The sequence below is a fragment of the Azolla caroliniana genome, unplaced genomic scaffold (assembly GCF_043228905.1).
Source record: "Azolla caroliniana isolate FFs.n. ecotype wild unplaced genomic scaffold, voAzoCaro1.0.p SCAF_1, whole genome shotgun sequence".
Taxonomy (NCBI): domain Eukaryota; kingdom Viridiplantae; phylum Streptophyta; class Polypodiopsida; order Salviniales; family Salviniaceae; genus Azolla; species Azolla caroliniana.
Window position 1 is genome coordinate 26,756,344 of NW_028230436.1, and position 72,089 is coordinate 26,828,432.

The following is a 72,089-nucleotide window of genomic DNA, read 5'->3' on the forward strand; positions in this document are numbered from 1 at the left end:
ATAGTTACTCATCCCCCATCTTGTGTTGTTCATAAGTGTATCTTCCTCTCACACACATATCACTTAATCTTCCGCTTATCAACTAATCACATAATTAGGTACTAATTAACCCTTGCTTAATTACTTACCTAATTCTTAACAATACTCAATGCGCATTTATGACAACAATCTTGCGCCAAATCACAACTAGTGAGTGTGCTAACAAACATATAACTTGTTACATTTCTTGTCCAACATAATGGGCGTGTCACAAAGACCGCAAACAAAACAAGTCAACAATATGCACTAGACTACAACAATGGTGGATCGTGGGTCACAAACAACTCATCAATAATGTTTTCGGATATATGAACCGTTTTAGTGACCTTCCCAATACCACATAGTTTTGACTTGACCCTACTAGCAAATACCATGGTCACTAGCACAAACCAATTCATAGCCCATGCTTAGAGGAGGAAGTCATGATGTGCAACTACCCCAAATTTCGCTAGGATGATGCTGAATGGTTCTTGAAGCATACATTGCAACTTGGAAAGTTAACTATCACTCTCAATATCTCAACCTTGAGGACACTAATGCCTTGCAACTTGTTGAATTTGGCCTTTCCCCAATGCCCGAGTTGTGAGTTGATATGGACAACCACCTTCACTTGTTTGGTGAGGTGCAACTTGTCTTTCTATGAATGTTTCAGTATCTCACGCTTGTTTCGGCCATGATACAATCTTTCACCTCTTTGACCCCCAAATGAAATAAATGATTAAGCTGATATCTCAATCTTTTCTTTCCTTGCCAACATAATAATCGACAAGTCTACACAAGCAACTACTTTTGCAAGGAATTAGAATGTTCTTTACCATATGATAGTGCTCATAAAAATGAGGGCACTTTGTGCCATGAGACAACCGAGTTTTTTGCACACAAAGAACGAGTAATTTTAAGTATAACACTTTCATTAGGTAACTACCACTAAGATGCTTTAATCGTTGTGCTCCCATGTGTTGTTACACCTTCCTTCTTAATGAAATATTGTATACCATCATAGGTGTAGATAAGTCCAATACTACATATTCTCCCAAGGGATTAGAGGTTGTTAGAAGGTTCATACAAACGATGTAATCTCCATCTTATCCCTCTTTCTCCACAATAACTATCGAAGAGGTTACAAAATGGAATGAAATGTTGTTAAGTAATCTCATATGTAGAATGACCCATGAAGATACATTGGCATGGGTGCTACCATAAGGGCAAGATTAGGAAAAAGGGGAATCGTTAGATTCTAACTAATTAATTAAGCAGAACATAAGGAATTATAGACCAAAAAAGAAAGAGGGGTGTCAAACCACCCAACCACCATGTAGCAATGGCATGAGATGAACTCGAACCTCATGGATCTCCTATACCATCGAAGGTTGATGTGAGTCATACCTTGTGTTCTACAAGGATCACGAGAGCTTAACCAACAAGAGCCATAACCACATTGTCATAGTCTGAACATAAGTTGGCCTCCCTCATAAGAATGTAGCTACCCTAGGCCCTAGTGTTTTCACACTTGACTATTTTATGTGAAGTGGTAAAGTGATAACACACTTAATAGTTATCCCACACTGTAGAATTGAATATTACAATTCATACCCTCATTCCTTTTAGAATTAACCTGCATGTACTCATCATAAGATAAGGGAAAAGTACGGAAAAGCTATCTCATAATCAATAATGATTATGCACATAACATACTCTCCCATTTTAAAAGATTGCACTCTTGCAGTGACTATTTGAGGGAAGTTTGTTTGATATGGTTTGCAACCTAAAAGATTGATCAATTAGGCAAATAAACCAATATGTTTGAGAACAATGAAAGGTCTACAAACTTGTGGGGCTAATTTACTGCACTTACTCATAGACAAAGTCTTAAGAGTTGAAAATATTAATACCATTTGTGTAGGGTTAAATACAAGAGGTTCCCAAATTATGCTTGTTGGCATTAAATCATGATATGTATTGAGCAATAGTAACTTGTCTAGTGCAATATGAAACATATGTTTGCATATCCCTTAGATAGTTTATATAATGTATAACTAATGTAAATGAGTATTAATATTGATGGAGGCTCGTGGCTAAAATAATATATCCAATTGATCGTGAATAGAGAAAATTTGTTCCCTTTAGGTGAAATGGCGACCCCAAATGAAAGGGGACAAACCCTATGTAAATTTTAAAGCTATAGAAGTCACTTTTGTGACTTTTTAGCTATTTCTTTAATCTCTAGTCTTCATAGACTATGCTTCATCTCTCTCTTTCTCCTGTGCCCTTATACATTCTTATGAGTTTAACGATTATGGTTAAGTGCTAATTTAGCCAAACTTTAATCAATCCCTCTTTTTGTATGTGTTATGTGACATTCTTAATCTGAAATGAGTTGTGGTTAATGATATCATTTGTTATTTGACACTTCCATATTTGTATGTATTTAACACTTCAGACATTTGTAAGGCTTTAGTTAACATTTTGATTAAGGATTTTCTAAGTGAAGTGGGCACGAGAGTTGACAAGATCGGGGTAGACATTGCTAGTAGTTGAAGAACGATTAACCTTCCTTGCATGTTTGCCACTATTAGGGTATAGGATGGTGGTCCGAACCCATCAAGCATAGATTTCGATGAGATGAGATGAGAAGACCTCTCACGTAACATATAAACATGCCCTTGTTGTGAGACACCTTGAGGGAATGTATCTATTTTGGCGCCTTTATCGGGGGGTGAAGACTAGTGCTTGGAGCCTTTAGTGAGCTTTTCGTAAGCTCCTGAGGGAACCATCGTCCATCCTGGGGACATCCAAGGGTAAGGAAGGTAAGGGGTGATTATTCTTCTATAATAATAATTACCCACTTGTATTTGCTTGTCAATTATCATGTCAATCATTCGGTTAAATTTTAGTGTTTATTTTAATTTATTGTGGCTTCACCTAAATTATTTTCTTGTTTGTTGTTTTTTCTATCGTTTGATTAATCTTCTTAATCTAGATGTTTAGTCAATCTTCTTAAATTATTTAGGACCGTTAATTTTGTGTTATTTTATGTTATTTTCTATTGTCTCTACTTTTATTTTTCTTCTTAGGGCTATAAACCTGGAGGGAAGATACAACTAGAATTTAAGGAATTTTCAAATTCCTTAAAAGCAATGATTAGGACAACTATAATGTATTTAAGCTTTTGATGGTTTACTTAGTGCTTGCCCTTAAACCTGAAGCCCAAATCTCGAGGAAAAAGCTCAATTCCAGTCCTAAAAGGTGAGTCTCAAAGCTCCAGCCTTGAAGGGTGAGTTTGTAGGCTCGAGCCTTAAAGGTCAAGCTTGAAAGCTTGAGCCCCAAGGGCAAATAACTTTGAAGCTCAAAGCTCGAAATTGGCTCACCCAAACCTTAGAAAACGTACTTAACATGGCACAACTAGATGAGGGGCCTAGAAATAACAATAAGACCTATAGAGGTTCATTGGCATCTATGTAACACCTGAATTAGACTGAAATAGGAGCCAACAACCTGCTTGCCTACCATACACATCCCACACATAATGATCTAGTTGTAGACAACATGACATTAGAACATGATCACATAGATGTCCTAGAACTTAAGGCCATGGATAAGGAGATTAAAATATAGTCTCCCCCATAGTACGTAAAATTCGTGTTCGTCTGCCATATCATTCGTTTTCATACGTTGGAAAACGAACACGAATGATATGCAAATATTCGTGTGTTTTTTTTTTTTCATTTTTTTTCAATTTTTTTCAATTTTTTTCAATTTTTCCCTCTTTTCTCCCTTTTCCTCTGCACTAACGTTACGCTCTCTTCTCCTCTACAACCTAGCCTCAAACGATTTGCGATTCTGCAAAGTGCATTCAACCTTCAGGTATATTTAGTGTAGAAATATGGTTTTAATTTCAGTGATGAAATTTCTGTGCTGAAAAATCAGAAATTTCTATGCTAAAAAATCAGAAATTTCATCACAAAATTTCAGAAATTTCATCACAGAAATTTCAGTGATGAAATTTCATCAACGAAATTTCAGTGATGATTGAAATTTCTGAAATTTCAATCAAATTTTCTGAAATTTCAATCATCACTGAAATTTCTGAAATTTTGATTGAAATTTCAGAAATTTCAGTGATGAAATTTCAGAAATTTCAGTGATGAAATTTCATCTTTCAGAAATTTCGTGATGAAATTTCATCACTGAAATTTTTGAAATTTCATAATTTCAGAAATTTCTTGATGAAATTTTTGAAATTTCATCACTGAAATTTCTGTGATGTAATGTTTGAAATTTTTGTGATGAAATGTCTGAAATTTCATCATAGAAATTTCAGAAATTGATGCAATTTCAGAAATTTTTGTGATGAAATTTCTGAAATGACAAAATTACAATAAATAGATTTTGATATTTACGTTTTACATTAATTTAGGAACTAATGGGTAGACAAAAAGGCCTGGAGTGGGAACATGTTCTAATTCAAGTAAAGAATGCAAAAGGAACGCATTTGATGAAATGCAAATATTGTAATCATGTCTTTGTTGGTGGTCCTCATCGAATTAGGGCCCATATATTGGGAATAAGAGGACAAGGTGTAGAAAAATGCACAAAAGCAAGCGATACCGTGAGGAATCAATTCAAAAATGCAATGGTTCATGGAAATGATCACTTGAATTCAGATGTACAAAAAGATGCAAATAATATTACTATTGTTAATGCTAATGCAGATGTGTCTACAGATGCCTCTATTTCTAGTTCCATTTCAATGAATAAAATGGCTACTAAAAAGCAAAAAACAGAGACGAGTGGCTCACTCCCAATGTCTTTTGAATTGGCATTGAGGAAACAAGCAGAAGAGGCTATTGCAAGATTTTTTTATGCGGAAGATATTGCACATCGGAAAGTGGAAAGCTCATTTTTCCATGATATGCTTATGGTTGTTTCAAAAGTGGGTCCTTCGTTTAAAGCACCTTCTGCTTATCAATTGCGTAAAAAATATCTTAATGGAGAAGTTGTAAATGTTGAGTGTGATCTTATATTGTTGAAAGAGAGTTGGAAGACATAAGGATGCACTATTGTTAGCGATGGTTGGTCAGACACTAGAAATAGACCAATTATTAACGTTTTAGCTTCTTCACTACATGGCACAATGTTTTTGAAATCAATAGATACAAGTGGTCATGTCAAGACAGGTGAATACATATTTAAACTTTTGAAGGATGTTATTCTTGAAGTTGGACCATCAAATGTAGTTCAAGTTTGTATGGATAATGCTGCAAATTGTGTGGTTGCGGGACATATGATAGAAAAGGAGTGGCCATCTATAATTTACACTAGATGCACATGCCATTGTGTTGATTTGTTGTTGGAGGATATTGCCAAATGTGCTTGGATTGATGCCATTTTGCGATCAGCTATGAAGATTAGTGGTTTCATAACTAGAAAGCAATATGTTTTGGCCATGTTTCGCAAGTTTAGTGGAAAAGACTTGCTTAAACCTTCTACGACTAGGTTTTCTTACAGTTTTATTGTGTTATCCAATTTGTTGGATGATAAAGTTTATGGTGGTTTGAGAAGAATGGTGGTTAGTGAACAATGGTGCAAATGGAATGGTGCCAAAACAAAGAAAGCAGAAGAGATGGTTTCAATTGTATTGGATGCTAACTTTTGGGCAGATGTAAAGATGATTGTGAAGGTATGCAAACCAATTTTAAAGCTTCTTCGTTTGGCTGACAGGGAAGGTGCTACAATGGGATTGATTTATCAATTTAAACAACAAATGTTGATGGAGATAAAACAATATGACAGATATTGATCCTATGAAGCTTGATGAAATAAAAGAGTGTTGCATACATAGACTAACAATGTTGGAATCGCCATTGCATGCAACGGGATATGTCTTGCATCCATTATGGACAACAAATGATCAAGAAATAGATCATGATTTACAAATGGGCTGGATGAAAACAGTCATGCTTTATGCTAGTGGTAATTTAGTTTTACAAAATGCTTTGTTAGATGAGTTTTATGCATATAGAAAACAAGCATCAGCTTTGTTTCAAGTTCCATTTGCAAAGGATGCTAATAGATTAAGCACACTAATCAAATGGTGGGAAACGTTTGGAGCAAGCACACCCAATTTGAAGAAACTTGCAATTAGAGTGTTATCTCAAGGTACAAGTGCATCGTCTTGTGAAAGGAATTGGAGTACATTTTCATTATTACATACTAAAAGGAGAAATAGATTGAGTTCAAATCATGTGCAAAAATTGGTTTTTTTGCACACAAATCTTCGTATTCTTAAGAGGATTAAAGAAAGAGGTTTCAATCCTATTGAGGTTACTATTGACATGATAGAGAAAGAAAATGATGAAGAACGATTATTGGTGTTGCAAAGTGAACAAGAAGCACAAGAAGTTGATGAAAATGAGAGCCTCACCAATGTGATGTCTTATCTTGATGATAATGCACAAGATGAGGATGATGATTTTGAGGATGATGATTTTGAAGATGATGATATCACCTTGAATGAAGATTAGGAATGCTCGTTTTGATGTAACACCTCATTGAGGATTTTTTTGGAGACTAGGCATTTTGGGTAGTTGTTATTAGAATTTACGAAAAAAAGCATATTGTTATTAAGAAGGTAATATGTTTTTTTTTTGCAATTTTTTTAATTTTTTTTCCGTGAAAAAATGTTTACCTTATAGTAAACCATTTATCCAAAAGTATGGTATTTATCATTCTTCGAGAGTGTTTATCATTCTCGAATGATTGAATCATTCTCGAACACGAATGCACGAATGGTACGCATGGTTCATACTATGGTCTCCCCAACTAGTCAAAGGTGGGAGATATGAGGCAATCACCATCAAAATAAGAGTTACTTACGGTAAACATACATTCACACAAGAAGCACTCCAAGAGACTCACCATCATGGGACATGGGCAAAGTTCACCTAAAGACAGAGATGGTTCACACGATAACACAAATAGACCAATTAGCACCTAGTTCATGGGAGGCTACCTATAGGTGTGGCCACAATGTGAGAAAGCTTGAGGCAACACATCTATATTTTCCCCAAACCGGTTAAGGCTTAATCTATTTGGCTAAATCGGTTCATTAACTAGTTTAGGCTTAAGTGGTTTAGGAGCCAGTTTGGTTCAAGTTTGAAAACTCTGAAACTGGTTAAGGCTTAACTTGTTTCGTTTGGACAAGGCCAAACTGGTTAAGCCGAAACCGAGTTGCTGATTCTTATTAATTGTGCTTTCGTAACATCCAATCCCAATAGATATGCCAAATAATAAAAAAATCAAACATGTTTTCAACCACATATTTTTCCCATCCTAGACATTCCAAATCCCTCTCAATAAAGAAGATTAGAAGACTTCCTCCAACTAATATGCGCATATCTATTGGGATTGGATGTTACGAAAGCACAATTAATAAGAATCAAACATGTTTTCAAATTTCAACCACATATTTTTCCCATCCTAGACATTTCAAATCCCTCTCAATAAAGGAGATTAGAAGACTTCCTCCAACTAATATGTAATCTAAACACCAGGGAGAATTAGTTTGATATGTGCATCCCCTTCTCAACTTGTAGAAACATAAAAAAACTCATCTACCAAATCTTGCATTATTTGTCATCTCCTCATATAGAAGTGGTAGTCTTATAATCACCATTAGTTGAAAGCCTTGATAACATCACCAACAAGGGATGATAAAATATAACAACCAACATTGGCTAAGTTGACACTCTTGACAAACAAATCTCGTGAGAGAAATGTATTGTCACAACACAATCATGTATGATGTCACCCCAACATTAGACATTATATGGGTCATAAATGATCAAAAGCCCATTGTATGCATTAACCTTGAAATAAGAACCAATTGACATGATCATAAACTTTGTCCAAATCTAATTGCACCATAATCATTTATTGATGAGTATGTCGAGCATAATCCATGGCCATTTGAACATTAAGCACTTAATATGATACATGCAATGAAACTCTATTGGGATATGTGCATGTGTGAGAGAAGAATAGTTAATATTTCTACCCCCATGATTATCTAAGATTGAAACTTCAAAGTTTCAACTTTTACTTGTAAGGGCCACTTTTGAGTCACGAGGGGTCACTTTCCCCATAATGGAGTAATTGAAGGATTGGGGGACATTACTCCCTAATGGTAAAAATCACGTCATATGCCAACACCAAGTATCATTTACCTCTTCATTCCTTGCAATTGTGGAGTCCGCGAAGTCTTCCAAGTTAAAATAAAATAAACACACACCTAGCTACTGCACAAATTAAGAAGTATATTTGTCTTAACTAAATAAGTAATTGTTGCATAAGGTACATACGCAATGTCGTGATATGATGAGTGCACATGAGGAAAATTATATATATATAATATTTAGGGAGAAGGGAGACGTATGGATAATGGAGAGAAGGTCTTGAGACAAGAGAAACTCAAACATAACAAAAAGACTTAGCTTGGTCCTCAAGAGCTTACACTAGGAGCAAAAGGTTAGAGTTTTGAATCTTATAATGGGCAATGACAGTAGAAAAGTGATCTATAGTAAGCAACTAGGCATGTGGTCGAGATATATGGTAAAAATGAAAAGTTGGTGGAATTGTTTTGCATTAATTGACTCTTGGGGTCAAGTGCTACAAAAAGAAACTTACTATTTTGGTAAGGCCCCCTTAAAACCTATTATAGGGAGAGAACAACTCATTGTTTAGGGGTCAAATTTTGTATCAAGGTGAAAGTGCAATTGAAATCTCAAACGAGCTTGTTGTAGAGAATCAAAAGGAAGTTAGAGATCACTGACAAGAAGAGGCAACCCATCCTCTGTGGTTGAAGTCCCCAATGATCCCACTCACGTTTCACATGCATGCACATAACTCACAACATTGGGTAATTAATGTGGAAAAGTTTCATGGAAGAAAGTGATTCTTCGTGAATGCAAAGGATAGAGAATGAAGACCAAAAGGTAGCCCCCAAGTTAGGATGTCTTAGTTAAATTGATCATTGCTAAGTAAAAAAATGCATAATGCAATTAATTAATGTAGAAAAGTTCCATGGAGGATTGAGGAAAGTGATTCTTAGTGAATGCAAAGGAAAAAGAATGAAGACCAATGGGTAGCCCTAAAGTTAGGGTGCCCAAAGGTTTTTTACAATAGAGCTCTTGCCTACAAGCCCATCGTGCAATAGCCATTGATGCCTAATAAAGGATAGTAGAGCTCTTGCCTAGAAGCCCTTTGTGTAGTAGCCATTGATGCCTAATATATGATAGTTCCCAGAAATTATAATATGGTCATTTTTCTTATATAGATTTGACTAATGAGCAATATTCTTATAGATCTTCGGAAACAATAAGCCTCATAATGTTGTCAAAAACTAAAGAATATGACCTTATTTCCCTTAACACTCATGTTCAATACATGCTATATTTGAGTTGAAATTTAGTTTCGTATGTTCCTCCACGCGCTCATTAAAAAGAGTAAAAAGTCTCTCCATTTTAACATTCTCTATATTTCGATCAAATATGCCTTATTGAGTGTTAGCTTTCTACTTATTCACTTGTAGAAAATTCAACATAGTCTTCTTATGAGCTTCCGATTAGAAATTTTACAACATGAATAACATTTTTTTGATTCTAATGTAAATTGATTTCATTGATACTCCAAATCTAAAAATCATGTTATTGGGAATGAGGATGGTGGTTATGCATAACTTTTTCTTTTCTAGGAACACTTTATATTCTTCATCGAAAATCTCAATTATTGGCATTATCTCAAGTGCTTTATTTGAATAATTGTTTATTGTAATGATATAATGGTGAATACATTGACGAGGTAATAATTCATATGGATCAATACATTAATACCAATGACATTTCTCACCATATTGATGAATGACCATTGGTAAGCCATGTCATTGCTTTCATTCACTTGATTGCATGATCACCTTGCCTTCCTTTTTTTGAGACGCTTTTGACTATCTTAATATTCATTGCAACCGTTGACGTAATTTGTATGTGCTCAATTAAGTCATATTGATATGAGGTTGCCTTCATCTTTAAAATAACGCCATGAGCAAAGTCCAACCTAATGCAACCAATTAAAAATTGCCCTTAAGACCTTTGAGGAATAGCCTTAATGGCATCCAATAGGTCTTGCATGTGCATGCATTAAGATGCCGAAGTATGCTAAACTCCATTGCACCAAAGGCCATGATAATAACAAGTTGCGCATGAACAAAAGTTTAGAAATCTTATTTAAACAATATTGAAAGTGATTGTTTATTGGCAGATAAATTCAAATAACAATAAAGATTACTAGATATTATGTTTTCATTGAATATATGAGTATATATGTATACATGTTTATATACCTACCCATGTTATCGCATTGAACTACCACCGAAGTTTGGATCATAATGTAATATAATACATATCTCAACAACAACAATCATGATAAGTTGACATGGTTGATATTTACTTCCATTGTTATTAATTAGTAATAAAAGTGGGCTATATATATAATGGCACACCAACATACCAACATTACCCCACAATAAGAACTAGAAAATATAGAAATGTAGTGCCAAAGTTCATCCAACTTGAAAAACTTTAAATAAACATATTATGGAAGTTATGCTCAATGATCCATTTGACTTCATAACTAATTGAAAAAAGAGTCAATAATATGAACTTTGGCGAGACATTTTATTCAAACCACATGTCATAATTATCAATCATTATAAGACTTATGTCATTTGTGTTGTCCCTTTGAATGAGGTCATGTGGATGCTCTAATTAAATGATGGGCCATGGACTCAAACATATACCCATTGAGCCTTTGATGTATATTTTGGTTGTTATAGAGCTTCTCATTAGAATTTATTTGTAATTTTAGACATTGAAACTTGAAGCCTCTACAATCTTTGCTAATATACATTGAAAAAATATGCAATAGTATCTTTTAGCTTTTGATACCCCCATCATTTTCAATGATATTGAAATATTAGCTACATGCACCATCTTGTGAAACTTGTGTACAAAGAAATTAACTTATGATTGAGAAAGTTAAAAGTAAATAAGTGTAAGTATGATTGATTGTAAATATCATTATGAAGATGATAATGTGAAATACTATGTCATGAAGTAAATGTCTCATCTTTAGAATTCCATGTGTATGATGTTAATGCACTCCTATTAAGACATGTATGTCTCATATAACCAATGCTATATTTGATGCCATATTATATGTTGTGTATTGGACATGCATATGTGTGTAAGTATCATGATTCACTAGCTCATGGGATTGCTAGCTCTAAAAACTATCTCAAGTATGCTATTTTCAAGATATTATCATGCAACTTGATATGGTAAATATACTATGTACACAGTACATGTAACCTCAAAGAGTAAGACAAGTTTTTCTTTGTGAGGATGGTCAACCATAAACAATCCAAAGCATTATAAGCACATAGGGGGTAGCTGACTATATAGGAGGTCAACGATGAAGGATGTTGCCCAAATTTTTCATATTCGCAAACAAACCTAGTGTTGACCATGGTTTTAGAGTCACGTAGATATGGTGAGGGAGAGGTTTACCTGAGATAAATATTGAAGTGCTTAACTAGTATTGGATTTTTGTTAAGTATCTGGCACTCAGTACACCGACATCGTGAAGATGCGCAACAATGGTGTGAAATTCTCGTAAAAGAGGGCCAATTGCGAGAGTGTAAACATGTGCGAACGTGGGGCAAGGGTGGCACAGGCACATGCACAAAAATAAGGAAAAGGGAAAGGTGCATGAGGTGCACAATTAGAATTAGAATTAGACTTTTTCTCATCCATAAAGAGGTCAGTTTTGACCTATGGGACCAGAGTATACATGTGTTCTTGATATGTGTCTCCTTCCTAAGAAAGGGTATTCATACATTGAAGCACAAAGTCTCTATGTGTGAATAAAGAATACACATATGAGCTCAACCCGTCTAGGTGGTGTCTTAAGTATGTCACTTAAGTTATCACTCCCTCTTAGTATGCTAACATATCTTGAACGAATTGCACTGTATGTCGAACATGAGAAGAACAAGTGACGTTCATCCTCAACCATGCCTTCATTGCATACTTTACATGCCTTCAAATTCGTTTTATATTTTGATACCATGATACAACTTCAATACCTAACTTGTGAGATGAGTCCAAAGTAGTGTAAGGGCTCTACGAGCATTACTACTCATATTGGTAATGAGATAAGGTTGGATACGATCAATAAGCATTCTTGCTTTATATTGAGACCAACATTCTAGGCTAGCATTTGCAATGTAGTATTCTAGCTTTGTCCTCTTAGCATCTTCCCACTTCATCCTTAATGATTCCACCAACCTTTCCTCAATCATTACATAATGCATAACATCCCCTGAAAGCTCTAAAAGATCATCCACACCCCATCTTCTAAACTATTTCCTTATGTTAACAACCAAACTGGATGAGAGAATCTTACTCTTATGATTCTTTTGTAACTTACATATGTCAAGTCTGAGAGAGAGAGAGAGAGAGAGAGAGAGAGAGAGAGAGAGAGAGAGAGAGAGAGAGAGAGTATTGTAAAGATAATGTATTGCACTAGAAGATGGAATACAATGAGTAAACAACAAGGGAACTCTAGAATGGCGTTGAACCAAATTGGTTCATCCCTTATTATTAGATGCGTATTTATAAGTCTTAATAGGGTATTCTAGAAAGTCCTAGAATGAAGATTATGATAGAATATTCTAGAATGTTGTAGACAATAGAGCACTCTAGAATATTCTAGAACATTCTAGAACATAGAGTACTCTAGAATACTTTATAATATTCTATATAGTTTATAAATTCTTTGCACATAAATATATCATTACAATGGTTAAGAACTCAACATGTATATAACAAGGTTGTGGGTTTGATTCCTTGTAAACCCAAATCGTATATAAGTGTCGTCATGACAACATCCAACATTCCAAGCAAAAAGTAAGTGAGGAGAATTGCATGTGTGCAATGCGGTATAGGGATAAGAAGCACATCTGAATAAAGGAATGAAAAGTAGGTGCACAAGTACATAAAAGTCATGAGAGAAGGACATTCACACACACACACACACACACAAAATGATAAATAAACCTTGATTTAAGGCCAATATTCCTCTCTTGAAAAAGAGAGAATATTAGGCTATTAAATGTAGAGTGGCGCCCTCCTCTCTTGTTTCACTATAGAAGGGGAGGGGAGCCACTTAAATGCTTCTTGCTTCTTCGTCATTTTTTTCATTTTAGGTTTTCTTGGAGCACTTCTCTCTCACACTCACACGCACCCTCCTTCTCTCTTACACACTCGCCTTCCCATCACAAGGCGTGTTAGTCCCTCAAGGTTCGAGGTCATTGTTCGTTGTTGCGAGTCTGTGTGTTCACCGTTCAAGAGACTCGATCGTGGTGTTGGTGTTCATCCTCGCATTCGTCGTCGCAAGCCCGACAGCTCGTTGTTTGTGTGATCATGCGTGCGGGTCGTAGAAGAGAACGTGATTGAAGTGCTTGAGTTGGGAGTCGTGGTCATTGTCGAACCCTCGCTTATTCGCGACACCGGTTGTGGAGATTTTGGCTTCATCAAGAGACGATGAGCTCCACCAACCTTCGGAAAAAGGGGGATAGAACAAACCAATGAGGGAATAATGTAGGCCAATGGGCAATCCAGTGTGAAAGGAAGACACTTGCCTTGTAAAAAGCTATAAAAGCCACCTTTTGGTGAATTTGGAGCTCCTTCTTGATTCTTAGGGCTTGTCCTTTTCCATTAGTACACTAACAACTCCCATTATATCTCCTTAACCCTTAATTAGAGTTAAGAGAGATCAGGGTTAAGAGCTACGTAAGCTGAACCCTTATCTCCTCCTCTTGTATGGTGCTAAACCTCTTTGTATTAAGAAGGGGTGTTAATGATAATATATCTTCTTTGTGTAAGAAAGAGTAAAGCAAGGGAGAGAGCTTAAGTACTAATAGGTAAATGCTAAGTAAGCTAGTAGCTTGAAGGTGCTCGACAATCACCATCCCCCAATTCTACATCAAAAGGGTATACGCCAATCCAAACTCAAGGTTAATGACATCAACAGGAGGCATAACTCCATCAATTAGATAGATATGTTTCGTGAGGTGCACAAAAGTGACACAATTTTACACAGGGTGCTCAATAAAGCCAATATATACAATAGAACTATAATACAACTTACACGGTGTTAAGAAACGTTGTTTGCCACAATGTTGAATCCTAGCAAGGAGCAAGATAAACAATCAACAGAATCTCAGGGAGAAAATGAGATATATAGATAGATTTCGAAGGTCAAATATGATCTATGAAACAAAAAATATAACATTTGTCACATTACATATGAAAGCAAGTAGTGACTCTTGATGCTCAAGAACTTTACTAATGAATGTTGCAATTGAACTCAGAGCACATTATGACAGTGAGACAAATTCATGCAAGGATTGTTAATTTTTTAAGATGAGTGGAAAGCATAGTCGAATGTGATCAAAGAGGTTCAAAGAGTGATACTCAGACAAGTAGGAACTTGTTTGGAGCAAAGTGCGCATAGTCCCAAGTTACTCCCTATTGCACAATGTAGTGAATATGAGATAAGTTGCATCGAACCAATGGTTTGAATAGTGGACAATAGGATTGGCTGAGACATGTATTCATCTATGTGGTTTCCGTTTGACGAAGAATGTCCAGTTTAGTTTGGTGCAACACATGTAGTATAATATGTGAAGCAAGAGCCTCCACATTTTTCCCATGTCATGATACATTGACATTGCAGAAGGCCTCATTCACTATCAGCGTAATCTAATAATGCATCCTTTCTTCCAAACCATATTTCCAAATCTTGCATTCAATTCACAACATTTTGATTTTATGTCCCTTTTGTATCTTTTTGGTTGCTTCCCATGCGATTCTAGGAAGTCGATACAATCAATGACATTTGAAAGCATTCTCCTCTACGTAGAATGGTTCAACGAACTAACCTTTTTGGTTATTGCGTCCTTTATCTATATGCTTACCTATAAGCATTAGAGTTATAGAGAGCTTGTCTCAACATCTACACATGTGGGAGGCACCCCCCCCCACCTGATGAGCATGCAATGTGATCAAGTTGGTAATTTGGTGGTTTTGTGATCAAGGTCATCTCAAAATGATTTAAGTACATACATTGTCATCACGAAATTACGAGATACATGCACATTAAGTAGAATCATAATGTCTTTGAACCTAGAGTGAAATTGTTAACAATCAAAATGTTGTGACTACACTAGGAAAATAAAATTAAAACCCAAAAGACACAAGTGCAAGATCTCAACTTTCAAGTGCACAATCAAATTTAATTGTGTGAAGAAGAGAGTATGGAATTCTCTATCCCAAAACAAATTATAAGAGCATACTTACCTTATGATCAAGAGGCTATAACCACTATTATAGAACTTGTGGCCCATATTCGTTTACAAGATGAAAGAATAACTAGGAAAAAAATGAGCTTATTGACAATAGGAACTATCTGAGGATTTGTTTGAGATTATAGAACTCATATCCTAACGTTTGTAAGAGTAGAGAATAGAGTTTGATGTCAAAAAAGAGAGCCTTCGCTAGTTTTCATTCTTGAATTCACAAGGAATAGATAAATTAGCTTCATATTGGTTGAGTTGAACTGTTGAAGACCAAATTAGGTTTGCGCTAATTATTGAAGACTAAATGAGGTTATTGACACTAGGAATGCTAGACTATAGTTGAGATTATATAAGGTTTATAAGAATAGAGAATAGAATTTGATGTTGAAAAAGAGAACCTTTAGCCAGAGCACATGCTCTTTTTGATCCAAGGCTATTCTCCTTCTCAGTCTTTCTTGAACTCACAAGGAATAGATCAACTAGCTTTTCACTAATTATTGAAGATGAGGTTAGTTTTCTACTATGTTGTTAACCTCAAATAATCTTTTTGGGTTAGTGCTGCCTAATTTACTTTTTGGTTTGGTGATGAAAAAAGTAGCAAAATTGTCCCCATCCCTCTCATTTAAGGGGGATAAGTGTGAAAGAGGGGGTATTTAGGTCCCCAAGTGTGGAGCCTAGGCTTTGGCATGAAGTTATAGGTTTGGCATAAATTGTCTATAAGTGATGCCAACTTGTAGCAACATCAACAACAATTGTTGCATTGATTGGGAGCAACAAATGGGCAAGACCTTTTCCATCCTCTATTGCTCTTCAACAAGCAAGACAGAAACACCCACACTTTTTAATCTTTCCCCCTTTTTTTCTTCTTCCTTGTTTTCCTCTTTTCACATGTTATCGCGTATATCACGTGTGCGTTTGCATGTGTGTTACTCAAACATGACCACCGAGGACTTGGACCAAGGAAGACGTGATGCTAATAGAGAAGTGCTCAAGATGATAGTCGGGCAATATGCTTTTTGTCTTCCTCACATTAACCTTCGTGTGCTCCTTCCATGCCTTGTTTTCACAAAATGCCTACGTTCTTGGTTTCATGAAATCACGACCTTCATGTGCCCGCTTCATGTAATCCCGACCTTCGTGCAAAAATGACAATTGTACGTTTCTCCCCTTGATGTAATTGTTGGCCTTTGTGTAATCTTGGGCCTTGTTATAACCATGACCTTTGTGGGTCGATTGCTTTTAGCTTGTTTGTTCAGTTCACATATTTTACCAAAACCAAAATATCCTTCCATTAGTTTTTAGAAAAGTCATAACAACTGCAACATACAAAATATTTTTTCCCAACTCATCTTTATAAGACGATGGTTTAGAAAACAAATCTATGTACTCCAAAGTAGAGGAAAAACTAATCTGAAAGTTATTCTATAGACACATTCCAAGCTATTCCATTGACAACAACAAAAGTAATTGCATCCAGAGACAAGCCCTCGTAGCTCATAGATATGAACCATTTCAAAGTTTCTTCAACCTGCTCATGTTCATCATAATTTGTAATCAATACATTCCAAGCTATTCCATAAATAGAAACAAAAGTTGTGACATCCAGAGACAAGCCCTCGCAACTCCTAGATTGGAACCATTAGAATGATTTTTTTGCATGCTATATCCACCAATGCAAATCCAATAAATCTTCCTTTACCCTAAAAACTGAATGCTACCACAAGCTTCCAAGGTAGAGAACAATGTATTCCATGCCTCTACATCTCGGTTTTGAAGGCAATCAAATACATTTTGTGCTTCTTCAAGACAACCACATTTCATATGCTCTTCTGTAAACACAAAAAGAATGCTTCCTCTTTCCACATCAATCATCTTGCTGGTTACCACCAAATTCCTGGTTCTATACTCCCTCCATTCTCTTGAAACTACCTCGTATACATGAAGACACTGAACCATTTGTATGCTCACACAACTTCAGAGAACCATAGCATGCAAACCATTCTTCAAATTACATCATTCTACCACATCCAATCCTTGTTGTATGATCACCAAGTAAACCACAAAAAATCTCTGTTGAACCATGATCCACCTAGCCACATATAGCATATGTCCAACAAACCTTTCCAAGCTCAATATTGTCTTTTAGCAGCCTGATACTCATGATTCCATTGCAAGTTTCTGTACCTATTAACCACTCCTATAGTGCCACCTGGTAGTAATATCCTGAAATTAGTGCATTTTTAGAAGCCATAGCCTGAACCGGAAGTCCCTCTTTCCTCATAGGTAAAGCACACAAGATGAGGGTCATATGGCGGTCTTCTAGTGTCTTCCATTACTTTGTCGCTCCACACAAAGAAGTTGCATTGTGAAACACCATCCTTCTTCAACCTGCTCCTAGTTAGCTACACCTAAAATTGTCTCCACTCATCCTCCCCAGAAAAAAGAGAAAACCACTCCCCAAATTTGAAAAGTAAATGAAACATAATCTATCCTCCTTGTCACTCCCTAGAAGTGCTTCAACATCCTTTAACATCATCCATCTCTGCCCCATAATAAACATATTTTCTCATAAGGATGGCTTCCCCAAGAAAAGCCAAACCACTCTTGTAATTTCCACTTTCAATGTACACAAAGTAGCTACATCTTGAGACAGTCTTTTATTTTCCACATTTAACCAACTTATAAATAGCAATACATAAGGCCTGGTACCAAATGTATACATCCTAATACAATACCTTTTGACAATTTGTCTCCACTCATCCTCCCCAGAAAACTAAAAAAACCACTCCCCAACTTTGAAAAGTCATTGAAACATAATCTAGCCTCCTTGTCACTCCCTAGAACTGCTTCAACATCCTTTAACATCATCCATCTTTGTCACAAACACAAAGCAAAAAGATTTTCCCCATAAGGATGGCTTCCCCAAGCAAAGCCAAACCACTCTTCTAATTCCACTTTCACAACGTACACAAAGTTGTTGCATCTTAATGCAGTCTTCTATCTTCCACATTCAACTTGCTCATAGTCAGCAATACATAACCTGCTATCAAATGTATACATCTTAGTATAATACCTTTTGACAGTTTGTCTCCACTCATCCTCCCCAGAAAAATGAGAAAACCATTCCCCAAATTTGAAAAGTACTTGAAACATAATCTAGCCTCTCTATCACTCCGTAGGATTGCTTCAACATCCTTTTACATCATCCATCTTTGTCACAAGCAAGAAGATTTTCCCAAGAGGATGGCTTCCTCAAGCAAAGCCAAACCAGTCTTCTATTTTCTACTTTCAACTAGAACTGCTTCAACATCCTGTAACATCATCCGTCTTTGTCATTGTCATTGTCATTGTTCAGTTCACATATTATCATGTCGGGTTGTGGGGTCCCCTTATGCTTTGGGCATGCAAACGGATCCTTATACCAAATCTCATGTGTTCTCTCTCTCTCTCTCTCTCTCTCTCTCTCTCTCTCTCTCTCTCTCTCTCCAACTTACAACTATAACACAACAAAAATGAGAGAAGATACGGGGTAACAAATTCCAATTATAATGAATATTGGATCGGAGACAAATGTCTAGACTTCTATTCCAACATATTAATACTCGATTACAACGAGAAATTGTTTTCAACATATATCAATTAATATACAGTGAGAATATATGTGAATTAAGGGGAAGATCTTTGAGTTGTGGCTCGAAATTTGATTAACAACTGATCGCCTTTTGCCAATGTGGCTCTCCACACATCAATGTTGATCTCCTGCTCTCTTGTTGGCTCTTACAAGTTACTATGCCTCGACACCTCTCTAAAGAACAAGAATAAAAACCCTCAAACCTCTCTAAAGAAGAAGAACAAAACCCTGCAAACCTCTGTCAAAAAATAGAATAGTGTGAGAATAACAATGAAGCTTAATAATAGATAAGAACCCCAACAACAATGTAGAATAGAAAAAGAAGAAGAGGAAGAAAAAGGAAAGGAATCTGTGACCCTCAAGTCACCTCATGCAAGAAGAATAAAGAGCAGTCCCAAACCTTACAATTTTCTTATTAAGAAAAAGAAGAAAGGGAAACCTCAACTGAATAAACTCTTCATGAAGGAATGAGAGAATGAGTTCCTAACAATAAACCCTCTCCAAGAAAAATGGAAGCCAAATAAGATGAAGAAAGTCCTAAAAACCCAAAAGGAGTAGAAGAAGAAGAGGACATCCCAAACACTATAACTCTCATTCTTTCCTTCTCTTCCCATCGCAACACAAAGACCCCAAAGAAGAAAATGAACCAAGCCCCCTTTCTTGGCCTCCAAGTTCTCATAGTGGACTTGACTCCTCTCTGTTTTTTGAGAAGTCGTATTGAACAAGAATTTTGAGAAGCATTTTCAACATTTGAGTTTATATTTCTACATTGTCAACCCTAGGCTACACCTAACAAAAATTTGTTTGTCAACCACAATGTATTCTCAATGATAACATTTATTTGTAAAACTCTTAACCATCGGGAGCCATTTACCAACTCCACAAACATTGTGTGCAATGTTTCACTTTGTTCCTATAAGTGTACCTCCAAGCATAAAATCATTCACTATCTTTGCTTTCTCAGAGTTTGCCAAATAAGGACTCACTAAACATTTAATGATATTTTTTATTCTTCAAGCCATGTTTTCTAATGTACAAATCGAATCCAATTCTCTACTTTGAATTATCGTGCTTGATGTTTCATGAAGCACATGACATTCTTTATGTTGTATTTCAACGAAAGGTAAGATATTCATGTTCTTTCTTTTAGTAAAAGGAGATGGTTGTGGAGAAATTATGCCCTATAACATAGCATAATTTTCAACTTGTCAAGTTAGTTTGTTTAATTTCATTTGTTGTCCTATGTTACAAATCCTTTTTCTTTTGTTGCGACAACTATGTCTTGCAAACACACCTACAAACAAGAAGAGCTCTTCATTGGTTACTTCTCCAATTAAAAACGAGGAAAATGTTGAGCCTATCACATGTACTTGAAGTAATAAAACCTTTAAATCTCCAATGGTGGATAGGAAAGCTCAAATTGAGATGAAACAAACATGCATATGCTTGTACACACATGCATGTCCTAATGTTGCTATAATGTTAATAATCTTTACTTAACCAATGTTAATAGTAATTACAAAGTTAGGCAAACCTTATTAAGATATATTGAACTCCATAATTTGCCAATTTAGTATGACTCTTGCATTGTTGTTGCCATGTGTGTGTGTGTGTGTGTGTGTGTGTGTGTGTATGACCATTCATTGTAAAACAATTTCTAAATTGTTTCTTTTCTTTGAACTTTTCATGTAAGTTGGGGCATTTACCTATATCCCATATATTGCTTTTGCAAGTTTACTTGCCTATGCATGGATAAGTTTTGATTTTTAAGGGTACGCCTGTGATTCATCCATCCATTACATTTTGTTCACATAGTATCACAACTCTAGTCTCATGGAATGGGCTTCATTTACTAAAACTTCTCACAATTTTAGTTTGAGATCATGTGTAGCGGTTTGCTCCTAAAAACATGGTTGTAACCTGTACATGACACATTTCCTACAATCCAAAGACCCCATATATTTACCCATTTGAGAAAACTTATATAACCTCATGACTTTTTATGTTTAAGAATAAAGCTATATATTATATAACATGAACCATATGCACTATTTTGGATATTTGTAACTTGTTACTTTCCTTACAATTGATGTTGAGGCCAATCTAAGCAAAAGCATAAACGCTACAAGTTTCTTATAAACATGAGCAAACAACTTCAAACATTTGACATAATTGTCAAGGTGACAATGAAAAAGAAACTGCATATTTGTTCCATAATGATTGAGCAATAAATCAAGTAGAGCAACCATAATGTCAAATGACATAGGGACTAACATCATTTTATTTCTACATGCATGTCCTTGCATACCAAAGCTCCTTTTTCATGGTATACCATCTTTCTCATTGCCTCTAAATTTTACTATTCCCTAGCTCTTTATAGTCCACATGTTTTACCTTTAAGTACAAAAGCCTAAATTGTCTCCTTATCTTCGTTTATAAATATGTACTTTAAATTATTGCAATACATAGTTTTTAAGAATAAATTGTTCATAACATCCAATTGTTTGACAAAAGCTCCTCTTTATGAAATTGTAAGATTTAAAGTTTAAAGTAGAAATGCTCTATGGCATCCCAATTGTTGGATAAATCTATGAAATACATTGATAGAGATGTTTGTTGTCCTTTCTCACGTCACTTTTTGTGAATTATAATTATGTGCTTTGTATGGATTTCAGCTCCTTGGGTTGCAATCCTTGAAACCTAAAAGTTGTCTTCTTGACTTGGCACTAACACGTTATGTCTTGTACCCTTCCTTCTAACAAATGGAGTGTCTTTACTGAAAACAATTGACAAAAGCATTCTATTTACGTGTAATATAACAACGTTTATTCCTCTCCCCCAAACTTGTATGATACACAAACATTGAAACCTTCAACAACCATTGTCTTGTCAAATATGTATACGTCCTTTACAAGGCTCACCAATATCTTTTTGGAAACAAGGAAACTTGAAACACGATAGTGAACAAATAACTTCATATAATATGCCTATAATCTACCTTCTTGTCATGGGAAATGGTATAAAAAATCAATTAGTTTGAATTATTTTGAATTTCAAAAGGTAGATTATAGTTAACAATTTATTCCTTAATCAAGAATAGAAGGTGGTTTCTTAAGGATTCAACAAATTATGCATGTTTGGACCACGAGTTTCGAGCTACACCATTAATGCGTGCTACCCCTTGTACATCAAGGAATATTTCCACCACAATTCTTTCACAACCTCTAAGGAAGCATGTCATGCATCACAAGTCAAGGTCTTGCGACACCTATACTTATATAGTTGTTGCATGTAAGCCTTGTGATGATATTTTGTGTTATCTACTTTTTAGGAATGTACATGCATTTGTTGTTGTGTATTCATCTGATGTTTGTTAAACCAATGGTCGAAGAGTATTGAGTGCCCAACTTGAAAACAACAATAGAAATAACTAATACCACTTTATTATTTAAATAGTTATTTCATCGTTTGTGATTTTATTTTATACAATTTAATCATCCTTTAATTTGAACGAACCTACCCACCTCCCATTTCCAACTCTCGCTTTCTTTACTTTTAAATTCCTTTTGGTTGTCAAGTCCTTGTTTAAACCGTAGATCAAATCAATTCAATTTTTGCACGATAATGAAATGCATGCTTATGAGGGCAATCAACATAAGAATAGTAAACAAATCAACACATAGTTGAAGTCGTGATACACTTTTTTCACAAATTGCAAGCAAGGTATGTCCTACTTGTAGTCATTTCATAGTGCATGTTACAAATTGCAATGTGTATCACTAAAGGAACCTTTCTCAAACATTGGATCATGTTTGGGATGACTCAACGTGGGAAGCATGATGTGACAGTGTAATTGAAGCTTTAATACGCAAATAATGAGACGTGCAATATTAAATTGACAAGGTCAAACCCCAAAGTACTTTACTAATAAGATTCACTTGCACGCTCATATGTGTGCGGCGTGCCCACACACACAAATCTCACATGTGTTCAAATAATTGATAGATCGGCAAATAGTTTGTGGCTCTTGCTTGTTCAAACTCAAAAAAGTGGAGCTTGTAGTTTATCCCACAAAAATGTTTTATGTTTTGTCTCACAAATAATCCTTAGTTAAGGAACTACATCAAGTAAATGATGATAAAATCTATTCAATCTTCAAACACATGATACAATTTTCTCACATTGGATACGTGTTGGACATCACAATCTTCAAAACTCAAGTGATCACACTTACACTCTCGCAGAAGAACTCAATGTCCTCCTATTGTGTCAACATTAAAGCTCAATAATTTGATCTTCCAACCCTCCTCCTATTGTGTCAACATTAAAGCTCAATAATTTGATCTTCCAACCCTCATGTTGCAAAAATGTAAGCGCAAAGTAGGAATAATGATGTTTAAATTTCCAATCTGATTGAGTCCATGACGCAAGATTATCATAGATTTAAGTTCTTGATAGCTATATCATAGGGAAATTCTAAACTAAAATTCTAGTCCCCCTCGATAAAAAAGGGAAGATGCCAAGAACAAGAAGGATCATAACACCTCATTATGAAGCCATCAATCTCAAGATTATCCAAAACATTTTGCATAATCATCATCCCAAACCCATGAAAAACATAGATCAACCCATATTTATAAAATATGAATTGAGCATGAAGATGGTCAATGTCCTAAGCCCCATGACGATGATGATTTGCTCAAAATTGAAGGTACGATAAAACATGTGAATATATAGGAACAAGTGCCAAAGATGCGTGTTTTGTGCTGCCAAATACATGGACAATAGGAGAGACAGTAACACAGATTATTAAGAATGTTTACATTTGTAGAAGGTTATATAAACTCTTCTCATCATTTATGGCTTATATAAACTCTTCTCATCATTTAGGCAAACTCGTTAGTAGATTGTCACTACTAGCCTTCGTTTCTAGGTGTGTGTGGATGTACAAGGATGGCTTCTAATTTTCTTACAAGAGCTTTAAATTCCGAGTTGCACTTCTTGTTGCGTTCATATAATACTATGCTTGTATAGTTTCTAGGAGAGGGAAATCATCCACTTTTTGGTGGATAAACTCTTTGTTTTCAGGATTTGGTTGGATGAGAGAGAGGTTTGAGAGGGAGAGGAATGGTGGAGTATTGCAATCATTATCGGATGCATTTGGACTACGGTCATTCAACCAACTTATAATGTCTCTAAAAACATTGTCAATGTTATCCTCCGGCTCCCCAAAAAGAAGGCCATGCCACATGCCGGGGTACATAATTAATGTCTTGTCGAAGCTCCTCGCGTCTCTATGTAATCCCTTGCTTACTGCGGGATCTGTCACCACATCTGCTTCCCCATGCAACACCAAGAAGGGCAAAGTTACCTACATGTCAATATCCACACAAGAGCTATAATATTATTAATTGTGCCTATTATTAATACATAGATATGCAAGTAGAAATGAATTAAATATAGTCAATAAATGCTCCTCTTCTATTATCACCTCGTCTAATCTTTGCTCCAAGTCCAAGCTAGCATTTAGTAACTCGAGTCCTGTTTTCAACCGTGGCTTATCTAGGTAGCTATAAGGGTTCGACCTCATCTAAAGCGAAAATATACCCAAAAAACTATGATGTGAATACCAACAAATTCCTCAAACACAAAAGTATATATGTTATATTCAAAATACACAACTTTCATCAAAGATAATAATGTATTACCTCTTTTCTTTTCAAGGGATCTTTGAAGCCCGTCTCAATGATATCTTGAGTTGGAACTATTTTCCATGTGGGGATTACATTCGCAAGCTTGGAGAGGATGGAAATAGTGACAGGCGAGGGTTTCATCTCTTCTGATATCTAAAACAAAAATATGATAGGCGAGATTTAGCTACAATATCAAGAAAAAGTATTGACCAATGAATTTGGATTGCCTTTCTAGCATTTTAGTAAACTTGGGGCATATTAGTGGTGCACCATACAGCAATATCTAGTCCAAATAACTTACCTTGCACATTGGTGCCACTAATATAGCACCATTCCAATCACTCGGTTGTTTCCTATGCACCCTAAGGGCCACGACACCCCCCATCGATTCACCGAGTAGGAAACGGGCCTTATCTTTGTACTCTTCTTTGCCTATCGAGGTCATCAAAGCATTATAGTATATATTAATTGGACCATGAGCTCTAATATTATTTACTTCCAACCAAACAAGAATCAAGACAATATCCCATTAAAATGAAGCATAAGACTATATAATATATATATATATATATATATCCCTTGACTAAACCCAATATTTACCTCGGATTGTTGTGAAGAATTCGATGCAATCGTCGACAACATGGTTGAAATCTCGAATGTAGCACCTCTTACCCTCAGATTTGCCATGGCCTTCATAATCTATACCAAAGACGGCGAAGCCCGCCTCTGCGAGACGTAGGCCAGTGCCTCGCATAAACAAGCTACATTCCACGCCATATCCTGTGACCAAAACAGGAGGGCTTCTCAACCTACCGTTTTTAAGTAACAAATGCCGGGGGGAGGAGCAAGCATCGGAAGCTTTTTTTGTTACTAGAGATTGAATTAATACTAGATATGACTTTTTTTTGTTACTAGGAATTTTGCTAATACTAAGTATGGAAGTTTTTTTGTTAATAGAGATTGAATTAACACTTAAGAGGTACAAAAGTTTTTTTGTTACTACAGATTTGAATTAATACTAGGTTATGGAAGTATGTTAAAGATGTTACTAGAGATTGAATTAATACATACTAGGAATGGAAGTATGTTATAGATGTTACTAGAGATTGAATTAATATTAGTTATGGAAGTATGTTAAAGATTGAACACTTGCTTATGATCTATTGGTTCTGGTGCATGAGAATGAATAGAAAATTTGGATGATTAATTACCATGGCATAGGAAAACTAGGGCTTTGATTCTTTTGCTTGATGGCAACCACCGACATGTGAACATCTTTATGCCTCGAGAGTTCAATATAAACTCCTGAACAAGTTTCCAAAACCGATTGAAATTAAGTTTCTTTTAAGTAAATGACAGGATCTATTATAGGTTTAATTACATAAAGCATCTACCCCAATGTCCTCTCAATCAAATAATATTCATCAGGATCTATTATCGGTGAAACCTATAAGTTTCGGTGGCGAAACCCATCCGATTCATGTATTGATGCCTCATCAATACCATTCTAAAAACAATTGAATCCATACAGTTCATATAACAACTAGTACTAGGAGTGAGTTTCCATGCTATGAAATTAGACCCAGAATTCCCCCAAACAAAACCCAATTGGATTTCCCAGTACTCACATAATTCTAAGCACTGTAAATGCTTTAAAAAAAACCAAGGAAAAAATTCTAGCATGAAAAAGGAAGGGATTCAGTAACACCAGAATTGATACTGTGTATTTGATAACACAGCAATCACTCGATGGATCAATCAAAGAAATTGAATTAGAAGTAAAAAATAAAATAAAATAAACCATTCAATGACAAGATAATTGATATACTGCGAATTTGGTAAAGGCCCCAGCAACCGATCAATCAAAGAATTCGAATTAGAAGATTCAACGAAAACCCATTCAAATAACAAGAATAATTGATACACTGGCAATTTTAATGAACGCACTAGCAATAAATCGAACAAATCGAATTTTCCAATAGATAGAAAGAAGGCGAACGCGGAATTGAGAGATGCAGAGGGGAGAAAAGGATTTAAAGAGGATTTAAGAAGGATACCTCTTCATAGATGGCGCTCTCCATCAGGAAATTTTGAGAAAAAGGGGGCGAAGTAGGAGTGATGGAGTGAATTGGGGGGATCGAATAAGTATTATGCAGACGCAGAGACAGAGACAGAGAGGGAGAGGGATTAGCAGAGGGATTAGCAGAAGGGGAATTAAGAGCAGATGAAGGGAAAGAAAGAACTAAGAATAGAAACAGGGGAGGCACAGAGAGAGTGGAGAATCAAATCCTATATATTTATATATATATATATATATATATATATTTCTTATAACCGACAAAAAAAAGAAACAAATTGTAGAACCAAAAAGAAAAAGAAAAAGAAAAAACAGAACAAAAAAAAAAAAAAAAAAAAACCTTTAGAAGATCAACTCTGTTTTTTTCTCTTAATTATTCAATCATTTCTATTCATACAATTCTTTTTCTCCTTCTTCTGCTAATCTCTCTCTCTCTCTCTCTCTGTCTCTGTCTCTGTTTTTAATTGTTCAAAGTCAACAAAGAAGGGCTTTATTTAGCACCTCTCTAATGATAAATAAATAAAAACAACATTAACAATGATAACTTCATTTACAAAGTCTTTTCTCACTTCCACATACACACACACACAAACAACCCCAAGTCAGAGACGGAGACTTGTCAAGACTTGTTCTCTCGGCCAGCCGACATCCATGTCCATCTCTCTCTCTCTCTCTTTGGCGAAAACACACAATTATATTAACAAATGTGTGTGAAAAACACTACTTACAATGGGTGTGACAATGGATTATGGTCTCCCACTAACTACACTACATGGGTAGTGGAACATGTTGAATTGCCAATAGGCAAGATGAACACTCCACCGAGGGAAGAATTTCCACTTGCTCTAATAAAGAAAATTGCCACATTAGTACTCCCTTCAGCTTTCGTAGATTATGCTTTCACTCCATGCCTACCATCGAATACAAATGCGTTGTGCATATTCCAGTTATGATGCAATCCCCAATATCTCAGAAATAGAAAAACGATCTCCATCTCTGATTTTTGGGTAGGTCAACCTGTGTAAATTGTGCAAACACCCACTGTCTAGGTGTCAAATAACACCGTGATAAAACTTGCCAAATTTGAGAAATGTAACTCCAAATCTGACAAACAATCGAACATTGTATAAATCGATGAGTACTATCTTCCATTTGAACAGTGCAAAAGAAACAACTACCCATTGCTAATCCATGACGCTTTAGAGCTAATCCCAAAGGCAATCCTCCAATCCAAACTCTCCAAATGAAGATATTTGCTACAAGTGACAATTTAGAATGCCAACTACGTTGTAAGACCTGCCACCACCCATGATCAGATTTGTGTAATCTCTCTCTTTGGTGACCACACACTTGTGGTTGCATTTCCTTTAGGTTGTTTGATATATCTAGGCTAAGCGAGGCATGCTATTGTCCAGGGCTTTTTGTCGATATCTTTCTAGCAAAGAACTCTACCACTTTGGTCCCAAGAATAAACCTAATGAGCATGTATACGTGTAAGTTCCAACATTTCCCCCAAAATGTCAAGATAAATCCCCCCATGACTAGGATTTGATGGCATTGGAATGTCAAGATAATGCCCCCTATGGCTTTGCATTTTGTTTTAACAATAGATTAAAGTATATTAGGGACAACGTGTTGAAACTTTCGAGAGGAGATACATGAATTTGCCCCCACTTTTTTATAATACTCTTTCAAAGAGATAAAGAAAATGCTTTACAACACGAGGAAAGCCTCTTGAATATACTCGTCATAAATACTTTTTGTTATAACACGATGCCTGATTGCTCTTGGTCAAAACATATTAACACATTTTTCCTCACTCGGCTTGACATGTAGCCCTCTCTTATCCTCCCTTTTTGTGTGTGGCAACCCATTATATCTTATTATGAGTTATTGTCTAATCAAATAATTCTATCCATTCACAAATCATGGGGAACAAGTTCATGCATCTTACCCCCACTTGGTTATATTCTGGTAACCAATCTCCAAGAATTTCTCCAAAAACGCGAGAGTTCTTCAAAAAATGTCCATCTAAAATTTTAGTTCTAGCGATTCTTGTGATGTTTGTGACTTCCATCCCTTCTGTGTGCACTCAACTACCATAATTGTTTATTTTCATGAAAATAATACAAAAGAAAACAAGTTGGGAACCTCAATTTTTTGGCATAACAAAAAACTAAAGAAAACTAGTTATTGATACTCACGAAGGATTGTGTGCAAAATAATAGTGTTGCATAGGACCACCAAAAGAAATTGATAACAAAAAACATGTCAACCACTTCAACTCTACTTAGTTTTTAATTTTTTGCAGTTAAAGTCAGCCGCATTGACATCTCATATTACAATTATTCGCTTTTATGAAAATACTCGCACTTGATATATCATATCTTACCTTATAATCAGAGTATGACCGATCTCTGTGTGAAATGTTATGCACTATGATATCTCATTGCCAAACTTCATAAAATCAACTTTCATCAAGTTTTGATGCATCGTGCCAAAACAAGATTTTGTGAACCATCGATGGATGTTGAAAAGAGGATTAAATAATTGTGCCACCAGTTTTCATGAATGTAACAAAATTGCACTTTATATGCTAAAAAAATGGTTGGCTAGTTGTCTGTGCACCACATCCATTTCATCCTTTCCTCAGATATATTCCACACTTCTTTATGTGTAACATTGAGATCTATAAGTAAATTCCAAGATATGAAAAGCTGGAATCCCCTCTAAACATGAGATTGATATGTTTTGATGTTTATCCCCCTTTTTAAAATATTGCCTACCATGTAATGCGTGTCAAATTCAAATACTTCCGTAACGAATCTTTCCAAATCAGAGCTTTGTTTCGAGTAGAAAAATCTCTTCTTCTTCTTTCGAGAAAATACCAAATTGATACTAGAATATTACATGTATCAAATGGATCTAAAATGAGGATGACAAGATAAAAATGAAATGAAGGAGTGAGGGCTCCATGACAAATGGATGAGGTTGGTTAATATTGAATATGTACCATAAGGAGAGGAATGACTAGAAGTAGACTCTGTGATGCTAATAGAAGCTCAATTTGATGTGCATGTGGCACATGTATCTTCACTAAATGTGTTTGTGTAGGAAATTCTTTGTATGAGGCATTTCAATGTCTTCCCCTTGTCTTTATCCAACAAATGACGGAACCTCATGTCATAATCCAAAGTGAAGCATTTCTCCGGAATACTAATAGTTTAGTTCATGAAGTATATATGAAAGCAATTTCAACGTTAATATAAAACCAAGAGTGCATGTATGAGGTGGTCAATTACACAACATAAACTTGGAAAAGTCTCAATTATTAATAATGTGCAAGACAAAAAGACGCATATGCCCAAACCTTTAGGATTTCATGGTTAAAGTTAAGAGGAATTTCATTCTAATATGGCGTAGACTAATTTCCTCCATCCATTTCATGCATGATGATGTTTGGTTAAGTATCTAACGAAATATTTTAGAACATTTAGTCAAACATGAACTAACTTTTATGACATGATAACCTAATGTGAACTTGTAGAGTGATGGGAAAAAACTTTAATTCATTCAAATTAAGAAAGTGAGAATAAAATGTAAAAATAAACATTTAAACACATTATTGAGAAGAAATGAGATTGAGTGTGAATACATCGACAACAATGAATTAACTCACTAAAGTGGTTGTAAGAATTAACTTTAGAGTTTTGTGATGATCCTTCAATATTTGCAATTGAAGACATTGTAGAGGGTCGTCGAAGGTCATTGCCATGCGCAACGTACTAGCATGGAGATGAGTGTCCATGTCTACAATATGAGGCATCATTGTTTGTGTGAACAAAAGTCTAGCTTTGGTAATACTATTGCTTACAAAATGTGTTTGATAATTTCATGAACCAAAGGATCACAATTAGGACGGGCAAGGCATTTTATTTGCTAGTATAATGGATTCAAACACAAGGCATCAATGGATCTATAGGATTATTTTTTCTAACGGATTCTACACATTAACTTGGGACAAGAATCGAGTGGAAAGATTGCCACCAATTTGTTAAATCACAATTCATTGACAAGGTTTCCTACTTATGTCAAGATTTCTTGGGTTTGTGTGTAACCTTAAAACATTTGATTGTGGGGGAATGTCTAAAACCTTCAAATGCTGTTGAGGCTAACCAAAACCATAGGCATATGGAATACCTAAACCAAAGGGTTGGAACCCCAACAATCTCGAGAGTATTTGTAGTCTTGTAAAATATCCACAAGAACAATATTATGTTGCAAGGAGGTCTAACAAATCTTACCAATGATTTTTTCTCTATGCAAAAGACCAATCATATATCTTATGTTTGGGGAATGGTTGCATATGTCCTATATTTGCACACCTACCTAGAGATTTGGAGCTACATGTCAGAATCCTATAAGGTATGGGTAATAGACTATAGTCATATATTTGCACACCTACCTAGAGATTTGGAGCTACATGTGAGAATCCTCTCAGGTATGGGTAATAGTCAACCGGAAGAAATCAATGAGCTCTAATTATATTGTGACCCTCTACATCTATTGATCTAGTCATGTGATGTTGCTCTATGCAATATATGACCCCCCTTAATCACTTCAATTATTAGTACTATTCTCAAAATGAATGGATTTATGGTGAATAGTAGCTATTCTCCATTGTTGTTCCATGTTCCTAGAAATGAATTATTGTTAATATCATAGCTCTACCTACACTATATTTACATGGGAAAAGTACCAGGATACCCCTAGAAGTTCTTCTACTTACCAGAATGCCCCTGGAAGTTCCAAATTCACCAAACTACCCCTATGTTCAAAAAATTACACTTTATAAAGTAATTATACACTCAAATCTACAAGCCCTATTTACCAAAGATGGAAGAAATGGACCCGAACTAGCCCTATTTACCAGATATTTGAGTGTATAATTACTTTATAAAGTGTAATTTTTTGGACATAGGGGTAGTTTGGTAAATTTGGAACTTCCAGGGCCATTTTGGTAAATAGATGAACTTCTAGGGGTATCCTGGTACTTTTCCCTATTTACATTCAATCAATAATATTCCTTATTTTCTATGTGCATCCTTTTATTACAATGACCTCTTTGGCCAATACGATCACATTCACTAACTACTTTATTATTTGGAGTAAACTACTTTCCACTCTTTATATTGTGGAAACTATGCCAATTTAAATGGTGTAAAGCCGCCATTTTATAGGATCAAACTACATGCATCAATTGTAACCGACATTATTTAGAACTTTCATAATGAAGCACATTATTTCTTCTTCATATATACTCTCATTCTTGACGTATATAGTGGGACAAAAACCTATATGCAATGCTGATTTAATGAAATTCAATGTTTGAAAACTTTTCCATATCTATTTTGTAATTTTCTACTTTCTTGTACAATTATTTGTCAAGGTTAAGAACAATTACCATGTAATATTGAATGTTTGAGAATATTTAAAAAGTCTTTGGTTTCGTGTATGTCAATGTCAACCCTATTTTAATTCAAGGTTTTTAACATTTTTTGAAGCTTCATCTCAAGTTGTAGGCTTCGATAAGATATCTTACAAAAGAAGAGGTATAGGAATATGGGAACTACTTTTTGCAATTCTAAATAATTGGGGTCTCTTTAATTAATGGAATTCTTAGAAAGGGATAATATTGGCTTGCAACTTGTGGTGGTATTGGGCCCAAACATAAGGATAGGAAGATACATTATGAGTTTTTGTGGCAAGGGTAACTCAAGAACTACTTAGCTTTCAATGAGTTGTGCAATTAGTAGATTGCGTGTGAGAAATGAGCTTTCATAAGTTATGTGCATATTTTGCATAATTTCTTTTTTCCAACAATGGTTTATATTATGTCTAAAGTGACTTAACTGATACATGGACACTTCCAAATATTCTTAGCAACTTCATCATGGTTTTTGACCTTTTTCATAATGGATACATTTTGCATAATTGCAACCATCATGTATGTATGTATTTCACACCAGGTGACAAAAATTACATTGCTAAGGCTTTTGGAACTTCATAGGCTTCCATTTCCATATGTTCAAGACATCCCTACAAATCCTATCACTATCCATAAACATTCGATTACATTATATATTTCTCAAGGTGGTGTTGTTCATAGCTTCTATCTTTACTCAAGTGGCTTTGTAATGTTTGTTATTTGGGCCATTCCACTGTCTACTTCATTCTAAACAATACTCAATTAATTAGTTGATCAATTAAAACAAGAATAAACTTGAGATTTTAAGTAGAAAACGCTAGCCTTGTTTTGGAAAGTGAAGAGCCTAGAAAAGTCACAAAAGTGAACTTTATAATCTCTTTACAAAGGAGTATTTGCTCCAAGGCCTTTGACAAATATTTAGACAAAGAGTCTCCATGTCTTAAGTTCTATTGCCTACAAGGGTTGAATGTGCTAATGCAAATGGGGAGGTTTAGAAAGTCTAACATGCCATTGTGTGATGTGCCTCTAGGTGAGAGTAAGTTATAGTCCACCTTGTATGGTGAAAGGGGAATGTGTGGAATGACTTAGAGAGATGTTGATGAGGATATCTATTAGTGTGCTGATGGAATGTGGGATATGAAAGTTGAGGCTAAAGGGAGTTGGAGAGATTGATTGGGTTGGGGTGGTGGTATGCTAGGTGGGCGAGGTGGAGATTGGGAGTAGTAAACCAAGAATAATTTTGTTTCATTATTTGTGTCACACAATGTCTTTCATGAGCAAGTATTGGGAAGATAACCCTTGGTGTTGGTGGTCGGTGCATAAGAGGATGACACATTACAAGTGTTGAATGTTGAGTGGTGGCAATGACACGTCTTGCATTGTAAATTTGTGCTTCAAAAACTAGATATTGTTGCATTCTAGTAATTGAGTATGGGATATGAGGAAAACAATGACGGAGTGCTTTTCCCAAATACAACATATGATTTTGAGGAGGATTTTGTTCATGGGAAGACGGGAGGAGGATTTTGAGTTGGGTTGTAGGACCTAATTTGAAGGAGAGATTGCATCTAGGACAATTGCACATATGAAAATGACAATCTTAAAAAATGCATAGTGTATAAAGGAATTTGTGCTTCAAAAACTAGATCTTGTTGCATTCTTAGTAATTGAATTTCGGGGACTAGGAAAACAATGATGGAATGGTTTTCCAAATATAACACATGATTAAATAAATAGTTTGTCAATCACCATCCAAAAATCATGTTCATGGGAGGCTTTTGTCGTAGTGGGACCTTTTTTTAAGCTAACGGAGAGGTTGCATGTAAGATGAAAAATGCAAAGTTGTGTATAAAGTAAAACAAGTACTTAGATGTCATGAATCATGGTCATGTACGTCAAAGTAGATGTTGTGAAACCATCCATGACCTTGAGCACCAAAATTTTGTAGGTTTATTTCAATGAGGTACAAGCAAGGAGGCACATTCTCTTAATGGTGAAGTAATTAATTGAGCCACAATTATCAGTGGGAGGTACAACTGGGGTTTATGTATTTTGGTGTATTTTCATGCAAACAATTAGAGAAACTATAGATGATTACATTGATAATTGAAATAGGAATAATGGCTAAAATGTTGTTTATTAGATGTTTCAGTTTTAGAATCTAATACAACATGACTCCCAACCACATGACTCAAAGGAGCACAGAGTGTTTTTTTTCTTCCAAAACTACACCATAGTTTCCATTACCAATCCAATAAGTGTATACAAAGCATATAATGATACAATCTAATGGTGGGTAAGATAGGTAAGATAGTAGACAAAAAAGTAGAGCCCCCACTATGTCATAAGGTAAAGAGTTGACCTTGGTTGCACTTTTTTAGTGTAAAGAGTGCAATACAAAAGTATATCGATAAGCTAATTCACATCAATTTATAGGTAGAAATCATATAACTTGGTGAAGAAGAGAAACATATGATAGAAATCAAAATGCTAGAAGATAATGTTTATGTTTATATGGTTGCGAAAATCAATAAGCCTATCACCTTTTCCAATCTGTGACATGTTGTCTTCGTTGAAATTAGAAGTTATTATAGAAATGAGATGGATTGAGTTATGCATTGATTTTTAACATGCATAGATCATCTGTTGTCAACAACGATAAATGTTGGTCAAACTTGAGGTGGACAAGGGACGACATCAATGAGCCATGGTCCTCTCTGTTGTCATTATGTGCAAGGTCCAAGGGTAGAATTACGATAAAAAGGGACTCGCTCTTCATGATCCTATGTAAGGTTTTCAAAATTCTTTACCCCTTCCCTTTACCAATTCCCCCTTATAGACCCAACACAAGAAAGGGGGGGCGGAGATACCTTGGAATTACCAATAAAAGTTATATGCATATATACATTAGTTCCTAAAATACACATCTGATGTGTTGAGGGGCATGGTCGGAACCACAACATACCACCACTATGGATTGAGGTGAGGACCTTTCTCGACGGGTAGAGAAGGCGCCCATTGTAACACATCTATTGTGTTGAGGGGTTGTGTGATCGAAACCACAACACACCACCTCAAAGAATTGAGGTGAGGGCCTTCTAAGGCCATGCGAATCGTGGACTTCTAAGTCTTCTCAATATATGGAGAAGACACCCAGGACTCACAGAGGAAGTCGTTTTAGGCCGGACAAAGGGTGGTTGAGTAGTATGTTCAATGGGTCCGAATTCTTCACTTAGTCATCCTTCATGTAGTCACCTAGTGTTCATACGCAAGTTCAAGTCTGAGTCCGATTGGAGATCCACCCTAGTCACAAATTTTCAGTGGTGTAAGATGGTATAGAGCAGTGTCACGGATATCTACGTGGATGTGTCGAAACGTGGCGGGATCTTCTCCGGCTGGAGTCGGTGCATCCGATTGAACCACTCTTTGTTCTTTTCCCACACCACTTGCAACATTGCCTTAGCTCTCTCTACGTCCTCCGATCGACGCTAGACCTGTCGGGACTCGGATCCGCACCGTCAACAGCTCCTCCTAACTCATTTCCTCCGCCCAATCGACTGCCATCCATGATGTAATCGTCCGCTCTATCGGCATGATCGGCTTCTGTCCGAACATGAACTCGGCTGACATGTATCTAGTTACCGAACTGTGCGTAGTTCGGTTCACCCATAACGCGTAGGGCAGTAGTCTCGACCAGTTGCCGACTCGTCTATTGCATCTCGTACTATCGCCTTGATGATTGGACCGTGCCCTCTTTTGACCTTTCCGTTTGCCTCCGGATTTTATGCCTTCGTGAGGGAGAGCTTGATCCCTAGTTGGTCGAACAACTCCTCGGCTTCCTGCGCGTCCAAGTCACCCCGATCGGCCACGATCTTTCCCACACACTCGTACTGACAAATCACATCCTTGATCAAGAACTTACACACGATCGCGGTCGTCTTGTTCGTCAAGGCTCGACCTTCCACCTGGTTCGTCAGGTCCTCTCTCGCAAGCACTAGGTATTGCATATGGCCTACCCCCATCAACGTTGTCACTAAGTCCACCATCCATTTGAAGTGAATGGTCGGCGGGTAGGTCGGGTACAGTTCGTCACAATGTTGGATTCCGGAATGTACCTCACAACTCTCGCATGTCGTCACAAAGTGGTGCACGTCGTGATACATTCCCGGCTGCCAGTACCCCATCTTGAGCTTTTTGAATGTGGCCCACATCCCTCGATATCTAGACCAGGGACTCTCATGGAACTCCGACATCGGCACCGATTGGTCTTCTATCTGCATCACCACTCGGAGTGGTGTGCCGTTCCGCTTCTTCAGATGTCGCCATATCTTACTATCTCGCAAGAAGAACTTCTAGGCCTTCTTCCGGATTTGACTGACCTCTTCCTTCGTCCACGTTGTGTTCGGTGCCATCGTGTTTAAGAACCTTCCGATTGGAAACCATTCCCCGTCGTAGTCTTTCTCGTCGAACTCGTTAAGGGCCGGAGTGCTTCATTTGTTTGTCAACATCCAAGCTGACTCGAAGAAATCCTCGCCGACTTCCTCTCCTTCTGATACCATGCCGTCTTCGTTGTCGTACCGTGCTGTCGATAGCATGTTGGCCATGGTATTGTCCTTCTCGGAGATGTGCCGTATCTCCTTACTGCCGAAACGATACCCCATATTTCGCGTTTAACTTGGGCGTATCCTCATTTCTGCTCGCTCAATACTTTCGTGCCGAATTGGATGACGAACTACGCTACGGTTTCGTCCTCCTGGTTGATCACCCATCCGATTCTGGTCGGACTCATGTCGACAATTACAAAATTGGAGAATCCTTCCCGTAAACAGCCTTCCGGAGAGCCGATGTCGCCCATAACATCCCCTTTAGTCTTTGCATGGCCTACGAATGCTCCTCCCTCCAATCCAATTTCTGCCCCTTTTTCAACAAGTCGTAGAGGGGTTTGGCAACGTGCGCATAATGGGGAATCCAGATGTGGTAGAAGGTGCACGCTCCAAGGAACCGTCAGACTTCTGTGATTGACCCTGCACTCTTCCTTCATCGCCGAGATGGCCTCTACCTTGGTCGGAGACGGTTTCCGGCCGTAGGATCCGCTTAGGTGACTGACCACCTAGATCTCTGATTGTCCGAATGCTAACTTCTCCTTGGAGAAGGTAAGTCGTGCTCCCTCAAGCCCTTGCAGTACCTTCTCGCAATCGGCAATGTGATCAACAACAAACTTCCAACACCCATCTTCCCCGACTGATTCATCCTTTAAGTCTTTCGGACATCCCTTGATTGCATTGTCATAATGACATGGGGATGTCCGGGATGCAGTCCCTCAACACTTTGTTCATTGCATTCACCATCTGTGCCACCGAGTTGGTACCTCCCTAGGGTAGGGTACACATCCGAACTAAGTCGAGAGGGATCCACATTGTCGTAATATCCCCGCTCTCCACGACTAGCTGGAATTGGTTGTACTCAGAGTATAAGTCGTCGACTGAGTATATTGACCTTCCGACGAAGGCCTTTGCAAACTCGTCGATTGTCGACCTGACCCCTGCATTACGAATTTTCACTTTATTGACATGTTGCAGGTTTTGGATGAAGCGCAACATGTTGTTCTTCTTCGGCACCATAAATCACTGATTCGAATAAGGGGCACTCGATGGTTCAAGAATCCCCATCTCCACCTTCTCTTTGAACAACTCCATCAACTTCGGGATGTGAGCTCTCGGTACCGGAATCAGCTTAAGGTTCCACGGTACATGCAATACTGTGAATCATAGTATGAACCATACGTACCATTCGTGCATTCGTGTTCGAGAATAATTCAATCATTAGAATGGTAAACACCCTCGAAGAATGATAAATACCATACTTTTGGATAAATTATTTACTATAAGGTAAAAAAAATTTCAAGGTAACATTTTTTTACAAAATTGCAAAAAGAAAAACACATTACCTTCTTAATAACAATATAGAAAAATGATAGAAATTACACGAATTACTTCAAAATGATAGAAATTATAGAAAAATTAAAGCAATTACAAGCTTTATAGAAAAATTACAAAGAAATGACATATAAATTACAAAAATTATAAAGAAATTATAGAAATGATAGAAATTACAAAGAAGTTACAGAAATTACAACAAATTACAGAAATTACAAAACAATTACAAAAATTACAAAAAATTATAGAAATTACAAGAGAAATTACTGAAATTAAAGAAATTACAAAACAATTGCAAAAATTACAAAAAAATTACAGACATTACAAAAAAATACATGGGTTACCGATGGATATCATGATTGATCGAGATCCAAAGTTTACTAGTGACTTCTGGATGCAAGTCTTTAAGAAGTTAGAAACTACATTGAGCATGAGCTCCACGGATCATCCTCAATCTGATGGACAGACAAAACGAGTAAATCAAATTATTGAGGACATGTGTCAAGCATACGTTGGTACAAAACCAACAAAATGGGAACGTTATCTCCCAATTTTGGAGTTTGCTTATAATAGCTCCAAGCATACATCGACGTGATATAGTCCTTTTATGTTGATGTATGGTTTTCAGCCACGAGCCCCGATTGATGTTAATATACATCATGATGAGTTGCGAAATACGTAAAACTTTCTTCGGAATATGCAAGATATGTTGCATATTGCACGAGATAATATAAAAATAGCTCAAGATAGAGCGCACTTTTATGCCAATTATCATAGGCAACCACGAGCCCCGATTGATGTTAATATACATCATGATGAGTTGCGAAGTACATAAAACTATCTTCGGGATATGCAAGATATGTTGCATATTGCACGAGATAATATAAAAACAACTCAAGATAGAGCGCGTTTTTATGCCAATCATCATAGACAACCTCCTGTATTCAATCCTAGACAGAAGGTATTTTTACGTGTACCTCACAATTCTAAAACATTGTCTAAGGGTAAGTGCGCTAAGTTAGCCCCATGGTTTTGTGGACCTTTTACAATCCTCAAACGCATTGGTTCATCAGCCTATCATCTCGCTCTTCCTGATGGTGTTGAAATTCATCTAGTTTTTCATGTGAGTCGTCTAAAAGAACTTCTAAGTTCTGGCGACAAAATAGTTACAACTGAAACTCTGGTTACTTTTGAAGAATTATCTTCTAAACCACATGTACCAGATAGAATTCTCGATGTTAAAAAAAAAAACTTACGTACTAAAGAAATTCGAGAATTTAAAATAAAATGGATGGATAAATCAATAAAAGATGCCACATGGGAATGCGAAAATACTCTCAGAACTAAGTTCCCTAACTTTCCATTGCAAGAGTGCAATGTTTTTAAGAGGGGGAGTGTCAAGACTCGTGGGTAGGAGATAGAGTGAGAGTGAGAGCGATAGCGAAAGAGAGAGGGCGTGTGTGTGTGTATGTGAGAGAGAGTGTGAGTGAGAGAGAGTGGGAGAGATAAGACTTGAAATAGAAATGAGATTATATTATGATGAAACAAGATTACAATGAGTAGGCTAAGGGCTAAAGACTGGTGTTGAACTGAATGAGTTGAAATGAATGTATGGACACTTATTTATAGATCCTTATAGAGTATTCCAGAATGTTCTAGAATATTTTAGATTTTTATAATAAGAAATATAATTAGGAAATTTTAAAGGATGTTCTAGAATCATCTAGAATGTTCTAGAATGTTCTAATATGTAATAACTAAAAATATAATTATTATAATCACACAACATATATGTTATTACAATGGTTAAGAGTTCAACACATAGACCAAAAAGTCGTGGGTTCAATTCTTGATAAGCCAAAATGTTGTCTTCATTACATTATCCCCCTTTTCAATGACGAGTTCCACGAGTCGGAAGACAAGAGTTCGGACTTGGTTTATGGGGATATTGTTCATGAAATGTAACAACCATGTCGGAGGCATTAGCAAGATGCTCGGCAGGCTCCCATGTTCGATCATTGGGTGTATAACCTAACCAATCAACCAAATAATATAGTTTATTGTGTTGTCCATAGGCCAGAAATATAAATACATTATGTAAACTCACTGGTAGGTAGAATAGTAGGAGAGGAAATAGGTAGAACTAGAAATAGTCGAGTTTTTAGCCCTCACAATCAATCGATGGCTCGGCCCTATCTAAGGAGGAAAACTATATAAACCGAGATCTGCATACCTCAAGGGGGGCAGCTAGATTATTTAGCGAGATTACTATTGTAGCACCGAGCTCTGCACACTGTTTCCGGCCGAGAGCCGTGTACTGTAATCGTTGTGAGATTCTCATTCAATATAAATCTCGCTCTTACTGTTCCTTCATCTATGTATTCTCCCCGGTACTCGCAATCGAGCTACGTCTATGCCTAACGGGTTGTAGCCCATGTACCCTCCTCGTTCTCATATTGTCTTCTCAGTGTAGAAGAGGTTTCCACGTAACACGACCCCTTGATATAGATAGCCTGTGGGCTCATCGAAGGTGTTTCCCCCAGAAACGGTTAACACAATTTGGCACGCCCGATTATAGCTGTAAGGTCACAACGAACTACGTAGGAGGCAAACCTCAGCCGCCATTATGCCACCCAATTGCATCACGCGGTCTCGGCCACCTGCCCGACGCCCTGAGCCAGTCGAAGGAACTTCCGACTCAGCTGTCACTGACCAATCTTTCCAGGAACTATCGGAGGCTCACCGGTTGCAATCCTCGCCACCTGATAACCAGTCGCGAGTTGATTCTGCACCGACCTCCCCGACAAGCTGTCTAGAGGTCACCCAACCAGACCCTAACCCTTTTCCGGCTTTACCTGAAGACCCAGATCTCGACACCATGCCTTACCCTTACCCTTACCCACGACATACAGATGGCCTCTACGTGGAATCGCACACCCATGCTTTCGTGTCCACATGGAAGGCCAACCACTCGACGCAGCAGTTATCGGCTGCCGAGATCGAGTCCTCCAAAATCGTGGAATTTGCTCTATCCCTCGATGGCATGGCTACTCGATGGTACTCTCGCCTCGACATGGGGGAGGTCACAACGTTCCAGGACGTCCGAACAAAGTTTCTAGAATTATTTCACCGCGAAGTTCCGAAGCGCAAATTGCTCCGACAGTTCTTTTCCATGAGCCAAGAACCTCACGAGACGGTCGCCCAGTTCACGATCCGGTTTCAGGATCTCTACCGACAACTGGACGACATGTCTCCGCTCATCACATTCCGGATACCTTCCTATCCAGCCGATGGGAGCCTCTATGGACGACTCTCGCACTTACCAATTTCTCTAACCAGACAATTGAGCAAGTCATCGCACGCGTCCTCGCCATCGATCGAACACAGTATAACACGACTTTCTCCATGGGCTCTCTGTAAAGCACCCTTCCTCAGGAGGACAATCGTTTCCAACAAGCCCTCCAATGCATGGCCTGCTCAGGCTCAGGCCATCTGGCTCTCGAGTGCCCTCATCGGCCACACTCTCCACTATGTCAGTCCCGATCTCACACGATCAAACAATGTGAATACAACATACTCAACCACACAACGACGGCTCCGGTTCGCCAGATCGAGCCTCGAAATACATACTCATGGCAAGACGAACGTTAGTCATACAGGACATCGGGCAAATGAGTGACCACGATCCCCTGATCGCCAACGTCGCGACGACGACTACCGCCGCAACAACGACTGTTACCGCCACGACAATGGCAGGAGATCAGACGACCGCCGTGACCAATACCACGATGACCAATATAGAGCAAACGACAAGTATGATCGGTATGACGACGACCAGGATGACTTGGTACGATCAGCGGTATTCGCGCAACGATAGACGAAACTCTTACCTAGGTTCGTGGAACCAGCGACGGCATAACGACAACCGTCGTCGGGACCCTCCTCCAAACGTACCACACAACTCTCTTCCCCATAACGCACCACGGGCCAACACGCCTACACTAGCGGTTGGGAACCACTCACACCCTCTCCCACACACGGAGCACGGTGACACCAACAACTCGGAATCGGTTACCTGCTTTACGTGTAACCAACCCGGTACGGTGACACTACCCAATGCCCAACCACTGACTGCGGTAAAGCCCCGACCGTGAATACTATTGTGGTCGACGTTCAACACATCACTACACGCAGCAAGACCCAAGCCACCCAATGGCAAGTACAAGATGACGTCCGACAAGCAACCAAGGAATGGATGGACACCGCCAATAAAAGCAACGTGGAGTGGATGCACGCAGAGATGCAGGACGTGACCATCGGCTCACCACTGGCCGCATAACCATCCACCGCGGCAGAAGATGACCATATGTGGGAAGCCCTTACCAGTTCTAAGATCTCGCTGCCATTGCATAAGCTTTTACTGCTCATGCCGCGCTTTCGGGATACCTTGGCTACGCTCACGACTAACGACAAATCGGCCGCAACCCCTGTCAACCTGGCAAAGCCAGGGACGGGCCCACCCATCATGGATTCCCAAAATCCAGCCGTGAAAATTATGCTTAAAGGACGCGACCTTCATGGATGCATAATCAACGGTGGCTCCGGCGTGAACGTCATCAACGAGGCCACATGTCACACACTTGGTCTGAACCAATGGGAACCTTGCCCCTTTTGGCTTCAGATGGCCGATACGTGATCGGTTCGCCCCATAGGGTTAATCCGCCACCTCGACTTCACGTTAGGAGGCCACATGTTCACTATCTCGGCAGTCGTGTTACGCCTCGAAGCTCCGGGTGCCTACCCAATGCTGCTGGGCCGACCCAGGTTGCGCACAACAAATATTAAGCAACATTGCCAGCGAAATATGGTCTCTTTCCGTCGGGGGAAGACCAAGGTATGGGTAATAACAAAAGAATGCCTAACCACGCCTCACAACACCACACCCTTATACGCAGAAGGGGTACACATGCTCGACGGGTTAGCCGACGAAGAGGTGGATGACTTCCTGGAAGATCATCCCATGATCATACCCCTCATTCAACACACCACCAGACGAGGATGTCATGGCAGATTCACTTCCCTAGGACGAGGCCGATTCCACAACTATCGCGGAATTACGACAAGCTCGGGATGCGTTTGAACGAGAACTCGACATCTCCCAGCGAGTCAAAGCATCAACGCTCGAGTCATTGAACCTCGGCTCCGACGAGAACCCACGTACACTACAAATCGCTAACAACTTACCAGCCGACGAACGCTCAACCTTGATACACCTGCTCACGGAGTATCATGATGTATTCGCATGGTCTTACACTATTATGAAGGGATTGGATCCCCAATATTACCAACACTAAGTACACCTCCTGCCTGACACTCGGCCGGTCCAACAACGACGGTATCGTATGAACCCCAACTACGCGGCTAAGGTCAAAGAGGAAATCGACAAACTCCTTCGAGTAGGTTTTATACGCCCAGTAAAAAGAGCCACATGGTTAAGCCCAATCGTAGTCGTCCCCAAGAAAAATGGGAAAATATGCGCTTGCGTTGATTACCGCAAACTGAATGCCACGACAATCACAGATGGGTTGCCTCTCCCGTTCACGGATAGTGTCCTCGACACGGTGGTTGGTCATGAATGCTACAGTTTCCTCGATGGGTTTAGTGGCTATAATCAAATCAGAATGCACCCGGACGATCAGGAGAAAACGACGTTTGTCATGGAATGGGGTGTCTTCGTGGCTGAGGTAATGATGTTCGGATTAAAAACGGCACCGACCACATTCTAAGGCATCATCACAGAGATTTTCAACGAGTATATCCCGACGTTCATACAAGTTTTCCTTGACGACTTTGCCGTGTATGGCCAATGGCTGGAGCATATGACCCAGCTACGCCTCTGTCTCTAGCGATGTCGACAAGCTCGGTTGAGCTTAAATCCGGCAAAATGTGCGTTCTTGGTGACAAGCGGCAACCTGCTCGGGCACATAGTCAACCAGGAAGGTATCGCCATGGACCCGGATAAAGTGCATGCACTTTTGAATGCTCCCGAGCCCTCTACCGCGAATGCTCTCATCCGATTCCTGGGCCAGATCAGATGGCATAGCCGGATGTTATGACACCTGGCTGATTTTGCGACTCCATTGCACGCGGCTGTGCATCGACTCCCATTTCAGTGGTCTTCAATAGAAGTTTCGGCATTACCTCTTGGGCCGGAAATTCACATTCCACGTCGATCACTCGGCTCTCCTCTACTTGGTTGATAAGCAGGCCCTCACAGGTCGCCTGGCCTGATGGATGCTCCTGCTACAAGAGTTTGATTTTCAGATCCAGCACCGGCTCGGAGTCCAACACGCCGGTAGCTGACTATCTAAGTCATCTCGAGTCAGGAGAACCAACAGAGTCCACGTACGATGATCTACACGACGCCGCCCTTTTTAGTCTCGCAACGGTGCCAGACGAACATGAAGATGAATGGGTCACGGAGATGATCCATTTTCTTAGCACTAGCCTTCCTCCCGACCACTTGACTGTCGACGCTCGGAAACAACTAGCGGTTAGGAGCCGAAACTTTTGTCTGATATCCGACACCCTCTACCACAAAGGCTCGGACGTCATCTGGTGTCATGCAATCCGTCAATTCGAGAAACACGCAATCCTCCAGGAGGCACATCACGGAATCTCGGGGGGACATTACGTTGGAGAGGCCATGGCAAGAAAAATATGGCAGAGTGGTTTATGGTGGCCCACAACAAAAAAAGATGCTCATGAATTTTGTCGACAGTGTGATCTGTGTCAACGCATGGGACAACCGACCAAGCAAGCCCAGATGCCGCACCAACCCATTCTTTCGTTAGAGCCATTTCAAAAGTGGGGGTTAGATTTTGTGGGACCTTTCAAACCAGCCAAGGCACGCACTGATAACAAATACATAATAGTGGCCACGGACTATTGCACAAAATGGGTCGAGGCTAAGGCATTGCGGGACAACACAACTACATCCACGGCAAAATTCGTATACGAACATCTATGGTGCCGATATGGATGCCCAATCGAGCTCATTGGTGACCAAGGAGGGCATTTTATAAACCACATAATTCGTGAGCTCACTACACACTACGCGGTTGTACATAAGAAAAGTACACCGTACTATCCTCAGGCAAACGGATTGGCAGAGTTTACTAATAAAATTTGGCAAACAATCCTGAAAAAGATCGTCAATGAGAACCGCACCGATTGGGATGACAAGCTCTAGAGTGCATTATGGGCGTATCGCACCACATTTAGAACTAGCATTCAATCTACACCCTTTCAGATGGCCTTTGGTTTGGAAGCAGTCATACCGATCGAGTTCCAAGTTCCGAGTGTCTGAGTTCAGGTTAAGGAAAGGCTACCTGAGGCCCAATCAGAGCAATATCGGTTCGAACAACTCCTCGAACTCGGCGAACATCAAGTGGCCAGCATGGCTCAACTGGAACAACGCCAACGACAACACAAAGCCTTCGTCGATCGTCACCGAAAAGGTACGGAGAAAACACTGACCATCGGCAAACCGGTACTGGTCTTCCAAACACGACTCGGTGCTATGCCGGGGAAATTAAGATTCCGATGGACATGCCCCTTCTGATAATTGACGAGTTTAACGGCACATTCCAACTCGGCACACATGTCGGAGACATCGTCAAAAGCTGGGTAAATGGATTCCGACTTGGACCTTACCACGGGAATACCCCAGATAATCCCTCCGCCGAGTCCCACGGCACGGACCAGTTCTTGGACGACGCCACGAAGGCGGCCACATGTCCCCATCGGTAAAATAATGACCTACCCACCAAATGTATATAGTAGGAATGATTTTTAGCAGTTAAATTAGCCTTACCTAAAACTACCTAACTAATCACCCCAAATCACGACATTTTCTTAGGCGCATCAACTAGTCACCTTCACTTTAAAATAGAATATTTAAGGAGCATGCACACCAGACATAGCACTCTTGGGACGCGTGGCCATAATACCTTATTATGGCAGCCACAACCAAGAATCTAAAGGATCTTCTCCCTGCACAAAACCCTAGGTAGTCACATAAAAGAAACTAGCCCACACACAACGCGCCCATTGACATAGAAGTGTTCTTGCCTTCACCGCCTTCAAGCTCCCAAGCTCTCTCTCATTCTAATTGCTCCTACAAACAGGCCTCCTCTCGCCCTCGTAGGCCCTGCACAGAATAACGGTGTTCTCCCCAACCATCTTCTTCCATCTCTCTGTCTCGCCCTCGTTCCATCGCTTACCCTCACGCTGTCATGATAACAGTCACATCATGCATCGAAAGGATCATGACACTCACATTATGACTTGAAAGGATTTGAACCCACGACCTTGTTGTACACATGTCAAATCCTTAACCATTGTATTAATATTCTTATATGTATAGTCTCTAGAATATGAAATCTAATATCATAGGAATATTCTATATTACTCTACATTCTAGAATGACCTAGAATATTCTAGAGTGTTCTATACCACTAGAACCTTCTAGAATACTCTAGAGATCTTCTAGATTACTCTACATTCTAGGATAACCTAGAATATTCTAGAGAGTTCTCTATTACTTATAAATAGGGATCTACCACCCATCCCAAACCTAAATTGGTTCAACGCCATTTTGTAGCCTACTCTTTGTAATCCATTTTACGCTTCAATATAATAATTTTCTTTCAATTATCTCTCTATCTCTTTTTCTCTCTCTTTTTCTCACTCAGTCTTGACAGTTTGAACCAATTTATTTCCTTTCATCTCTTCGTCTTCCACAAACCCTAACAAGTTCTCTTCTTCCTTCTCCTCTCTCCTCATAAGCTATGGAGTCCGTGAGCAAACAAGAATACATGCGTGTTCTTTCTGAGCTCGACATGCTCACGAATAAATTTGTGGCATTAGAGCATGAGAATCAAAGGCTACTTGGAGATCTACAACACGTGAGCGCCGAAAAAGCTCAACAATATGAAGAGTTATCACAGCGGGTTCATCAACTTGAGGCGACTATATTGTCATTACGAGAGCAAGCGTCGGGGGCTCAGAACTCCCCTAGAGAGCCAAAGATCAGCCTCCCTGCCAAGTTTGATGGTACGAGATCTTTATTTCGAGGCTTTTTGAATCAAGTTCGTTTAGTTATTCAGCTACATCCCAATCGGTATCCAACTGATGCTGCTCGTGTGGGATTAGTGGGAACTTTGCTATGCGGTACGGCGTTAGCATGGTTCGCACCACTTCTCGAGAAGAAATCACCATTGATGAAGGATTTCGAGGCCTTTGTTAAAGAGTTTCAAGCTAGTTTCGGAGACACCGACAACACTAGGACAGCGATAAACAAGATTCGAAGGCTCCGACAAGGAGATCGTCCCGCGTCATCTTATGCAGCCGATTTCCGTCTCTTGGCATGCGATATCCCTTGGGATGAGGCAGCTTTAATGGATCAATTCCGTCAAGGTTTGAGAAATGATGTCAAAGATCTTCTTCTTACTTTCCCTGAAGATCCGAAGTCACTTACAGAAGCCATTAGTCGAGCTGTGCGATGTGATAATCGCCTATTTGAGCGACGTTCTGAGCGCCAACAAATGTTACGCCGCCAACCTGAACAGACTTACGCTTCCGTAGTCGCAACGCCTCCACAAGTTTCTAGACCCATTACAAGGGATGGCCCAACTCCGATGGAAATAGAGTCAACACAACGTCGTGGGCCGTTATCAGATGCTGAGAAACAACGACGTCGAGCGCATCGCCTTTGCCTGTATTGTGGTGGTCCAGGACATATAGCTGTAAATTGTCCACATAAACCTAGGCGTCAAGTATACCAAGTAAGTGCCCATGAAAACCCTACATCGAGTTCTATTGTTACTTCTAATAACATAAATAAGCCTCATAGTCCATGTCATGAGAATAGATTCGATGTCTTGAGTCAATTAGAGGATGTGTTAAACGAGTAAGTCCGGCCAAAATAGGAGCCATTTGGCTGGACCATCCTAGCTATGTAGAGTTAGTTCTTAGTCGTGGTTCCATTTCATCAAATCAAGTGAGTCGAGTTTTTTCAGCACAAGTCGAGCTTACCACATCTACATGTCATCGAGTCCTAGCCTCTGCCCTTCTAGATTCTGGAGCCAACTCTTGTTTCATGGATCGTGAATTTGCCTTGTCACAAAACATCCTCTTGAATAAGCTTCCCAACCCAGTAGCCGTAGGAGTCATCGATGGACGTCCCATAGCATCAGGAGATATAGTCGAGGAGTCCGAGCCAATTAGGATAGTTCTTGGCAATTTGGCAAGCATAATCTCTTTCAATATTATTCGTAGTCCGGACCACCCAATAGTTCTAGGTCTCCCCTGGTTTGAACTCCATAACCCGAAGATTGATTGGATGAAAAGAACAATTGAGGAGACTCGGGACAAAAGCACAAATCCCGCATCCCTCTCTCCTACATGTGCTAATAGATCCCCGGAGTTATCGCCCATCTCTTTACGACAGTTGCGGGAGGAAGGGGGGAACGAGGCCATGTTCGTCTTCGCAATAGTAGCAACTCCATCATCCACTTCACGTAACACGGTGTCGTGAAGAAAACCGTCCATAGGCGGAATCGGCGCACCCAGGCGTGGGAACTGGTTCTTCACGCGCGCAAGCTCCAAGTTGTACATAGAAGCGAATTAGGAGGATAATCGGCAGGAACGGGCCCTAACACAAGTGGAGACAAAGACCGCGCGAACAGTCTTTTCGGTCGCGCGCGCGAGCGAAGGAACTGTACGAGTCGGCGGCGTAACTACGCGGACGCGTGAAGGACGGAGCGGATCCCTGTCCAAAAGGGACAGGGAATAAAGCTGACATGACGGCCTGCTCGTCGGCCTATATAAGGAGCAGGAAAGAGCTGTTGCAGGCATCTCGCGCAGAGAGGACGAAGTGCTGTCGGACCGTTTCTGGACGCTTCTCTCTCTGTTTCCTTCCTTCTTGAGCTCCATAGCTTTTCTGTGTAGGGTTCCGAGGAGGCTCGCGCTGTTTCGAGGAACGCCCGAGTGCTTCCGGCAGCACCTCCGACCGACCTGCTACCCCTTTGTGCGTCGAAGCGAACAGGCATCGACATCTGTTCGCCGGCCTGTTCGGTTGTAACCAACCTGTGCCCCATCGAGGGTTGTGGTCGTGTTAGCCATTTTCCTTAATATACATATTTAGTCATTCGCATTTGTCTGTGTCGGTGTCTGTTCGCGTTCTCCGTGCTGAAGGGCCGTGTCCCTGTGTATCCCCGGTCCTGCGTAGCCGGTTCTCTCTCTTTCTCCTCCCTCGCTTGCTCTTTGGTTCGAGACCCCCGCGGTCCCGCCTCGTTTCCACACGCACTTGCGTAATATCTCGACATCTTTGGTGAACCCGACGTGAAAGAGGCGGCAGAAGAGCAGAAGATGAGGGGGTCGGATCTTGCAGAGGCCATGGCTTCGGCCGTGGATCGGATTGTAAACGCGAGCGAGGGCACCGGTGCCCTCGACAGAGCTATTTAGGCGGTCGTCGGCACGATCGGCCGGTTCGATGGGAAGGATGCCACAAAGTATTTGGCGTCCTACGGTGCAGAGATGCTGATGCGGGACATTCCGGAAGAAAGGCGTCTTGCCGGATTTCCCCGAGTGGCGATGCCGAGCATCCATGTGGAGGTGCTCGAGGTGCGGGCGGAGAGCCGTACCTGGGAGGAGTTCGAAGGTCGGCTCCTAGAGAAATACGGGCTGGACGACGCGCTCCGGCTTTCGAAGCGAAGGTTCATGGAATGGGTGGAGTCCCCGGGGAAGGGAAGAAATGCGTCGGCACTCCTCCGGGAGTTCGAGGAAAACTTTGCGCGCCTTTCGGCGCTCGACCGAACCATCCTGGACACGAGCCGGGTCTTGCTGTTTGTCAAGTCGGTCGACGAGCGGGATCGGGAGCAAGTGGGCCTCTTGCTGGAAACCGAAGACGGGCTCACTACCGACTGGGCGGCTGTCAAGAAAGTCTGTGGCCATTTCGACAAACGGCGAGAATGGGCGGATAACGGGGCAGCCGGGTCGGGCTCGGTCGCAGCAAGGAAGCTCGAACCAGCGCCACAGGTGCGAAAGGAAGAGACCCGAGAGTGGTTGGAAACCGGTTCGGCTTCGATCGGCGTAGTCAGAGGCTCAACCGGAGGAGCGGCGCTGGAGGAATTGACGAGGGCGATAAAGGACCTCCAAATCGCGCAAGCCCGAAGGGAAGGTGGCGAACCGGCTCGTGACCGACGGCTGGCGGCAGGAAACAGGTGCATGTGGTGCGATGAAGTCGGCCACATTCGGAAGGACTGCGGCGACTTCGCGGAGGCGCTGAGGAATAGGGTGGTGTACCTGTGGGAAGGACTGGTGCATGCCAGCGACACCCGAAGGGCCCTGAGCCGAAACAACGGGCGAGGTGGTATGAAAAGGTTGATGGAAGAGGCGGCGGCCCGACACGCGGAAACCGTCCACTACTCGGCGTCGGCCGGCATTCGAGTCGGGGGCGGCGAGGCCCGAAGGGAAAGCAAAGCCGGATTCTGGCCGACGATGCTGGAAGGCCTTGCCGGTGCAAGGCTTAAAAGGGAGGAATCGGACCGTGCGGAGAAACGAGTACGAGAGATGACCGGGTGGAGCGACCCGGTCGAGGAAAAGACGGGCTTCGTGGAAGCTGCTTGCCAGAACTACGAGGCTCTGGTAGAAGAGAAGCGGGTGGGGAAACCCGGGACGACCGGGCCCTCACAACGGTACGAGACCCGGTCCGGCCCACGACGGGACGAAGCCGGCGGGGCCGGTACGCAAGATAAACCCCAGAAGGGCGGGTACCGTCTGGGGACGGAGATAGAAAGGACCACGGACTTACGAAAGGTCCTGGAGGAACGGATCCTCGACAGCAAGGTGGAGCTGTCGTTACGAGAGGTGCTGGGAATCGCCAAGAAGGAGTTCCATGACTCCATCGTGGACTTGGTGAAACGGAAGAGGCTGTCAACGGAGACAGAACCGGAGAGACCGGTGGAAGTGCGGACGACGCACCTAGACGACATGGCGCTGGGAGACGAGTGGGCGGAAAGCCACTATTCGAGACCACACTGGGCCCGAGCGACCACGGAAACCCCGGTGAAGATCGGCGATGTCCAGGAACCGGTGATAGCTTTGGTGGACCACGGATCGGAGATCAATTTGATGTCCATGGACTTCTATAAGAAGGGCAAATGGCCGATCAACACCAAGCACGGGTGGAAAATAAGGGCAGCAACGCGTGCCACCGAGGAACTGCACGGGGCTTGTTCGAATGTGCGAGTCAAGATCGGCGACGTCGAGATTGACCAGCACTTCTTCGTGCAGGAGACGTCTTCGCATCCGGTCATTCTGGGAGAGCCGTACATCACGGCGGCGCGAATGGAGACCAAAGTGCTGGACAATGGTTCGGCCTACGCGAGGGTCAAAAGCCAAGACGGGCGCCATTCGGTCCAGTTTCTGACGGTACGACCGAACCACGAACGTAACCGCGATTCCCTCGGTTCCGAAAACCGAGAGGATTTTTAGAGAGGACTGCCAAGGCGTGGGGCCGCGACAGTCCGGATGCTCCGGAAAAACCCCACATCTGTACGATAAAACCGTGTACAATAGGTAGGAAATTTTGCTTCTCCGACAGCGGAGCATGTACGATGGTCGGCATCACCGGCCGAGAGAAAACAAAGACGGAGGGGAGACTTCGGGCGTGCGGAGTTCTCGGCCTTGACGAAGGAATCAACGGAGCCGTGGAGGCAGTCTCCTTCGACGACACCTTGGGAATGCTGGGGAAGGTAGTCGAAGAAGACCTTAACGAAGACCGGACGATACCGGTATGTTCCGAAGAAATGTACGAAGTCATCGCGGACTTCGGTCGAGGGCTCGAGTCGGAACGGACGGCCCGAGTTAGCACCAAGTACAAGACTGTGGACCGGAAGGTGAGGCCAGTTGCGGCGCCCTTACCGGAGGGCAGCGAATCCCGAATCAAAGGGGTTGCATCGGACCCCAGCTTACGAGATCCAGCCTGCATAGGACACACCTTCACCAACGAGACGCTCCGCGAGCTGAAGATCGGTGGGGGCGGGTTCCTACTGCCGGCGGAGGAAGACCGGTTTCGGAGAATGCTCGGAAGGCATGGGAAAGCCTTCGCATTCTCGCCGGAGGAAATCGGGTGCGTGGACCCGACGATCGTAGAGCCAATGGTGATATTCACGGTACCGCATGTACCGTGGAATCTCAAGCCAATTTCGGTTCCGAGAGCTCACATCCCGAAGTTGATGGAGCTGTTGAAGCAGAAAGTTGATATGGGCCTTCTCGAGCCGTCGAGCGCCCCGTATTCAAACCGCTGGTTTACCGTACCAAAGAAAAACGGATCATTGCGCTTCATTCAGGACCTGCAGCCGGTCAACAGAGTGACCATTCGGAACGCAGGGATCGGACCGACCATAGACGAGTTCGCGGAGGCCTTCGCCGGAAGGTCGATTTACTCGGTCGGTGATCTATACTCAGGGTACGACCAGTTCCAGCTAGCCGTGGAGAGCAGAGACATTACGACGATGCGAACTCCCCTCGGCCTAGTGCGGATGTGTACGCTGCCGCAAGGAGGGACCAACTCGGTGGCCCACATGGTGAATGCGATGAACAAGGTGCTGAGGGATTGCATCCCGGACATCACCATGCCGTTTCTAGACGACATCCCGATCAAGGGATGCCCGGTAGAAGAGAAGGACGAGACGATCGGGCCGGACGGATGCCGGCGATTCGTGATGACGCACATCGACGACTGCGAGAAGGTGCTGCAAAGGCTAGAGGATGCGAGGCTCACCTTCTCGGGGGAGAAATCAGCCTTCGGGCAGTCGGAAATCATGGTGGTCGGACACTTATGTGGGCCATATGGCCGGAAACCGTCTCCGGCAAAGGTAGAAGCCATCTCCGCGATGAAGCCCGACTGCAGCTCGGTCACGAAAGTACGAAGATTCCTGGGGGCATGCGCATTCTACCACGTATGGATCCCGCATTACGCCCACGTTGCGGAGCCGCTATACGGATTATTGAAGAAAGGGCAAAGATTCGAATGGCTAGACAAGCACACGGAGTCGGTCCGGAAGCTGAAGGAGGCTCTTTCGGCAGCACTGGCGCTCCGAAAGGCCGTCTACAGGAAGGGCACCCCAGTGTACATAACGGTTGACACGAGTCCGACCGGAATCGGGTGGGTCGTCAACCAAGAAGACGAGGACGGCAATCGGTTTCCGATCCGATTCGGCGCGAAGGTCCTCAGTGAGCGGCAGCGAGGATACGCCCAGGTTAAACGCGAACTCTGGGGTATCGTTTCGGCGGTGAAGGCCGACAAGGACTATCTGATCGGGACAGAGGTAATCATAGAGACGGATTGCATGCCGATTCTCGGCATGGTTTCCGGATGCGCGACGCCGAACCTGGCAATGCTCAGGTGGATAGCGTACATCAAGTCCCTGGACCCGGGAATACGACACATTTCCGGGAAAGACAACGCCATGGCCAACATGCTTTCAAGGGCGAGATTCGATGACGAGGGTGGCATGGTTTCGGAGGACGAAGAGGTCGGCGTGGACTTCTTCGAGACTGCGTATGTGACAACCGACGGAACAAGCACTTCGGCGCTTAACGACTTCGACGCGAGCAAGTACGACGGGGAGTGGCTGCAGATCGGTGGGTTTTTGAAGACAATGACGCCCGATGCGTCATGGACGAAGGACGAGGCCAACCGGATCCGGAAGAAAGCGTACCGGTTCTTTCTCTGGGATGGATACTTGTGGAAGCACCCGAAGAAGAGGAACGACGTCCCGCTCCGGGTGGTGGCAATGAAGGAAGATCAGGAGGAGCTGCTAGCGGCCTACCACGACAGCCCTTGGGCTGGACACCGTGGAACATGGGCTACGTTTGAGAAACTGAAGGGGAAGTATTGGTGGCCGGGGCAGTACCAGGACGTGCATCGGTTCGTGACAACTTGCGAGAGCTGTCAGATGCACTCCATAGTCCGACATCGAGACGAGCTTCACCCTACGTACCCTCCGGCCATCCATTTCAAATGGATGGTAGATCTGGTAACGATGCCAATGGGAGTAGGACAGATGCGGTACCTGGTCCTAGCGCGGGAGGATCTGACGAACCAGGTGGAAGGCCGGGCCCTTCCGAACAAAACGACCGCGGCCGTATGTCGGTTCCTAATCGAGGACGTGATATGCCGGTACGGGTGCGTCGGGAAGATCGTGGCTGACCGAGGGGAGTTGGACGCCGAAGAAGCCGCGGAGCTGTTGGACCGGCTGGGAGTCAAGCTCTCGCTCACCACTGCGTACAATCCGGAGGCGAATGGAAAGGTGGAGCACGGACACGGGCCGATTGTCAAGGCGTTGGTTCGAGCATGCGGAGGCCGAGTCGGTAACTGGCCGCGGCTGCTACCTTATGCTTTGTGGGCGGACCGGACTACGCACAGTTCGGTAATCGGGTACATGCCGACGGAGCTCATGTTCGGCCAGAAGCCGATCATGCCGATGGAACGGACGATCTCCTCATGGGCAACGGTCGATTGGAGGGACGAGATGAGCCGGGAGGAGTTGTTGGCCGCGCGTATACGACAACTCGAGCGGAGACCGGAGGACGTGGAACTGGCTGCGGAGAAGCTCCGGGTGGCGAGGACAAAGAACAAAGCCAGGTTCGACCGAACGCACCGGCTCCGACCGAAGAAAATCGAAGAAGGTGACTGGGTGCTCGTCTACGACAGCAGCCTCGACAACCAGCACCGAGCCACACGGAAGTTCGCACGAAGGTGGTTCGGGCCTAACGTGGTACGGAGCGCCAATGACAACGGGACATATCACCTGGCGGAACTCGACGGCACGAGAGTGGCGATACCGGTTGCAGGGAAGCGGATCAAAGCGTTCAAGAAGCGACACGACGACGAGCCAGACCCGGCTCTCCTAGTCAGCAGTGACGAACGATCCGAAAACGAGGAAGAACCGACGGGCGAGGAATGAAGACGGGCCGGTTTTCTCCGTCCCAACTCTCTTGGCGCATACCGGAGGATGCGCGGTTAGGTGGGGGCGGATGTCGTGAAGAAAACCGTCCATAGGCGGAATCGGCGCACCCAGGCGTGGGAACCGGTTCTTCACGCGCGCAAGCTCCAAGTTGTACATAGAAGCGAATTAGGAGGATAATCGGCAGGAACGGGCCCTAACACAAGTGGAGACAAAGACCGCGCGAACAGTCTTTTCGGTCGCGCGCGCGAGCGAAGGAACTGTACGAGTCGGCGGCGTAACTACGCGGACGCGTGAAGGACGGAGCGGATCCCTGTCCAAAAGGGACAGGGAATAAAGCTGACATGACGGCCTGCTCGTCGGCCTATATAAGGAGCAGGAAAGAGCTGTTGCAGGCATCTCGCGCAGAGAGGACGAAGTGCTGTCGGACCGTTTCTGGACGCTTCTCTCTCTGTTTCCTTCCTTCTTGAGCTCCATAGCTTTTCTGTGTAGGGTTCCGAGGAGGCTCGCGCTGTTTCGAGGAACGCCCGAGTGCTTCCGGCAGCACCTCCGACCGACCTGCTACCCCTTTGTGCGTCGAAGCGAACAGGCATCGGCATCTGTTCGCCGGCCTGTTCGGTTGTAACCAACCTGTGCCCCATCGAGGGTTGTAGTCGTGTTAGCCATTTTCCTTAATATACATATTTAGTCATTCGCATCTGTCTGTGTCGGTGTCTGTTCGCGTTCTCCGTGCTGAAGGGCCGTGTCCCTGTGTATCCCCGGTCCTGCGTAGCCGGTTCTCTCTCTTTCTCCTCCCTCGCTTGCTCTTTGGTTCGAGACCCCCGCGGTCCCGCCTCGTTTCCACACGCACTTGCGTAATATCTCGACAACGGATATTAAACTACCAGAGAAATACAAGGAGTTTTCAGATGTCTTTGATAAGGTGAAGGCCAATACATTGCTGGAGCATCGGCCATACGACTGCCCTATTGACTTACAACCAGGGAAAGAACCTCCATGGGGCCCAATTTATAATCTCTCCCCTGTAGAGCTAGAGACTTTGCGGGAATATATTGATGAGAATCTGGCAAACGGATTCATTCGGCATTCTAGATCCCCTGCTGGTGCACCTATCTTCTTCGTTAAGAAGAAGAATGGGACTCTTCGGTTGGTCGTGGATTATCGAGGGCTAAACAAAGTGACTATCCGAAATAGATATGCTCTACCATTAATCCCGAATCTTTTGGAACGTCTCAGTGGTGCAAAATATTTCACGAAGTTGGACCTTCGCGGAGCATATAATCTAGTTCGGATTCGCCTGGGGGATGAATGGAAGACAGCTTTCCGCACTCGCTATGGACATTTTGAGTATACAGTGATGCCATTTGGTCTCACGAATGCACCTGCTGTTTTCCAACATATGGCGAACGATATTTTTCGAGATTTTCTTGATATCTTCACTATAGTTTACCTAGATGATATTTTAATCTACTCAAAGACCCAAGAGGAGCATGATGCACATGTTCGTCAAGTACTATGCCGACTCCGAGAATATGGTCTCTACGCAAAATTAGAAAAGTGTAGTTTCGGCCAGAATCAAGTGGAATTTTTGGGGTATGTTGTATCGTCAAATGGTATTGCTATGGACCCCATGAAGGTACAGGCAATTTTAGAATGGCAAACGCCCCTTTCAGTGCGTGATGTGCAATGTTTTCTCGGGTTTGCAAATTTTTATCGAAAATTTATTAAAGATTATTCCAAGGTTGTGCTTCCGCTTACTCAGCTCACACATAAAGATCAACCATTTATATGGAGTTCAGATGCATCCGAGGCATTCGAAAGCTTAAAACAAGCATTTACAACGGCACCTATCTTAGCACATGTCGACCCAACAAAACGCTTCATCCTCGAAGCCGATGCATCCGATTTTGCACTAGGGAGTGTCCTCTCGCAGACTGGAGATGATGGACAACTACACCCTGTCGCCTTTCATTCACGAAAGTTTGAAGCCGCAGAGATCAACTACGAGATCCATGACAAAGAGCTTCTTGCAATCGTGGATTCGTTTCAACAATGGCGACATTTCCTAGAAGGTTCTTCTCAGCAGATCATTGTCTACAATGATCATAAGAACCTGACTTATTTCCAAAATGCTCGAGTCTTGAGTCGGCGACAAGCCCGGTGGGCGCAATTTTTGACTCACTTCGACTTTATCATCATATATCGCCCTGGGATGCAGCAAGGCAAAGCAGATGCTCTTTCTCGGCGCTCTTATATGGAACTTCGTCCAGGGGAACCTGCTTTTGAGCATCAAAAACAAATCCTTTTGGGTCCTAATCGATTACGATTAATGGTAGTTAACGCCATAACAGCTCTTGAAAATTCCACTCTTCTTGATTCCATTCGAGATCATATGGCCACTGATGATTTCGCCAAGGATGTTTTGGATCATATCGTCCCGGATCGTGCTTCTTGCTCACAGTCGAAAAATCCTCATAATGACTATTGTCAGTTCTATTGGCATGATGGTTTTCTATTTCGACAAAATTTATTGTATGTTCCTGATGGTCCCCCACGGCTACAAGTTTTGCAACATTGCCATGACTCACCAATGGCTGGTCATTTTGGAGTTCACAAGACTCTAGAATTAATTTCTCGACGCTATTGGTGGCCTCGCCTTCGTCATTTTGTTGAGGAGTATGTTCGGAGTTGTGATATATGTTGTCGATCAAAGAATCCTCGTCACCGACCCTATGGCTTACTACAACCACTTCCCGTTCCGGAAACACCTTGGAAGTCTATATCCTTGGACTTCATTACTGATCTCCCAGTTTCAAAAGGTTTTGATGCAATTCTCACAGTGGTTGATCGATTTACCAAAATGGCACATTTCTTGCCATGTACAAAGTCGATTACTAGTCAAGAGACGGCTGATCTCGTTATGCGGGAGGTATTTAAGCATCATGGTCTGCCAGATGATATTATTAGTGATCGTGGTCCACAATTCATCTCAAAGTTTTGGAAGCACCTGTTCAAACTTCTCCACATTTCAGTTAAGCTTTCTTCGGGCTATCATCCTGAAACAAATGGCCAAACAGAGCGTACCAACCAGACATTGGAACAATATCTTCGTTGTTTCATCAACTATCAACAAGATGATTGGGTTGCATTTTTGCACTTGGCGGAATTCGCTTACAACAACTCAGCCCATTCTTCTACAGGATATTCCCCATTTTTCGCAAATACGGGCTGTCATCCTCGATGGATGATGAATGCGCATCCAGAAGTTCCTACCAACCCTGCTGCCGAGGATTGTCTTAGTCGCCTCCAAGAAATTCAAGCTAACATTCTCCACAATTTGCACGATGCTCAATTTACACACAAGAGGCTTGCCGATCGTCATCGTCTAGACTCCTCAAAAAAGTTCCGCATTGGGGATCATGTATGGCTTCTTCAACACAACATCAAGACCACTCGACCTTGCAGTAAATTGGATTACCAACGTTTTGGCCCTTACATGATCACTGGTAAGATAAGTGATGTTGCATTTCGTCTTGACCTCCCTCCGCACATGCATCTTCATCCGGTGTTTCATGTATCCCTTTTGGAACCTTATACTACAAGTTCAATTCCGGGCCGTCTTACGACACCCCCACCACCTGTCGAGTTCTTGGACGGGCCTGAATTTGAAGTTGCTGCCGTTCTCGATTCTAAAATCGTGCGCAACAAGTTGTATTACTTGGTCGATTGGCTAGGCTATACCCCCAATGATCGAACTTGGGAACCTGCCACAAATCTTTCCAATGCTGCAAAACTCGTCAATGCATTTCATCGCCAATATCCTTGTAAACCAGGTCCTAATACAAACCCTACGACCCGTGAGACGTGTCGTCGAAGAAGGGGGATAGTGTCATGATAACAGTCACATCATGCATCGAAAGGATCATGACACTCACATTATGACTTGAAAGGATTTGAACCCACGACCTTGTTGTACACATGTCAAATCCTTAACCATTGTATTAATATTCTTATATGTATAGTCTCTAGAATATGAAATCTAATATCATAGGAATATTCTATATTACTCTACATTCTAGAATGACTCTAGAATATTCTAGAGTGTTCTATACCACTAGAACCTTCTAGAATACTCTAGAGATCTTCTAGATTACTCTACATTCTAGGATAACCTAGAATATTCTAGAGAGTTCTCTATTACTTATAAATAGGGATCTACCACCCATCCCAAACCTAAATTGGTTCAACGCCATTTTGTAGCCTACTCTTTGTAATCCATTTTACGCTTCAATATAATAATTCTCTTTTAATTATCTCTCTATCTCTTTTTCTCTCTCTTTTTCTCACTCAGTCTTGACACACGCCCCCTCTGTCAGCAAACCTTCGAGTCCACCATGCCTCTCACAACATCGCAGGAAACCCGTTCTTGGCTACAACAACGAGGACTTGGCGGGTACTTACGGGTCATCGACACCCCAACGCATCCTGACGCCCCAACAATAGCACGATGTCGCGTTGTTACGCGCGTGCGTTGTCGTGAAGATCCGTCACTACGCGCGGATCGTGAGGCGGAACCGCCGGGGTTCTGGACCGGAAGGATTCAAAGTCGATACAAGCTTTGGCGAGAAAGTACTTAAGATAGATTGGGAAAGAGAGAAGTTGAGATTAAATGATTGAGAAAGATTGATTGAACTTTTATCTTTGGATTTAAGAAACAAGTTACACCATCAATTTGATAACGAATTTCTTCTTCTTAATTTCATAATAAAAAAAACGTCTTTTTTTCTCCTCCCCCTTCCTTCTTTTATAGATGCTCTCATGCATATGATGCATGTGAGGGTACAAGACACGCATAAATTGCATGTTTGCCATTTGGCGCTTATGTATTACATGTGGTGCATGATAACCATGTCACTCATTTTAGCTCTCATGTATGAGAATTTACATGTAAAAGTATAATGATAGAAATATTAATTCAGCTAAATGGCATGGCTTAATGGTAAGCCAATTGACTCCTAACTTGGAGGTGCAAGGTTCGAATCCTTACTTGCCCTCCTTGTATATGTATATATTTATATTTGTTTATATATTTATTTATCTAATCGCCGGACGCCGGTTCGTCGGATACCGTCGCCGGTTGCCGCCAGAAACCTGTGCCGTTGCCGGATGCCGTCGGTTACCGGTGCCTCGCCGGATGCCATTGTCGGTTGCCGCCGGATGCCGTCGTCTCACCGGCGCCGGATACCGGTGTTGCCACCAGATGCCGTCGAATACTGGTGCTGCCGCCGCATGCCATCGGTTACCGGTCCCCGCCGGATGCTGTCGTTTCACCGGCTCTATCGCCGGTCTGGTTTTGGTTGGCCAAAACCCTTTACGAGTAGCTAGCCCACCTCCACTCTTAGTTCAAGTTACCTTGAACTCTCTATGCTCCACACATAGACACAAAGATAATATCTTTTGCTCTACCTTATATATGATGAGAGCCGTATTTGTCGTGCCTATGTGGGATATCTCACAATTTTCTCTTTTCCTTTCACAAACTTTATACCCTCATATCTTGACATTTAGTTGTCCGTTTCTCGTGTAATAAAGTGCATTCGAAACCTCCATCATTTTGTACTTAGATATTAAATTTATTTAAAATGTTATCTTCACAATTATTGTACTATGTGATTCATACTCGATTTCGTACGTTTTATGGGATTTTCACACTATTGCCGAAAATCTTCACGACATCCACCCCCACCAAACCGCAGGTCCTCCGGTACATGCCAAGAAGAGAGAAAGTGAGATTTCGGCTACGATGATCAATTAGATTCCTCCATGTCTTCATTTACATCCGCCCCATTATGTTCATCGTCGAGGTAATCGAGGTCAGGATCCTTGTCTTGTCTTTTCTTGAAAATCTTTACTCTTTTTCCCGCAATGGGTACGACCAACCTTGATCCGTCTAGTTCCGCAAGGTGGTATGTGGCATTATCGTTGGCACTTGTGAACACATACGGCCTGAACCATCTTCTTGCGAACTTCCTTGTTGTACTGTGTTGATTGTCAAGGGTGGTGTCGTAAACCAAAACCCAATCCCCTTCTTCAATCTTCTTGGGACGAAGTCGATGCGTGTTGTCGAACCGAACTTTGTTCTTTACTCGGGTTGCCTTCATCATCTTTCGCACTTTTTCTAAATCTTCAGGTCTTCTTTCAAGTTGCCTTATGCGCGCCACTAATAACTCTTCTCGGCTCATCTCATTCTCCCACGGTATCGCTACACATGAGGCGATCATCCTTTCGATGGGCATAATCGGCTTTTGTCCATACATAAGCTCTGTCGGCATATACCCTATCACCGAGCTATGTGTCGTTCTATCGGCCCACAAGGCATAGGGTAATAGTCGTGGCCAATTCCCGACTCGACCGTTGCATGCCCGTACGATGGCTTTAACGATAGGTCCATGCCCTCGCTCGATCTTCCCATTTGCTTCCGGATTGTAGGCAGTCGTGAGGGAGAGTTTCACGCCTAGTCTTTCAAAGAGCTCCGTCGCTTCGTGCGCGTCCAACTCCCCTCGGTCGGCCACTATCTTCCCTACACATCCATATCGGCAAACAACATCTTCAAGTAAAAATTTGCAAACGGCTGAAGTCGTCTTATTTGTCAAGGCTCGTCCTTCCACTTGATTTGTCAAGTCTTCCCTTGCCAGCGCTAAATACTTCATTTGTTCCACTCCCATTGGCATCGAGACCAGATCCACCATCCATTTGAAGTGTATGGTGAGTGGGTATGTCGGCTTTAACTCATCACGATGACGTATATTTGAATATATTTGGCAAGTTTCGCATGTGGACACGAAATGGAGTACATCTTTGTACATGCTTGGCCACCAGTACTTCTCCTTCAACTTTTCGAACGTCGCCCATGTTCCTCTATGACCTGCCCAAGCACTCTCGTGGAATTCGGTCATCAGCGTCTCTTGCTCTTCTTTCTTTACCACCACTCGACGTGGTATTCCTGTCCTTCTTTTTGGATGTCGCCAAAGGAATCCTCCCTTCAAGAAGTATCGGTAAGCTTTCTTTCGGATTCGTAGGGCCTCCTCCTTTGTCAACGAAGCATCTGTCGTCAATGTTCTTACTCTCCTTCGTACTCGTTCTCGTTGAAGGCGTGGAGGATTTGCGTGTCTTGGTCTTCCGTCGACAATTGAGCCATCTTGAAGAAGACGAGGGCGACATCTTCATCTTCCGAAACCATGTTACTTCCGGTTGAAAATCTTGCCCTCGACAGCATGTCAGCCATGGCGTTCTTCTTCCCTGCAATGTGACGGATCTCTGGGTTTAAAGACTTGATGTAGGCGATCCACCTTAGCATAGCAAGATCTGGGGTCGCACATCCAGAGACCATTCCGAGAATTGGGAGACAATCTGTCTCTATTATCACTTCTGACCCGATCAGGTAATCTTTGTCCGTCTTCACTGCCGACACAATACCCCAAAGTTCTCGCTTGACTTGGGCATATCTTTGTTGCCGTTCGCTGAGAACCTTTGCTCCGAACCGGACGGCATATCGCGCATTATCTTCACCTTCTTGATTGATGACCCACCCGATTCCGGTTGGGCTCGTATCTACGGTCACGTAAATTGGTTTCCCTTCGGCATAGTCGGCCTTCCTTAGTGCCGGAGCTTCAAGAAGCAGTTTCTTTAATCTTTGCATCGCCTTTGTGTGCTCGTCTCGCCATTCGAACTTAATTCTTTTCTTTAGTAGTCCATATAACGGTTTGGCGACATGAGCGTAGTGAGGAATCCATATATGATAAAACGCGCACGCTCCAAGGAACCTTCAAACCTCCGTTTGGTTTTCGCATTCTTCTTTCATGTCTTGGATTGCGTTCACTTTGGATGGTGAGGGCTTCCGGCCGTATGCTCCACACAAGTGACCTACCACCAAGATCTCTGGTTGCCTGAATGCGGATTTTTCTCCCGAAAATGTCAAATTCGCATCTTTGAGCCTTTGAAGCACCTTCTCGCAATCTTTCATATGATCCGCAACAAACTTTCTACAACCTTCCTTATCTTTCGATTCATCTTTCTCCTCATCCGAACATCCTTTTATCGGAATATCATCCAAGAATGGCATCGTGATGTCCGGAATGCAATCCTTCAAGACTTTATTCATGGCATTCACCATATGAGCCACCGAGTTCGCTGCGCCTTGGGGTAAGGTACACATCCGCACAAGCTCGATTGGAGTCCTCATGGTTGTAATGTCCTGACTGTCGATCGCCAATTGGAATTGGTCATATCCAGAGTAGAGATCGCCAATGGAGTACATGGATCGTCCACGCTCAGACCGATTCCGACATTTCGAATTGTCACCTTGTTGACGGGTTGAAGATCTTGGATGAATCGCAATGATCCATTCTTCTTCGGCACTGTGAACCACCTATTGGAATAAGGAGCATTCGACAGTTCTAGAACATTCTTCTCCTTTAAGAGCTCGATCAGCTTCGGAAGGTGTGCTCTCGGAACCGGTATTGGTTTCAAATTCCAAGGCACATGAGGCACCGTGAAGATCACCATCGGCTCTATAACCTTTGGGTCGGCGCATCCGATTTCTCGTGGGAAGAATGCGAAAGCCTTCCCATGTCTCTCAAGCATATCGCGAAACATTCGCTCCTCTTCAGGGAGGAGGAAATCCTCCTTTCCAACTCGTAGCTTCCCCTTCGTCTCTTTGGTGAAGACATGACCTATCTTCTTCGGATATCTTAAGCTTGGATCGTTAGCGACTTCCTTCATCTTTTGCCAGCTATCTTCCGGTAGCAGAACCGCAACTGGCTTGATCTTCTTATCCACCGTTTTATATTTCGTGTTGATGTCAGCTTCCTTCATCGAGATGCCACGACGGTATTCATCAATGATAGCGTACATGTTGATGGAGTTAACCGAAATCACGCGTTGGTTGTGAAGATAGCTCAAGTCCACGACGTCCTCGATTTCGCCGATGGTGTCGTTAAATGAGGCTTCTTCCATAATATGAGTCACAAACTCTCCTTCTTCTATTATGTTCTCTTCTTTCAACATCTTCTCGAATTCTTGTATCCGACGCTTGTGCTTCTTGTCGGGTAGTACTAGTTTACATGTGCCACTAGGTGTGACACATGTTGCTTCTCCTTGCAATCCACGCACTCTTCTTTCTTGTGGGGTCTTGTGATTGCTCGGACTATTTGTGCCCCATGCTTCAATTGTCCGCTCTAAAAATCTGAGGATTCGCCTTCGAGACTATCTCGATTCCTTTCATGATTGGCTCGCACCGTTAGGAATTGGACCGATCTTTGGTTGTCAAGAATCTTTATTCGTACGAAGGCTGCTCTATTATCGAACACTCTGGTCTCCATCCGAGATGATGTGATATAAGGTTATAAGGTTGCCCTAGGATGACAGGATGCGACGCCGATTCTTGTACGAAGAAGTGTTGATCCATCTCCACATCCCCGATCGTGACCTTGACATTGGGACAAGCTCCGTACAAATCCTCCGTAGACTTTGTTGCCGCGCGAATCTTCCATCCGTGGTTTGTATTGATTGGCCATCTTCCTTTTTTGTAGAAGTCGGTTGACATGAGGTTGATCTCCGAGCCGTGGTCGATCAAGGCTACCACGGTCTCTTTCTTCTCCCCGATCTTCACCGGCGTCTCCGTTGTCACTCGTGCCCAATGAGGTCGAGTGTAGTGGCTGTCCACCATATCTTCATCGATTTCGTCTCTTGCCATCGTTATGGCATTCGTTTTTGCTTTTTGCGGCTTCTCTTCTTCCTCGTCCGATTGTTGTCTCTTTCTCTTTACAAGGTCCACAATCGTGTCATGGAACTCCTTCTTCGTAATGCCAAGCAATTCCCTCAAGGACAAAGTTACGTGGCTATCAAGAACTCATTCTTCGAGAATCTTCTTTAGGTCCGTTGTCTGCTCTATGTCCGACCTTAGCTTATAGGTAGGTATAGTCCTAGTCCTCCGAGCGGGGTCTTCGACACCAACCTTCACGGGCCGCACCGTTTCTTCAACTCGTATGCTCGGCTCCCCTTTTCGGCTTGATTCTCGTTCCTCCATTTGTAAAGGTCGATTCGTCTCCGTATCGTCCTTCTTTTTTGCTTTCCTTGTTTCATGTCTTTTTGATGTGCCTTGCTCTTCTATTCTCTTTCTCTTTTCTTCGACGAACACCTCGTGGTTGTCGCACATCACCTCTGCGAGTATGGTGTTGTCGTCCACCGGATCCGACCACCCGATTATGCTTTGCACGCTTCGATCTGCAAGCTCTACCTCGTTCGATGTGACTTTTCCCTTCTTCTCATATTCGAGAACAGAAGTCCAAAACTTTGCTCCCGCTCTAGCAGCTTCAGTCTTGTCTTTCTCGACTCTTATTCCGGCTGACGCAGCATAGTGCATCGCATCCACATGAGTCGCATCGGCATCCTCCATAGATTTCTTCATTCCTCCTCTTCCGAAATTCACCCGTAGGGGTCTTCTAGTCTCGCTTGAGCAGATCATGTTGTCCTCTATGTATACGATATTTTGTCGAATCGCCTGTCGAAGGCTCGCACAATCCCTTCTCATGTGGTCCATGCTATCGCACCACACGCATCTAAAGGGTTCTTTTCCTTTAGGGCCCCGACGATTCATGTTGGCTAGCGTGACCTTCTCGAACTTCTTTGCTAGCTCTTCAATGATGTCGTCATCAATCCTCTTTTCTTCCACGTTACTTTGTCTTGGCGGCTCAACTACTTTCGGCGGTCTTGCTTTCTCCGTGGTAGTCGATGCCGTCAAGTCGGTGTCATCAACCCATTGGCGACACTTGTCGAGCCTATTGCATGCCCGCTTCACCGCGATCCAGTCCGCTACGAGCCCATTTGCTTGGGTATCATCTTCGAGAAGAGTCCCCAACTCCCATCTATCCTTTATGTCCACGGCCTTCAAGAAGTACAAAGTCTTGTCCTCTTCAAGCAACACTTGGTCCGTATTGGGGAGACGATTAAACATCTGGTCGAATTCGTCGTACACCCTCGAGACGCTCATCTTCTTATTCTTCTTCTCTATCCACTTCATCAGGGCATGTCGAGTCATCCTTGTTGAGTCTTCACTCACGAACTCCGCTAGTATCGTTTTCTCGAACTCGGACCATGTTGTCTTACCTTCTTGAAGCTCGATGACACGTCTTTGGATGTTGTTGGCGACAACTCTCTTGAAGCTTGCGATTTGACGTGCCTCAGACACGTCCCTCTAATTCATCTCCCTTCTATATGCATCAAGGAACTTTGTAACGTTCCTTCCATCGAATTGGCCCTCGAGCTCTACGACACGATCGACAGCCTTCTCCATGCTCGCGTCATTGTCCCGAGATCTCATCATTTGCTCGACGATTAGCATCATCCTTTCGAGCTCTCCTGCTTGGTTGCTTGAGGATGCCATCTCCAAGTATTAATCTCGACTTGATCATTCCTACCGCCTCTTTCACGTTGGGTTCACCACTCAATTATGTCGTGAAGATCCGTCACTACGCGCGGATCGTGAGGTGGAACCGCCGGGGTTCTAGACCGGAAGGATTCAAAGTCGATACAAGCTTTGGCGAGAAAGTACTTAAGATAGATTGGGAAAGAGAGAAGTTGAGATTAAACGATTGAGAAAGATTGATTGAACTTTTATCTTTGGATTTAAGAAACAAGTTACACCATCAATTTGATAACGAATTTCTTCTTCTTAATTTCATAATAAAAAAAAACGTCTTTTTTTCTCCTCCCCCTTCCTTATTTTATAGATGCTCTCATGCATATGATGCATGTGAGGGTACAAGACACGCTGTCGTGCCTTTCGGCTCCGGATCATTGCGTGAGTCGGGTGGGAACCGCCGAGGTTTTGGACTAGGAGGAAGAAAAATACAAATAAGGCTAGTAAAGAATAGGTATAAAGAGTTATAAGATAAGAATCTTGTGAATCCCACAAGTTTAGTATATTTAGTCAATATTTAGGTAGTAAGAGAGAATTATTTTAGCAAATTCGTGAATCCCACGAATATTTTAGATTGATTGATCATTATAGAAAAATAATCAACAAAAACTACAATGTGCTCCCCGTCCTTATATAGTGATGGGAGAGATTAAGCATAGCTACATGCTTTTTTTCTAATATGTTCATGCACACTAAATGTGCATGTGATGCTTTTCTAATCCTTGCTTTTATTTGCTAAATATAGTGCTCATGCACGCTAGATGTGCATGAGTCACTTTTTAGTTGCTTGCGTTTTTCTATAAAATATTCACGCACTCTAAAAATGCATGATTTACCTTTTAATAAAGGTAGGCGCAAATAAAGCACTTAAAGTTATTAAATCTATTTATAAAACACTAAAGATAAGGTAGCATAATGGTAAAGTTGAGGTTTGACTATGTGGAGGTATAGGGTTTGAATCTTGCCTTATGCATGTGATAAATATTTTGATATATTATTTATTTATTTATATGTATCTAAAATCGGATATGTTATTTTATGGTTTTCACATAGTGTGTGGAATACACTACGACAACGCATAAATTGCATGTTTGCCATTTGGCGCTTATGTATTACATGTGGTGCATGATAACCATGTCACTCATTTTAGCTCTCATGTATAAGAATTTACATGTAAAAGTACAATGATAGAAATATAAATTCAACTAAATGGCATGGCTTAATGGTAAGCCAATTGACTCCTAACTTGGAGGTGCAAGGTTCAAATCCTTACTTGCTCTCCTTGTATATGTATATATGTATATATATTTATATATTTATTTATCTAATCGCCGGACGCCGGTTCGCCGGATGCCGTCGCCGGTTGCCGCCGGATACCGCTGCTGTCGGTTACCGGTGCCTCACCGGATACCGTCGTCTCATTGGCGCCGGATGCCGCCGCCAGATGCCGTCATTTCACCGGCGCCGGATGTCGCCGTCGGATACCGGTTTGCCGTCGGATCACCGGCTCCATCGCCGATCCGGTTTTGGTTGGCCAAAACCCTTTACGAGTAGCTAGCCCACCTCCACTCTTAGTTCAAGTTACCTTGAACTCTCTATGCTCCACACATAGACACAAAGATAATATCTTTTGCTCTACCTTATATATGATGAGAGCCGTATTTGTCGTGCCTATGTGGGATATCTCACAATTTTCTCTTTTCCTTTCACAAACTTTATACCCTCATATCTTGACATTTAGTTGTCCGTTTTTCGTGTAATAAAGTGCATTCGAAACCTCCATCATTTTGTACTTAGATATTAAATTTATTTAAAATATTATCTTCACAATTATTGTACTATGTGATTCATACTCGATTTCGTACGTTTTATGGGATTTTCACACTATTGCCGAAAATCTTCACGGCAACGTGGAGAACAAGGCGGGACCACTGGGGTCTTGGACCGAGGAATAGGTGAGGAAAAAGAGAGAGAGAGAGAGAGAGAGAGAGAGAGAGAGAGAGAGAGAGAGAGAGAGAGAGATCACTCACGTATAGACAAAGAAGTGCACAGGGACGCGACACAACAACACAGGAGACACGAGTTGAGAACACTACAGTATGTACGTAAATATAATCATGTATTTGTATGTATGCAGATGACTCGAACGATTACAGCCGATCAGGTCGGCGAGGTGGATGCCGACGCCTGATCACCCACGCACACAGGAGAGCAAGATGGAGATTCTGCTAGAAGCTCACGGGCATTCCACGGAGCAGAATCAGCGTCCTGAGACCCTGCGCAAAAGAAACTATGGAGAACGACAGAGAAGAAGAGCTCGGTCCCAGTCCGACAACACTTCGTTCCCTCTAGCCCACGATCCCCTTCTCTCCCCGTCTCCCTCTCTTTTATAGCTCAAGGAGGGAGGCCGTCTTACCCGTTTACATCACATTAATTCTCTGTCCTTTTGGACAGAGATACTCCTCGATTCTCCCTATAGAATATTGCTATCTAGGATCTGACCTTTGTGCCTACCTATCTACTGTACAACAAAGGGCGTGCCCACATGTAAGGGCCGGTTCACACACGTTGTACACAATGTGCCCCTGGGGATGGTTTTCTTCACGACCTCCACCCCCACCTAACCACGCATCCACCGGTATGCGCCAAAATTGGGTTCCTACTGGAGAAAACCGGTTCTTGCTTTCTCCCTCATTTACCGGTTCGTCCTCCGCCTCGGGCTGCTCGTTGTTGCTGTCCGTGCCCCCTAGCCCCGGCTCACCGTCGTGTCGTTTCTTGAACACTTTGATCCTCTTCCCTGCTACCAATATCGCCATTCTCGTACCGTCGAGCTCCGCAAGATGGTAGGTGCCATTGTCGTTGGCGCATGTTACTACGTAAGGCCCGAACCACCTCCTTGCGAACTTCTGCGTGGCCTTGTGCTGATTGTCGAGGCTGCTATCGTAGACTAGCACCCAATCGCCTTCCTCGATCTTCCTTGGCCGGAGCCAGTGTGTTCGGTCAAACCGGGCTTTGTTCCTTATCCTCGCTACCCGAAGTTTCTCCGCGGCTCGCTCTACGTCCTCCGGCCTCCGCCAACAGTTCCTCCCGGCTCATCTCATCCCTCCAGTCCACCGTGGCCCACGAGGAGATCGTTCGCTCTGTTGGCATGATCGGCTTTTGTTGGAACATAAGCTCGGCCGGCATGAACCCTGTTACCGAACTGTGCGTAGTCCGGTCTGCCCACAAGGCATAAGGTAGCAGCTGTGGCCAGTTCCCGACTTGGCCTCCGCACGCCCGTACTAGCGCTTTGACAATTGGCCCGTGTCCGCGCTCCACCTTCCCGTTCACCTCCGGATTGTACGCCGTGGTGAGTGAAAGTTTGACTCCTAGCCGGTCGAACAGCTCTTTGGCCTCTTCTGCGTCCAACTCACCACGGTCAGCCACGATCCTCCCTACGCACCCGTATCGGCATACCACGTCCTCAATCAAAAACCGGCATACGACTGCAGTCGTCTTGTTCTGCAGGGCTCGGCCTTCAACCTGGTTTGTTAGGTCCTCCCGAGCCAGCACTAGATACCGCATTTGTCCTACCCCGATTGGCATCGTCACCAAATCCACCATCCACTTGAAGTGGACGGTCGGAGGGTAGGTCGCGTGAAGCTCGTCCCGATGTCGGATCATGGAGTGCACCTGACAGCTTTCGCAAGTTGTCACGAACCGATGTACGTCCCGGTATAGTCCCGGCCACCAGTACTTCCCCTTTAGCTTTTCGAACGTGGCCCACGTTCCACGGTGTCCAGCCCATGGGCTATCGTGGTATGCCAACAGCAAATCCTCCCATTCCTCCTTCTTCGCCACCACTCGGAGCGGGATGCCATTCCTCTTCTTCGGGTGCTTCCATATGTACCCGTCCCGAAGGAAGAATTGGTATGCTTTCTTCCGAATCCAGTTGGCCTCGTCCGTTGTCCATGCTGCGTCCGGTGTCATCGTTTTCAGCAACCCGCTGATCTGCAGCCACTCCCCGTCATACTTGCTCTCGTCAAAATCATTAAGCGTTGGAGTGCATTCCTTGCTGGTTGTTACGTGAGCCGCCTGGAAGAAATCCACGCCGACTTCCCCGTCCTCCGAAACCATGCCGCCCTCGTTTTCGAACCTCGCTTGTGAAAGCATGTCGGCCATGGCATTGTCTTTCCCGGAAATGTGTCGTATTTCCGGATTCAGGGACTTGATGTATGCTATCCACCTGAGCATTGCCAGGTCCTGCGTCGCGCATCCGGAAACCATGCCAAGAATCGGCAGGCAGTCCGTCTCGATAATTACCTCTGTCCCGATTAGGTAGTCTTTATCGGCCTTTACCGCCGAAACGATACCCCAGAGCTCGCATTTAACCTGGGCGTATCCTCGCTGTCGCTCGTTGAGGACCTTCGTGCCGAACCGGATCGGGAAACGCATACGGTCCTCGTCCTCTTGGTTGACGACCCATCCGATCCCGGTCGGACTCGTGTCTACTATTACGTAAATTGGAGTGCTCTTTCCGTAGACAGCCTTTCGGAAGTGCTTCCTTCATCTTCCGGACAGACTCCGTATGCTCGTCTCTCCACTCGAATTTTCGCCCCTTTTTCAGCAACCCGTATAACGGCTCCGCGACGTGAGCGTAATGCGGGATCCATATGTGGTAGAACGTGCACGCTCCCAAGAACCTCCGAACCTCCGTGACCGAGCTACAGTCGTCCTTCATCGCGGAGATGGCTTCTACCTTAGCTGGAGACGGTTTCCGGCCGTACGACTCGCATAGGTGTTCGACGACCATGATCTCTGATTACCCGAAGGCCGATTTTCCCCCGGAGAAGGTGAGCCTCACGCCCTCCAACCTCTGCAGCACCTTCTCGCAGTCATCGATGTGCGTCGCCACGAATTTCCGGCACCCGTCCGATCCGATCGTCTCGTCCCTTTCCTCCACCGGGCATCCCTTGATCGGGACATCATCCAGAAACGGCATGGTGATGTCCGGGATACAATCCCTCAGCACCTTGTTCATTGCGTTTACCATGTGAGCCACCGAGTTCGTCCCTCCTTGTGGTAGGGTACACATCCGTACTAGGCCGAGAGGATTTCGCATCGTTGTGATGTCTCTGCTCTCTATGGCTAGTTGGAATTGATCGTACCCCGAGTAGAGATCACCGACCGAGTAAATCGACCTTCCGGCGAAGGCCTCCGCGAACTCGTCTATTGTCGGTCCGATTCCTGCGT

At 42.3% G+C, this 72,089-nt stretch overlaps 2 protein-coding genes across 2 annotated transcripts; one reads left to right on the forward strand and one right to left on the reverse strand.

The window, feature by feature from the left end:
* Positions 1-4,421: 4,421 nt before the first annotated feature.
* On the forward strand, positions 4,422-5,839 carry LOC147869341 (uncharacterized). Its single transcript, XM_087324281.1, has 2 exons — positions 4,422-5,012; positions 5,091-5,839. Exons 1-2 carry the CDS (start codon positions 4,463-4,465, stop codon positions 5,837-5,839), a joined length of 1,299 nt encoding a protein of 432 aa, XP_087180407.1. The 5' UTR covers positions 4,422-4,462.
* An 18,093-nt stretch (positions 5,840-23,932) lies between these two features.
* On the reverse strand, positions 23,933-27,054 carry LOC147869342 (caffeoylshikimate esterase-like). The gene is made up of 7 exons (XM_087328335.1): positions 26,896-27,054; positions 26,050-26,143; positions 25,439-25,618; positions 25,140-25,270; positions 24,854-24,991; positions 24,637-24,735; positions 23,933-24,516 (listed from the first exon to the last, which is right to left on the reverse strand). Exons 1-7 carry the CDS (start codon positions 26,917-26,919, stop codon positions 24,166-24,168), a joined length of 1,017 nt encoding a protein of 338 aa, XP_087184461.1. The 5' UTR covers positions 26,920-27,054; the 3' UTR covers positions 23,933-24,165.
* Positions 27,055-72,089: the final 45,035 nt, after the last annotated feature.

Excerpts from the sequence above, each read along its gene's own strand:
- LOC147869341 (XM_087324281.1), top strand. The coding sequence starts at position 4,463 with ATGGGTAGACAAAAAGGCCTGGAGTGGGAACATGTTCTAATTCAAGTA. Across the intron at positions 5,013-5,090 it reads ACCTTCTGCTTATCAATTGC|GATGCACTATTGTTAGCGAT; the intron begins GTAAAAAATATC and ends GGAAGACATAAG.
- LOC147869342 (XM_087328335.1), bottom strand. The coding sequence starts at position 26,919 with ATGGAGAGCGCCATCTATGAAGAG. Across the intron at positions 24,992-25,139 it reads TAGTGGCACCAATGTGCAAG|ATATCAGAAGAGATGAAACC; the intron begins GTAAGTTATTTG and ends TTTTTGTTTTAG. Across the intron at positions 24,517-24,636 it reads TGGAGCAAAGATTAGACGAG|GTAACTTTGCCCTTCTTGGT; the intron begins GTGATAATAGAA and ends ATTGACATGTAG.